This window comes from Anomaloglossus baeobatrachus, chromosome 4, assembly GCF_048569485.1.
Source record: "Anomaloglossus baeobatrachus isolate aAnoBae1 chromosome 4, aAnoBae1.hap1, whole genome shotgun sequence".
NCBI classification, from domain to species: domain Eukaryota; kingdom Metazoa; phylum Chordata; class Amphibia; order Anura; family Aromobatidae; genus Anomaloglossus; species Anomaloglossus baeobatrachus.
In genome coordinates, this window is record NC_134356.1 from 2,742,285 (window position 1) to 2,814,373 (window position 72,089).

Genomic DNA, 72,089 nt, shown 5'->3' on the forward strand with positions numbered 1-72,089 from the left:
AGATGAATTCTTGATCACATTAGATACATTAGAAGAAAGGTAGAGACCACTCAATTTGAGTTTCTAAGTCTTTGAAGTAGTGCGTCCACCACTGAGATTGGGCAATTGGGACAAACTACTAAGGAAAAAAGACTGAAAAATTGAAAAAGGGCATTAGTCACGATAAACTAAAAAATACCAACAGGATTCAACTGATTCTGAATCTAATAAAAGTTTTAGTCATCAATTACGTAAAACGCCATTTACAAATATGAATGGCAGAAGCCCCTCCAGTAGCGCTATAGCTTCGATGGCTGACGATAATGCCTCAGCTAGTGAATGTGGGACTTCTAAAGATATTTGTCATCATGTCTATCCAAAAGGTAAAAGAAAACAATGACATATTCTCTAAAGGTGGAAGAGAGGAGCCACAGATTAATTTGTCTTTGTATGACCTTACTGAAGTTCAAATTTGACTCTTAGGGGTACTTTGCACGCTGCGACATCGCTAGACGATTGTAGCGATGCCGAGCGCGATAGTCCACGCCCCTGTCGCAGATGCGATATCTTGTGATAGCTGCCGTAGCGAACATTATCGCTACGGCAGCTTCACACGCACTTACCTGCCCTGCGACGTCGCTCTGGCCGGCGACCCGCCTCCTTCCTAAGGGGGCGGGTCGTGCGGCGTCACAGAGACGTCACACGGCAGGTGGCCAATAGAAGCGGAGGGGCGAAGATGAGCGGGACGTAAACATCCCGCCCACCTCCTTCCTTCCTCATTGCAGGCGGGACGCAGGTAAGGAGATATTCCACGCTCCTGTGGCTTCATACACAGCGATGTGTGCTGCCGCAGGAACGAGGAACAACACGGTACCTGTCGCTGCAGCGAAATTATGAAAATGACCGACACTACACAGATCACCGATTTACGACGCTTTTGCGATCGCTTATCGGTGCTTCTACGCTTTACACGTTGCGACGTCGTTACCGGCACCGTATGTACGTCACTTTCGATTTGACCCCGACGATATCGCAGTAGCGATGTCGCAACGTGCAAAGTACCCCTTAGAGAAAGGTCTAACTTTTTCTCCTTCCCAATCTATAGACTCGTTCATGGCACTAAACGATTTATATCTGTTTTCAAGTGAAATAATATTGAAAAAAACTGCACTGGAAAACAGAATCAAATAACAATCTGTTTCCTACAAAAGAAGAACAAGACGCCTTACAAATATAGGAATCTCTCATGGAAGAAAACTCTGTTTCTGAGGTTACGTTTCCCATTCATATGGTTAATAAATCTAAGAAACTTTCTAACCTTAGTATCTGCCCAGTAGTGGAGATTTTCACAAAACCTGTTTCTGAAGATATTGAAAACTTAGCTAGAATACCTTCTAATTGTCACAACTTTTACAGGGCTGAGAGAGTCAGGGCTTAAAGCAGTTTCAATTGAGGCATGACGCTTTTAAACTGGCCGATAAATGGGGTAACCTTGTTATCTGGCCTAACAATATATATGAAGCACAAGCATACAAACTATTGGATGATAAAAAATGTTATTAAAGATTGTCAGCAAACCCACTGTCTTCCTTCCATAGGGAACTTTTGGACATTCTTGAACGAGCTTTTGAGGATGTCTTTATTCCCAAAAACTTTTGGACACAAAGAACTCAAACCACATCTTCAAACATTCTACCTAATCCCAAAGATCCACAAAATTCCCAGTGACCCTCCAGGCACACCTATTGTAGCAGGTAATGGCGGCCTTTGTGAGGTAATCTCCGATGTTAGTGACCATGACTTGAAACCTCTGGTTAAGGAAATGCCCTCGTATATTCTGGATACAACAGTGGCTCTTAAAAGATCACATATATCTCAAGGAAAATATGACATTAGTTACAGCCAATGTTGAATCATTGTATATCTCCATTAGGCACTCAGATAGTCTCAAGGCTTGTCAGTTGCTTGTCTCATGGTTCTTAAAATCCAGTAATATTGAGAAACCCATAATAGAATTGATTTTTTATCCTCCTGTAGTTTATTCTTAAAGGAAACCTGTCACCAGTTTTTTCAGAATTGAACCAAAAGTATCACCTTCTACAGCTCCTGGGCTGCATTCTAAGAAGGTGCACCTTGTTTCCTGACTCCCCTTGCGGAGCCCAGAATATACCTTTCTAAAATCCACCACCACATATAAATTAACTGTTCTGGTCGGATTGGCGTCCTTTTCTTGGTCGGATAGGCGTCCTTTTCTTGGCTCCTGTCCTTCCTTCTGCTGTTGTTCACTGTCCTCCTTTCATGATTAAACTAAAGATTTTGTATGGCATGCACTCAGTCAGGATAGAGGTGCTGGTTGAGGGGATGAGAATACCACGTAGTCAATAAATTCTAATCACTGCACATTCAGAAGTAGTTTGCAAAAAGTGTTGAAAGTTTATTTACAATTGTGGTACAGGGCATTAGGTGGTGTCGGGAAATGAGCGACTAAAACATTTCTTTCACATTTCCTTTCAAGATTGACGTGGGTGACGCCTCCCTCATCATCCAAGTTTCTCTGCAAAATCTCATGCCTGTTCAGTCATTCCCGGCTTGTGCAGGCACAGTTCGCTCTGCCCCATCGTAGGCCATAATATCGCTCTTTCGCAAAGACCTCACTGGCTCACGCAACTGCACCTGTTTTCAGCTCTGCCCGAGATGGGGCAGAGCAAACTGTGTCATGAGCAGAAGGAGGTACAGGAGCCAAGAAAAGGACGCCCATCCGACCAGAATAGTTAATTTACATATGTGGCTGTGGATTTTAGAAAGGTATTTCTGGGCTCTGCAAGGGGAGTCAGGGAACAAGGTGCATCTTCATAGAATGCAGCCCAGGATCTGCAAAAGGTGATACTTTTGGTTCGATTCTGAAAAATTTAAAAATTGGTGACAGGTTCCCTTTAAACATAATATTTTTATCTTTCAAGATAAAACATATTTCCAAATTAAGGGCACAGCTATGGGAGCTTCATGTGCCCCCTCCAAAGCTAATTTGTTCAAAGGAGCTTGGCAGAGATAAATCTTACAGAATGACACAATTCCTAATTCTGACAAAATCCATAACTGGATAAGATACATTGACGATGTTCTTTTTATTTGGGAAGGTAACTCTCCTGAATTTCAAGATATGATGAATATATTAAACAAAAACAATTCTGGAAATATTAAACTTTCCATCAAAATAGCCAGACACTCCCCAAAAGAAGCATGGCAAAACATGTTTTGGGGTGTGAGAACCTTTCTCTGGTCCAAATTGTTGTGTTTGGGGATTATCTTCCACTGACACTTTATTTATCCCCCTTTTAATGATCTTGCTGGATGGATGCTAGGTATATCAGTGTTATACCTACTCTTTTGGCTCACATCATTACCTCAGGTTTCACATATGAGGTTTATGTTCTATTATAATTATTCCTACCTAGATATTACTTGAGTTTTGTATTAACATCTCCCCACTGGCTTACATATATCCTTAGTGAAGCCACTTGCTAATTTTACTATTTTTTATTGCATGAATAAAATATGTATAAATAAAATCTCACTCTGCTTCCTGAGCTTTGAAACGTGCCTAAACATTCGTTTTTGACCACATATGGATTATCACTTAGTTTTGGGAAAAATTGCAAATATTTTTGTTTTCACATCCAAATTTTAAAAAGTTCTGAGAAGCATTTATGGATTCAAAATACTGAACACCCCCTAGATGAACTCGCTGATGGGCCTAGTTTCCACCATGGTTTCTCGTCTGTGAGTTTTCCGATCTATTGGACCCTCAAAGTCACTTTAGAACTGAAAAGGTCCGTAAAAAATAGTATTTATACATCCTAAAAATGAAAAATTAACTTTTAACAGCATCCTAACAAAATAAAGGGAGGTGTGAAAAATCATGCTGACAAAATAGACTTAAGGGAAATGTGGTTCATTAACTATTTTGTGTGCTATGACTAATTAGCTAAAAGATATACATTAAGCGTTCTATGTTTGAAAATGTATAGTTTTTCAAAATTCTCATCAAATTTCAGATTTCTCAACAAAACACAACACATTTCGATCTAAATTTACCACTAGCATAAAGGATAATGTGTCACGAAAAAATAGTCTCAGAATCACTGGGATATATGGAAGCATTCCAGAATTACTACCACATACAGTAGCACAGGTCAGATTTGAAAAATGGGGCTTCGTCATTAAGCTCAAAACTGGCTCAATCATTATGTAGTTAACTTCTGATGTCACCAGTCCCTGGGTAGATGTCTTCTATGATGAAGGTTCCTCACAGATGTTTCCTCTGATATCTTTATACAACCATCATATACATATAACACAGCATGAAGGGGCTCAGAGAAGGTGGCAGTGAAGGTGTGTAAGTGTCTGATGGGGTCACACAGCTCATAAAGGGACAACTGCCCGGCCTCATAATTCAGACAGATCCTGAACCTATTACTGCAGATGGGGTGAGGTAGCAGGATCAATTCACTGTCGTGTTTCACTGAACATTGATTATTATACCCCAGTCCTCCTACCAGACCCCATGACTTGTTATTATCTCCAATGTATGACTGAAGCCCCCTCCTGTCTATACTGGGGTAACACATCCCCACCTTCCACCAACGTGATCTACTGATCTCCACATCCCAGTAATGTCGTCCTGAGGTAAATCCCCTCCTGCTCATCACCTGAGCATAATCCTGGAATCTCTCTGCTGTTTCTAGATAATTTTTTGCATTCCATATCCAAGTTGCAGTTTTGAGATCGTTTGATATAAGGAGATTATTAGCAGCCGTGTTTACATCCAGTAATATGTCTGCAGGATCCCGTACATAAAAGGTCACATTTATATCTCTTATCATAGCAGATAATGTGTGTGTGATGTGTGAGATCAGCTCCGCATCCCAATCACCTCCATCATGTCCTCCTGTGTCCTCATCACCTTCATCATGTCCCCCTGTGTCCTCATCACCTCCATCATGTCCCTCTGTGTCCTCATCACCTCCATCATGTCCCCCTGTGTCCTCACCACCTCCATCTTGTCCTCCCGTGTCCTCATCACCTCCGTCCTCCTCAGGATCACTCAAGTCACTGGTGTCTGGTTCCTGTAAGACGGTCAGTGGATCAGTCATGTTACACAGCTCCTTAATGTTCCTCATCTTCCTGGACAGCTCATCCTTCTTTATTTCCAGCTTCTGGATCAAATCAGATAGTGACACCTGCTCTTCCCGCCTGGAGATCTCACTCAGGATCTTCTTTTCCAGGTCATCCAATCGTCTCCTTATGTCTATGAACAAGGCAGTGACTCTTTCGGCTTTTCTACATGATTTATTTTTGGCTTTTTTCCTGCGCTCCTCCAGACTCTGAAATCTTTTCTTGGCCTCTTCTCTTTTTATGACCAGATTCTGTAGAATATTTCTCAATTTTACCTTCTTCTTCTCAGAGGCCTCATTTAGAGGTTCCATCTTATGTCCCTGGTGTTCTCCAATCAGATAGCATGACACACAAACACAAGCAAAATCCTCAGTGCAGTAATATTGCAGGATCTTCTTATGGACAGAACATTTCCAGTTCTCCAGAGAAGTGCTGGGATCAGTTAGGACGTGTTCTGGTCCTTTGCTGTGGACTCTCAGGTGATTATCACACAGAGAAGCCTCACACAGGAGACAGGATCTAACAGCAGGTACAGGAGAGTCAATACAGTAAGTGCAGCAGATCCCGGTGATTTTCTGATGTGACTGAGTAGACCAAAATTTCACCTCATTTCGTAGAGTTATGTTCCTCGTCAGTGTCGGACGCTCGTGAAACTCTTCTCTGCATTCAGGGCAGGTGTAAACTCCAGACCCGCCCTCTGTATCCAGCACACGATCAATACAGTCTCGGCAAAAGTTGTGTCCACATCTCAGGGTTACAGAATCTGTATACAGGGTCAGACAGATGGAACATTGAGGCTCCTTTTTAAGACCAGTGGACGCCATGGCTCTAAGCAGAAGGAAGTAATAGTAAAATTTTCAAGTAAAAGTTGAGTGGGTGTGATCTACATTTACCAGAAATGGTGCAGCTGAACTTGTCCGTCAGGTTGTATGTACAGTTTCAGTGGCCTTGACGATTTAAGCAAATGCCTTAACACTAGAACTACTGGACTCGTGACACCTATGTAGAAATACATGGTGCAAAGTAGTCAAAATGACTACCTCAGTAGTTCTAGTGTTAAAGATAATCTGTCAGTAAGTTCACCACCCCCTTCTCACCTGCTTAGAACGGCATGCAGGTCTTTGAAGACTAAATTCATCAACACCTTTATATCTTCTGTATTCCCGAGAGATGAACATTTAAATTGATATACAAGTTAGGTGTTAAATGCTCTGGGCAGGAGAGAGGACTTCTCGAAGCTCTGCCTCCTGAGGTTATTTCACCATTCAGCATCTACCTTTTTAGCTTCATTGTCAGTGTGACATCAGGTGCAAGCCAAGGAAATGAGATAGGGAGCTATCAATCAGTCTAAAGTGGCTGTGGCTGTTGTGGGCAAAATGTTTTGGGAGGAAAAGGCTTTGTAGCTTCTCTGTCACACCTAGAACACTTAAATAGGTTGTCTCCTCTTGGAAAATATTGTTGATTGGACACAGAAATAGCAGTACAGCTTACGGCCCCATCACCACAAAAGGGTCGTAGAGAGGACAGATCCCAGAGAAGGCCTTAGCTGAGAAAAAGATCCATGACCCGAGCCGAAAGGAAGATCCGTGACCTGAGAAGACCAATTCACACATGCATGTCATCAGTAGAAGGGGCATTATCTAGCAAAGGAACTACGTGGTGCTCAACCTTATAAAGAGTCCGTGTGTGGAAACAGTTCTAGAGAAAATGGTGGCACTCACCATTCTGATTAAAACCTTCTTTATTTCATATAGTTAACAACATGAATGTAAAGTGATGTGGGTAGCGCCTGCCAGGGCTTTCTGCTTTACTCTGCATACAGGTCTTTAATTATAGGAAATAAACAAGGTTTTAATCACAATGGTGAGTGCCACCTCTTTCTCTTGAACTGGTTAAGTAGAAGACCCTGACCCGTGCCAGTAGAAACCTGTGATCAGCGCCAGTATAAACACATGATAAGCACCAGTAAAAACCCATGATCAGCACCAATAGCAACCTATGATCATCGATAGTAGAAGCCTGTGATCAGTGCCAGAACAAATCCATGATCAGCGCCAGTAGAAACCCATGATCATCGCCAGTAGAAACCTTTGATCATTGCTAGTAGAAGCCTGTGATCAGCACCAGAAGAAATTCATGATCAGCACCAGTAGAAACCCATGATCAGCAGCAGTAGAAACCTATGATCATCACTAGTAGAAGAAGACTGTGATCAGCACCGGAAGAAATCCATGATCAGCGCAAGTAGAAACCCATGATCATTGCCAGTAGAAGCCCATGAATAAAGCCAGTAGAAGTCAATAACCTGTGCCAGTAGAAAGTCGTGATCTACGTCAGTAGAAACCCATCATCAACACCAGCAGAAGCCTGTGATCAAAGCCAGTGCGACAGCAGAAGTACCTGAGGAAGACCAGACTATATTGGTCTAGGTCCAGAGCCCCAACTTCATGGTCAAGCTGCAGACTATGGCTAGTTTCACACTTGCGTTGGACGGGATCCGTTGCATTGCGTTGTGTGACGGATGCAACGGATGTGTTGCATATAGTGGCACAACGGATGCAACGGATGCTGCAAAACAATGGAATCTGTTTTGATTTTTTTTTTTTTTACAGTTTTACCGGCGGCAGACTATTGTGAACGATCAGCTGATCGCTCCCTGCAGCCGGCCACCGGGTGATCAGCTGATCGCTCCGTGCAGCCGGCCGCCGGGTGATCAGCTGATCGCTCCGTGCAGCCGGCCGCCGGGTGATCAGCTGATCGCTCCCTGCAGCCGGCCGCCGGGTGATCAGCTGAGCGCTGTCACTTGCCGGTCGCCGTGTGATCAGCTGATCGTTCCCTGCAGCCGGCCGCCGGGTGATCAGCTGATCGCTCCCTGCAGCCGGCCGCCGGGTGATCAGCTGATCGCTCCCTGCAGCCGGCCGCCGGGTGATCAGCTGATCGCTCCCTGCAGCCGGCCGCCGGGTGATCAGCTGATCGCTCCCTGCAGCCGACCGCCGGGTGATCAGCTGAGCGCTGTCACTTGCAGACAGCCGGGCGCTCAGCTGAACGTTCGGCCACCGCGAGCCAAAATAAAGTTTGTGATTTAAAAAAAAAAAAAAAAAAGAGCATGCGCAGTGAAATCCAGAGGATTCCGCTGCTCAAAACAACGCTACATGCTGCGTTCCTCCCGCTGGGCGGAAGCAACGGAGCGTCGCCCAGCGGAAGCAACGCAGGTTCTTTTGGTACAATCCATCAAACATACAAGTCTATGGGAAACAGCGGAATCCGTTAACGGATTCCGCTGTTTTCCAAAAGGGCGGATTGTAACGGAAGGAAAACAACGCAAGTGTGAAAGTACCCTATGCCAGTCAAGATCCAGAGCCATACTATTGCTTCCTGCGCAGAGATACAGTATTGAGTGGGGACTTAGGCCATGCCTCAGAGAGCAGAAATGGCCAGCCTATATAGTGTGTGAGGAAACACCCAATTTGGACTTGTGGCCTAACCAGTGACGTGTTTGACCCTGCTAGGGCCTGTACATTATATGGTATTAAATTAAGTAGACTTCAGTAACAAATAGAGTGACATTGACGTTTCCATGTTAGAGGTATCTAGAGTACGATAACGCCGACAGTGACTGTAAGTGACAGGAGTAATACTGTGTAAATAATGCTGTGATTGTATTCTGGATATCTATGTTGGTGACTTATTCTACATGAAGTACTCTGATTTACCAATGTTACTTGTGTCATATAATTATCCCTCATAATCCTTAATTTGTTTAAACTTAATAAAAGTGTTGTTGGCCCAGTCACTACTATGACTCACGTGCTCGCTGCCTGGGAGTAATTCTAGACTCTGATCTCTCTTTCAAGCCACACATCCAACCCCTCTTCACCTCCTGCCGCCTCCAATTGAAAAATATTTCCCGGATTTATACATTCCTTTCACAAGAATCTGCAAAAAACCCTAGTGCATGCCATTAATATCTCCCGCCTGGACTATTGCAACCTACTGCTCTGTGGCGTCCCTTCTAGCAGTATCGCACCCCTACAATCTATTCTAAACTATAATGCCCGATTAATCCACCTGTCCCCCGCTACTCCTCGACCTCTCCTCTCTGCCAATCCCTTCACTGGCTTCCCATTGCCCAACGACTCCAGTTTAAAGCCCTAACCATGACCTAGAAAGCCACCCACAACCTGTCTCCTCCCTACATCTGTGACCTAGTCTCCCGGTACTTACCTGTATGTAACCTTGAATCCTCAGAAGATCTCCTTCTCAGAACTCCCCTCTCATCTCCTCTTCCCACAATTGCGCACAAGATTTCTCCCGTCTCTCCCCCATACTCTGGAATGCTCTGCCGCAACATATCAGATTCTCGCCTACCTTAACAAGCTTAAAAAGCAACCTGAAGACCTACCTCTTCCAACAAGCCTACAACCTGCAGTGACCCTTAGTCTGATATAGCGCTGGACAACCAGCTCTACCCTCACCTACTGTACCCTCGCCCATCCTCTGTAGACTGTGACCCCCCCCCCCGTGGGCAGGGTCCTCTCTCCTCCTGTATCAGTCTGTGCCTTGTTTTGTTTATGATTATTGTACTTGTACCTACTATGTATACCCCTTTTCACAGGTAAAGTGGGGTAGGCATGATTCTGAGAAAGGTCAGAAATCAGACCAGAACTACACGAGAGGACCTGGTCAATGACCTGAAGAGAGCTGGGACCACAGTCTGGCTGAGAGGCACTTGCAGGAAATTTTACGTTGGCTCTTTAAGAGAAGTGCAGTGGTGCATGCGCACACCCTAGGAGCACTCCCAAAGGGCCTGTACGGCGTGCACAGGTCCCAAAGGAGAGAATCAGGAAACATCCACATGAAGGTCTGCAGGGAATCCGTGCAGGGTGGTGTGGGCCGGCCGTGGTGAAAAGTAACATTTCTGTTGGAAAGAGTAAAATTTTCATTTTTTCCTTCCACATTGCTTTAGTTCCTGTGAAGCACCTGAAGGGTTAATAAACTTCTTGGATGTGGGTTTGAGCAGTGTGAGGGGTGCAGTTTTTAGAATGGGGTCACTTTTGGGTATATTCTGTCACCTCGGCTTCTCAAAAGTCACTTTAAATGTGATGTGGTCCCTAAAACAATGGTTTTGTAAAAAATTGTTGGAAAAATGAGAAATTGCTGATAAACATTTAACCCTTCTAACAAAACTAAATATGTTTCAAACATTGCGCTGATGTAAAGTAGACGTGTTACTTATTAACTATTTTGTGTGACATACTCTCTGGTTACAAAGCATCAAAATTGAGAGTTTGAAAATTGCAAAATTTTTGCCAAATTTACAATATTTTCCCAAATAAATGCAAACAAATTTCGTTCTAAATTTACCCCTATCCTGAAGTACATATGTCATGAAAAAATATTCTCAGAATGACCGGATCCGTTGAAACATTCTAGAGTTACTACTTTATAAAATGAGACTGGTTAGAATTGAAAAAGTGGCCCAGTCATGAATGTGAAAACAGGCATTGAGGTCCTGCGCAGGCGCACTTTGATGTTTCCTGAGCATGGCAGATCAAAGTATTGTAGTGTGCCTGCGCGGGACCTCAATGCCGGCTAGTGTGGATGACGTAGGACGAGTCATGCACCCAGGCTTCAGAAGAAGGAGGACAAAGAAGGACAAAAGAGGAGGCGCCGGTACAGAGGACCGGAGATACCCATCCAACCAGTCTGCACCGCATCGACCGTTACGTGAGTATTATAAAGTGATTTTTACGTTCTACACAGCCGCCTGAGCTCTTATATACAGCATGTTAGAATCCTGTATACAAGAGCCCACTGGTGGTGGCTGCAACTTATAGGCCCCAAATCTGGTGACAGGTTCCCTTTAAATAAGAGAAAAAGACGGCAAACCCCTTTTAACACTGGTTATGCCACATTTTTTGCAGCAGTTTTCACATTGTTGGTTTGAGCAGGATTATGTCAGCGCAGATTTTATCAGCTGGATGTACCCAAGTATATGTTGTTTGACTAACAGGAAGCAGAGATCATGAAAATATCAAAGCAAGTCTTGTAAATTTTCATTTTCCAATTGTCGTTTACATAAAGCCCCTCATTCCGGTTGTGCCATCTCCAACCTCCACCCATCAGATCGCACAGACGCCATGTTTTCTTATCATTGTTTTTTTAATGCATATATATCGTAACATATCATATCATATATCATATCATAACAATAAATCAATAGTTAATCTGTAAGGTTTAATCACAAAATTCCTCCCAATTAGATACATGAGAACAGCTCTGAACCGAACCTCAAAAGGGAAAGATCTTTGCATGACCACATCAAGAAGATAGCGATTTGGAGATGTTCCTTGGTGTTCCTGGTACAGTATATTACCTATATCACCGTAATTTTGGTCAATGTTTGGTAATTATTGTAACGCTGGGAGCTGGAGATGGTAAAGCGGCGAGCAGGAGAGGACCCACTGGACCACGGGGGGTCCCGGGCTTACCCTTTAGTGGGAGGGGCTTGACTAAGCGCTCACTGTGAGGCAAAAACCAGGTGCCACTCCCAGGGCAGAGACCGGGCTGTGGAAGCTGACGCTCAAGGCAGGGAAGAACACAGATGCAGACAGAGTCTCTAGTGTAGACAGGGACCACCAGGATGGCTGATGTAGATAGCACAGTCAGGACAGACGGGTACAGTCACTAGTATAGACAAAGACCACTGGGACGGCTGAGGCAAGTAGCACAGCCAGGACGGGCAAGCAGAGTCACTAGTAAAGCTCGGACAACCAGGGTAGCTGAGGGAGATGGCATGGGTAGGGTGTACAGACACAGTCACTAGTAAAACTTGGACCACCGGGGTAGCTGAGGCAGATGGCACTGCCAGGAAGGATGGACACCAGGGTACAGACAAGAACAGGAGACAGGCAAGGACACTGTACACTATAACGAGGAAGCACAGTGTACAAGGAGACCTGACAACTAGCTCGCTAGGGAATAAACCTCTAACTAATCACGTTGATCAGGCACCTTAGTGCGTTAAGTACCCTGTGCCTCTCAGCGATAGGCTGAAAGGCACTTCCAGGAAATTACATGCTGACCCTTTAAGAAAAGTGCAGTGGTGCGCATGCACACCCTAGGAGAACTCCCAGAGGGCCTATGTGGCGTGCACAGGTCCCGAGAGAGAGAAGCAGGAAACACCAACATGAAGTTCTGCAGTGAGTCCGTGCAGGTTGGTGTGGGCCGACCGCAGTGGTGAGCAAGTGGACATCCCTGCAGGGAGAAGGACGAGTGATGCAGGGACGCTGATGCTACAATTATGTAGTATACAGAGAACTGCTAAAGAGCAGGGACATTGCATCCAAGTCTATACATTGGCTGTAGAATGACAAAACTCATGTCACAGTATTATTATTATTATTATTATTTGTTAGAGCTTCACATTTACAAAATCTTATGAAGAGAAACTTATCACAAGCAGGAGGCAGGCAGACAAGCTGAAACAAGCACAAGGCAGGGAGACGAGCTGAAACAAGCACAAGGCAGGGAGATGAGCTGAAACAAGCAGAAGGAAGGGAGGCAAGCTGAAACAAGCAGAAGGCAGGGAGATGAGCTGAAACAAGCAGAAGGCAGGGAGATGAGCTGAAACAAGCAGAAGTCAGGGAGATGAGATGAAACAAGCAGAAGGCAGGGAAACGAGCTGAAACAAGCAGAAGGCAGGGAAATGAGCTGAAACAAGCAGAAGGCAGGGAGATGAGCTGAAACAAGAAGAAGACAGGGAGATGAGCTGAAACAAGCAGAAGTCAGGGAGATGAGCTGAAACAAGCAGAAGGCAGGGAGATGAGCTGAAACAAGCAGAAGTCAGGGAGATGAGATGAAACAAGCAGAAGGCAGGGAGATGAGCTGAAACAAGCAGAAGTCAGGGAGACGAGCTGAAAAAAGCAGAAGGCAGGGAGAAGAGCTGAAAAAAGCAGAAGGCAGGGAGATGAGCTGAAAAAAGCAGAAGGCAGGGAGACAAGCTGAAACAAGCAGAAGGCAGGGAGATGAGCTGAAACAAGCAGAAGGCAGGGAGATGAACTGAAACAAGCACAAGGCAAGGAGATGAGCTGAAACATGCAGAACGCAGGGAGATGATCTGAAACAAGCAGAAGTCAGGGAGACGAGCTGATACAAGCAGAATTCAGGGAGATGGGCTGAAACAAGCAAAAGGCAGGGAGACAAGTTGAAACAAGCAGAAGGCAGGGAGACGAGCTGAAACCAGGAGAAGGCAGGGAGACGAGCTGAAAACAGCAGAAGGTAGGGAGACGAGCTGAAAACAGCAGAAGGTAGGGAGACGAGCTGAAACCAGCAGAAGGCAGGGAGACGAGCTGAAACAAGCAGAAGGCAGGGAGATGAGCTGAAACAAGCAGAAGGCAGGGAGACAAGCTGAAACCAGCAGAAGGCAGGGAGATGAGCTGAAACAAGCAGAACGCAGGGATATGAGCTGAAACAAGCAGAACGCAGGGATATGAGCTGAAACAAGCACAAGGCAGGGATATGAGTTGAAACAAACAGAAGGCAGGGAGATGAGCTGAAACAAGCAGAAGGCAGGGAAACGAGCTGAAACAAGCAGAAGGCAGGGAGATGAGCTGAAACAAGCAGAAGTCAGGGAGATGAGATGAAACAAGCAGAAGGCAGGGAGATGAGCTGAAACATGCAGAATGCAGGGAGATGAGCTGCAAAAAGCAGAAGGCAGGGAGACGAGCTGAAACAAGCAAAAGGCAGGGAGACGAGCTGGAACAAGCAGAAGGCAAGGAGATGAGCTGAAACAAACAGAAGGCAGGGAGAAGAGCTGAAAAAAGCAGAAGGCAGGGAAAAGAGCTGAAGAAAGCAGAAGGCAGGGAGATGAGCTGAAAAAAGCAGAAGGCAGGGAGAAGAGCTGAAAAAAGCAGAAGGCAGGGAGATGAGCTGAAAAAAGCAGAAGGCAGGGAGACGAGCTGAAACTGTTGAGGATAAGAATTGAGTATAAAAAATACTTAATTCAGCCATTTCATAGACTCATGTATCTAGTTTAGTAAATGTAAACTAACGCACGTTTATGCATGTCTTTGTTCTCTCTTACTAACACGTATATATAGGTATATTGTATATTTAGTGATTTTCCTTGGACACAGTATATGTAACTTGAAGATGGCTGCCGCTTCCTGTTTGCACATGGGACGATGGACAAAGGAATTCCTAAAAGCCAGAACTGAGCCAATCAAGAAGAGGATATGCAAATCTCTCTACATCATGAAGCCCCGACCTACGATACTTGATTGGACTAAAACTTTTGTTCACACCCCTTTACTTCTCGGTCTAGGGGCTTTATCTAAGAATATAGACCACTTGGTCAGTGCCAGTCATGGAGATAGATGTAACTGACTCGTTGTCCATTATTAGTCTCGCGTGCACACATGACAGTATGATTTGGAACAGGAGTCAGATCCCAAGGGACCGCTTGAGTCTCATCGTCGTCATTTTAACCCTGACAAAACAAGCAGAAGGCAGGGAGACAAGCTGAAACAAGCAGAAGGCAGGGAAACGAGTTGAAACAAGCAGAAGGCAGGGAGATGAGTTGAAACAAACAGAAGGCAGGGAGATGAGTTGAAACAAACAGAAGGCAGGGAGATGAGCTGAAACAAACAGAAGGCAGGGAGATGAGCTGAAAAAAGCAGAAGGCAGGGAAAAGAGCTGAAAAAAGCAGAAGGCAGGGAGAAGAGCTGAAAAAAGCAGAAGGCAGGGAAAAAAGCTGAAAAAAGCAGAAGGCAGGGAGACAAGCTGAAACAAGCAGAAGGCAGGGAAACGAGTTGAAACAAGCAGAAGGCAGGGAGATGAGGTGAAAAAAGTAGAAGGCAGGGAGATGAGGTGAAAAAAGTAGAAGGCAGGGAGAAGAGCTGAAACAAGCAGAAGGCAGGGAAAAGAGCTGAAAAAAGCAGAAGGCAGGGAGACAAGCTGAAACAAGCAGAAGTCAGGGAGATGAGCTGAAACAAGCAGAAGGCAGGGAGACGAGCTGAAACAAGCAGAAGTCAGGGAGATGAGCTGAAACAAGCAGAAGGCAGGGAGATGAGCTGAAACAAGCAGAAGGCAGGGAGATGAGCTGAAACAAGCAGAAGTCAGGGAGATGAGCTGAAACAAGCAGAAGGCAGGGAGATGAGGTGAAACAAGCAGAAGGCAGGGAGATGAGCTGAAACAAGCAGAAGTCAGGGAGATGAGCTGAAACAAGCAGAAGGCAGGGAGATGAGCTGAAACAAGCAGAAGTCAGGGAGATGAGTTGAAACAAACAGAAGGCAGGGAGATGAGGTGAAAAAAGTAGAAGGCAGGGAGAAGAGCTGAAACAAGCAGAAGGCAGGGAAAAGAGCTGAAAAAAGCAGAAGGCAGGGAGACAAGCTGAAACAAGCAGAAGTCAGGGAGATGAGCTGAAACAAGCAGAGGGCAGGGAGACGAGCTGAAACAAGCAGAAGTCAGGGAGATGAGCTGAAACAAGCAGAAGGCAGGGAGATGAGCTGAAACAAGCAGAAGGCAGGGAGATGAGCTGAAACAAGCAGAAGTCAGGGAGATGAGCTGAAACAAGCAGAAGGCAGGGAGATGAGCTGAAACAAGCAGAAGGCAGGGAGACGAGCTGAAACAAGCAGAAGTCAGGGAGATGAGCTGAAACAAGCAGAAGGCAGGGAGATGAGCTGAAACAAGCAGAAGGCAGGGAGATGAGCTGAAACAAGCAGAAGGCAGGGACATGAGCTGAAACAAGCAGAAGGCAGGGAGATGAGCTGAAACAAGCAGAAGTCAGGGAGATGAGCTGAAACAAGCAGAAGTCAGGGAGATGAGCTGAAACAAGCAGAAGGCAGGGAGATGAGCTGAAACAAGCAGAAGGCAGGGAGACGAGCTGAAACAGCAACACTTAAAATACACTTCACTATGAGATGAAGGATATCTATAATTTCTAAACAACTCAGAGCAGAGGAGACTAAAACACAGGCAGCAATTCATCAAGTTATTTCATCAGAAAATTAAACTTATACAAAAAAGTTGCAAGCTCTACAATCTTTGTTAAAAATCGTCAGAACTTAGTGGAAGGTGGCTTTCTCTAACATGGCCCTACAAATTTCCTCTTAATCACACCACATAAATTAAAGCAGAAATATGCAAATCAAAGATACACCCAATCCATTTAGAGGCAATGAGATAATGGTTCATTACAACTTCTCCTTCTCCCTAATATCTTCATATTTCCTCCTCTTAGAAATATTGCGGCATGAAGGGGCTCGGAGAAGGCGGCAGTGAAGGTGTGTAAGTGTCTGATGGGGTCACACAGCTCATAAAAGGACAGCTGCCCGGCCTCATAATCCAGACAGATCCTGACTCCATCACTGGAGATCTGCTGAGGTAACGGGATCTCATTACTGTTATGTATCATTGAATACTGATTTTTACACAATTTACCTCCATATAAACCCCAGGATTTATTATTATTCCCAAAGAATGACTGACGCCCCCTTCGGTCTATACTGGGATAACACATCCCCACCATCCACGCCCGTGATCCACTGCTCTCCACATCCCAGTAATGTCGTCCTGAGGTAAATCCCCTCCTGCTCATCACCTGAGAACATTGGAATCTCTCTGCTTTTTCTGGACGATTCTGTCTTATTTCTGTGCAGGTCACAGTTTTCAGGTCGTCTGATATAAGGAGATTATTAGCAGCCGTGTTTACATCCAGTAATATGTCTACAGGATCCTGTACATAGAAGATCACATTTACACCTCTTATTATATCAGATAATGTTTGTGATATGTGTGAGATTAGCTCCGCACCCCGATCTCCTCCATCATGTCCTCCTGTGTCCTCATCAACTCCATCATGTCCCCCTGTGTCCTCATCAACTCCATCATGTCCTCCTGTGTCCTCATCACCTCCATCATGTCCTTCTGGGTCCTCATCACCTCCATCATGTCCCCCTGTGTCCTCATCAACTCCATCATGTCCTCCTGTGTCCTCATCACCTCCACCATGTCCTCCTGTGTCCTCGTCACCTCCATCATGTCCTCCTGTGTCCTCATCACCTCCATCATGTCCTCCTGTGTCCTCATCACCTCCATCATGTCCTCCTGTGTCCTCATCGCCTCCCTCTTTCTCAGGATCCCACAAGTTCCCGATGTCTGGTTCTAGTAAAATGGTCAGTGGATCAGTCGTGTTACACAGCTCCTCAATGTGCCTCATCTTCCTGAACAGATCGTCCTTTATTTCCAGTTTCTGGAGCATATCAAACAGTGGGAGTAAAACCTTGTCTTCCCGCTTGGAGATCTCACTCAAAACCCTCTTCTCCAGGTCGTCCACCCGTCTCCTGATTTCTATAAACAGGGCAGTGACTCTCTCAGTTTCTCCAGATGCTTTTTCTTGAGCTTTTCTCCTGAGCTCCTCCAGACTCCGGACTATTTCTTCAGTCTTCTCTCTCTTGAAGAACAGTTTCTGCAGAACAATTCTCAATTTCTTTTTCTTTTGCTCAGAGGCCTCATATACAGGCTGTAACTTATGTCCTCGATGTTCTCCAATCAGACAGCAGGACACACAGATACAAGCAGCGTCCTCAGTGCAGTAATATTCCAGGATCTTCTTATGGACAGAACATTTCCGCTTCTCCAGAGAAGTGCTGGGATCAGTTAGGACGTGTTCTGGTCCTTTGCTGTGAACTCTCAGGTGATTATCACACAGAGAAGCCTCACACAGCAGACAGGATCTAACAGCAGGTACAGGAGTGTCAATACAATAAGTGCAGAGGATCCTGGTGATCTCCTCCAGATGTGGATGAGTAGACAGGAAACGTTCTTCTGATACATTATGTAGAGTTATGTTCCTCTTCAGTGACGGCAGCTCCTGAAACTCTTCTCTACATTCAGGGCAGGTGTACACTCCAGACCCATCCTGTGTATCCAGAAACTGATCAGTACAGGTCCGGCAGAAATTGTGTCCACATCTCAGGGTTACAGGATCTGTATACAAGGTCAGACAGATGGAACATTGCGGCTCCATTCTCAAACGAATAGATGCCATCACTGACAGCAGAAGGAAGAAATGAAGTTGAAGTTCTACAAAAAACATAAAGTAGATGTTATCTCCATTTACCAGAAAGAGTGCTGCTGAACTTGTCCTTCTGGTTGTACGAACAGACTCAGTGATGCATTATAGTGTATTTTGGCACTTTCACCAGGTTCCATGTGATGTAAATAGATGTTGGGTGTTTGCTGCTTGTGTCAACAAGTGTGACTCCGCTACAAGACCAACAAATCATAATTTTTGCCATATGTATCATGTCAATCAGAGACTTATGTAAAGTTGACATATAAAGAATTTATGCATGTATATAATTCAACGCGGGTAAAGAAGAAATAAAGACTATCTCAAAGCTGCTGCACCTGCACCTTACTGGTCCCTGTACAGACTAGTATGCCTTGCCAGTACCCTAATGTCTCCAACATAGACCTGAATATCCCTAGCGGCACAACTAGAAAACACCAACCCGGACCTAACTGCCTAAAAGGCCGTCGAGTTGTATCACGAATCTCCTTAGGAACTACAGTGGGGTATGCAAAGCACTACAAACAAACATAGGGTAAATGTGCAGAAATGAACAGGCACCCAGAAGGAGAAAACAAAAAACATGAGCCTAAATGGACAAGGAGAAATAATAAATGCAAACAAGACTAATCTCCTAACAGGCTAACCGACAAGAGAATACACAGGGAAAGCAACACTGTTCTCTGCCTAAATCCCTAAACTGCAGGGCTGGAATTCTTTAGCAGCCAACCACATAGAAATATAGCTAGCAGAAAAGGCCGGTATATGGAGAGAATAAATAGCCCCACCCGGGATGAGATAGGCTAGAGACAATGAGCAAATCTCAATTGCTCATTGTCTTTGGCCTATCACATCCTGGGTGGGGTTAGTAATACTCACCTATTCCGTGATACAAGTTATAAACGCAGACCGTAGGAAGAGAAGCAAAGGTAAAAGTAAATAGACTATCAGTATTTGGACAGGGACTGACCCCACTGTGACTCAGCAAGGAAGGAAACTGACCATGCAGCACATGGTCCCCGGATCAAGTCCTGAGGCATGACAGAATAATTCCTATTTCAGCCATTTATCTGTCTCTATGTGTTGCCCAGAAGTGGTGGGAGCTAAGGAAACAGCCGAGTGGTTTTTTACACTATATTCAAAAAGCTTTCACACTCAGCAGTGTTTGTTGTCGCCGGCAGCTCTAAATAGGGCCTTCATGGACAGGTTGTGCAACTCCAGATTCCAGGAATTACCCTGAACTTTACCCTTTAACCCTTGTAGAGGGATCTGGACTTATACAGGGATCTCTGGGATGGGACCACAGAATAAGCTGCTACCTGGTAGTGTGAATTGGCAGCAAGACGAATTGTCACACAGGGTCAATAGAAAGAGGTCAAATTAGGGACAGAATCCAAAGGCAAGTGCTTTGTTAAAATATGAGCCGAGGTAACAGTGATCAGGATGACAGAATAGGAGCAAGGAACAGGGCAGTACACCAGGCAAGCAGAACTTATTGACTGGCAGTGGAAGTCATGGGTTTAAATAGCAGAGAGCCCATCCAGGGAGACAAGAATTAACCCCATAGCTTCCTGATTTGATGGCACCAAAACTCTCAGGAATTAAGCACGAATATTGCTATAATACGCCGTCCATCTGTAAGGGGGTGACAGGAGCTAGATAGAAGGGTAGGTTGGGGCGTAGTTTGCACGACTTACCACTAGAGTGCACAAGGACCCCATAGTTGTTTGCAGGAGGGGGAAGGGAGAGTTTAGGGGTGTGGGGAGGGCATGAGTTAGGGAGGTATGGAGGAGACTAGAGAGTAGTGAAGCAGACAAGGAAGCAGGAGGCTGCAGAGTAACATGGAGTGGAGGATAGTCGGGTCCTGAAGAAGAGAAGGTCGCCCTGTTGTTTGAGGAGTGGCAGGAGAGAATGTTGCTGAGGTTCCCCGGGAAGAGGAAGGTCAGTATGGACAGATCACCCATATTTGCAGGGAAAAAAAACGGTAAACAAGGAAGCCGATGGAAAACTCTGACAGCCAGGATAGTGAGAGTAGCAAGAAAATGGATATGTCTCGGAAAGAAGAAATGCCCTGCCTCAGAGGAAGAAGATGTTTATCAACTACATAAAGAGATGGTGTTGAACAAGAAATCTGAGTCTGCCTCTCTTTTGTGGGGACTGCAGCTGAACCTCTTTGCTCAAATGTCCGAAGAAGGGTAGAAATATGTGGGCCCTGATTGGACGCAGGACCGATGTGTCATTGCAATGTCACAGTAAACCCCGGGAAGGCAACTTCAGACATTGTTGGACCTGGGCCGCACCTGAGGAGACTATAGGCTTATTTATTTCTATGTGGGCAAACAAGGAAAATGATAAGGAGTTGTACAAGTAGTAGACATCCCCTTTAAAGTTTAGCTGAATGATTAATCCAGAGGTGATTTTTCTGTCTTATGGGATAAAAAGGTTTTTAAGTCTAATTAGTATTTAAAGACCCCTACAAATAAAGTCTCGCGGCTGACATTTCCACATATCTCCAAGAAACTTTGGTCCCATAACTTTCTAGAAATTTTTTGAAGAATGGTTTCTTCAGCAGTTGACCACCGAACTGGTTTGGTCACATTTTCTTGCTGCAGTTTGTCCTCTGAGGTTGTGACCAGGATATAAATGTATTGAATGTACAAGGGAATATTTTTGTTTACAGAAAGCAAACGGAGAATTTGAAAAATGTCAAGAACAAATACACAAGAAAGACGTAAGATAAGACGCCAAATGTGAAATCTCCACTCTTCATTCTCACGACCGGTCATTAGAATGTTCAGACGCCATGTTTTCTCATCAATAGTTTTTATTGCATATAACTCAAAATAACTGGCCTAAGTCTTGTGTGTTTGCTTTAAAATTCCAGAGCGCTCGGATGAATAAACCCCAATATACGGTTCATATTATAGATGTTTTGTTATTTGTTTTTGTTTTTTTCTAAAATTAAATTTTAACAAATTTAATCACACCATTTTTACCTGTTGGCAATGTGGCGCCCCTGAGGTGTCAGGTGCCACAAGGTATTGCATCCAGTAACCGGTGCAGTGATAACCTCGGGTTCCTGGAAGACCAGTGCCAGTAAACACCAAACAAACACACACACACAATTCTGCCCTTTTTCCCAGAGTGGGTGACAGGCTAGAGACAGACCTAATGGATGGCCACTTACAGTTGGGACTTATCCAACCCGCTAGTCAGAAATCCGGGAGGAGGAGGGGCCACTGAGGGCAGTTGACAGTGGACAGATATGGAGGAAGGAAAGTCTGAAGTTGACGTGCAAACAGAAAGTGTGAAGTGACTTGTTGGGCTAAAGGAGCACAATCACCGCGAGAGTACGGTGTCAGTACTCATGGGACCGGGCACCGTCGGGGTGCAGAGCCCTAGTTCAGGAAGACGCTTCAAGCTCACCTGATAGATCTGCCCGGTGAGGGAATCATCAGGGTTCCTTACCAACGTTATTGTCCGGGTCACAGTAGAAAGAGGGAATCCGGGAACTGGGACAGAGGTCTAACCCAAGAGAGGTTCAAGCTGCCTGATATACAAGCCAGGACTGTAACAACAGGAGGGGACCCCAAAACACTTCAGGCTACGGGGACCCACCAATTACAGATGGGTGCATGGAAGTAAAGCTCACCAGGTCACAGAACCAGCACTGGGACAAAAGGAATACCGGATTACCTGAGGCCCAGATTGGTAGAGATCAGCACCAGGAGGGTTGCAGCTTCACGGAAGCAGTGAGTAAAGAACAAGTTAAACCGCGGCGTCAGTGTTGTCTGAATTATTCCTGCACCTCTGCCACCAGCTTTCCCCATACTACAACCACCATCATTCTCCTCTGGGGCTCAGCTCTACTTGCAGAGGGCCATAATAACCGATATCGCAGCGTGTAAAGTACCCTTTATTCCTGTCCAGGTCGCAGTTTTCAGGTCGTCTGATATAACAATATAATTACTAGATTCTCTCCAAAGTTCTCCACTTTCCTTGATGTTACTTTCCTCCCTGTACCTCCCTTTCTGACTATTACATCCTTACCCTTATATTTTATACCAAGTGAAGATAAATCACACATCAGTTTTTTGCCATCAGTCACAATCCATTTTCTCAATGGATCCGTTGCAGATTGTTGCTAAACTAATGCGATGGATTCGTTTTTCGACGGATCCGACTAGCTGGGGGCTAAATAATAAATAGGAGCATGCTCAGTTAAAAAAAAACGGAATATGTCGCTGTATTCAGTCATTTGACAGATTACGACGGATCCCATGCCCATAGGTTTCCATTCCACCAAACGACAGACGGCGACGGATCTTTCACTGTCTGTTTTTTCGACGTACACGAAAAACGTTACTGTAGCCGTCTGTCCGACGGACAAACATTTTTCGACGGCTGAATCGTGAGGCCATCCATCGCTAATACAAGTCAATGAAAAAAAAAACGGATCCAGTGGCATCAGTGACCAGATCCGTTTTTTTTTTCAAAATTCGATGGATTATGACTGATGGCAAAAAACTGATGTGTGAAGGGGGCCTAACTGGGCAGAGATCGGACCTCGGGGATTGTGAACTCACTTCTTTTGTTTTTTTGAGTTAGTGGATCTGTAGATACCGTGTTTTTCCAAAAATAAGCCCTCCTCCAGTATTTTCGGAGCAAGGCTTAAATATAAGCCCTCCCCCGAAAATAAGCCCTATTCGTGGATCAATAATGAAGTGTCCGTGCAGCTAAAAAGGTTACAGATACTGCAGGACACTTCATTATAGACAGCGGCACCCCGCAATCACTCACACGACGCTGAGCGGCAGGACCTGTAGCTATCGCACACACACACAATCAGATCTCACACACACACCAGATCTCACACACAAACATCGGATCGCACACACAATCAGATTGCACACATATTCAGATCGCACACATAATCAGATCGCACACACAAACATCGGATCACACGCAAACATCAAATCACACACACAAACATCAGATCGCACACATATCGGATCGCATACACACTCACTACATCCAGAGACACCGATGTCTTCTCGCCGGCAGAATCCTGAGAGGCAGTGCGGTGGAGCGCAACGAACAGGACCTGTGACTTGCTCTCATCATTCCCTGCGGCCATAAGTGCTGGATGTGATGTGATGTGTGCGCGCGCGATCGATCGGCTGTGTGTGTGTGCGATCAGCTGTGTGTGTGCGATCGGCTTTGAGTCTGTGATCTGCTGTGTGTGTCTGCAATCGGCTGTGTGTGTCTGCGATCGGCTGTGTGTGTCTGCGATCGGCTGTGTGTGTCTGCGATCGGCTGTGTGTTAGTGATGTGTGGTTCGCCAACGAGCCGATTCTTTGAGCCGGCTCTTTGAAGTGAATCATCAAAGTGAACGAGCCATAAAGAGCCGCTTTTTTTTTTTTTTCTCTGCTTCAGGGGGAAGCAGGAGATAAGGAGAAGAGTAAACACAAGCTCTGGGCAGGAGCTGACACTTAAAGCTATACACACATAGTGGTTCTTCCTTAGTTCAGTGGGCACAATTTAGTACCAGGGAATGATGTGCTAGGGTTAAGTTTTCTGACCTTGACTGGCACATATGGTAATGTGTAGGAGGAGAGGGGCTCAGCTTGTTTGCTGATAACAATGATCATCTTCTCTAGGTATTAGTCAGGGTTCAGGACCACTACAGTAAAGACCTGACCAGTTGTTGGGTAAGTAATAGCATTTTAGACCAAACATATGTAAAGAAGTGTATACAGCTTCAATCATTGTATAGAGTTAGTAACAGAAGTCAGCACTTAGTGTCCAGTGTGTGCACAGAACAGATGACCCCTGACATGTTCATTTAACCCTGTAAGGTTTTCTTTCTGGCATAAAAAAGAGAAAATCATTGATAATAAGTCATGTCTCCATTCCTTCAATGTTTAGTGGAAGCTGCTGCTGCTGCTGTGTGTGTGTGTGTGTGTGTGTGTGTGTGTGTGTGTGTGTGTGTGTGTGTGTGTGTGCGTGCGTGCGTTATTTTTTTTGTGACCACAATTGATATTTTTTTACTAGTTTGGTGACTACATACAACATATTCATTAGCCTCTATATGCATGTGTCTGTGGCGTTGTGGTGTCACAATTCTCGCAGTTAAGACTTTTTTTCTATTTCTGTTAACAAATCCTGGTATTTTTAGATGTAAATAGATCTGACATCTGCACACAACCTCTATACATTTGTTTTATGTGCAATACTACCTCAATGACATTTATTGTCACTTAACTGTTAAAAAAGTTGGTATTTAACTAGTGTTGCATTGTCATATTGTGTTCCACTTGCTGGGATTTGTAGTGCTGTGCACCACCAGCAGAAGTTGGACCCATGCTATGTTAGCATTTAAACATTTCTGTTCCAGGTTGTGTTGAAATAAACTGATTTTGCTATTCAGGGTCAGGCACCACTGAGTACTGCACCCATGCTGGGGACAGTACAATACAGGTAATCCAGAAGGCTGACCGAGGTGTGACTACACAGGCGCATAGTGATCAGGTCTCACACATGTACCTATGAGAGGACCCCTGGGGATCCCAGGAGGGGGAAAAGCCTTCACCTCCACTGGAATAGTGGAGGGGGCCAAAAGCCTCCATCTCCTCTCAAGGGGTGTGGTAAGAGAGCCTGGTTGCTAGGTGGCGTAGGCAAGAACAGGAGAGGAGGAGCAGTGAGCCGGTTCAGTGCAGAGTCCAGGGAGCTCCGAGTGGAGCTGACCCCTTCCCCTGGAGCTGTTGCAGTCTGACAGCGTCCGCGCAGTGGCTACCGACGGGGGAGAACGGTCACCTAGGAGTGCTACCCGAAACCCATCTCCAGCTAAAGAGAGAGCACGGCGTGGGAAGTAAGGAGACTGCTAGGGAGTACCAGGCCCAAACGGGCGGCAGATCCCGGAGCGGGGATAGATCCACCTTTCCTTGCTAAACCTGCCGGTGTGGGGCCCTCAAAGCCCACACCACAACACCCAAAAGCCGCAGCCACGTAGCCACAGTTAGGGCCCATAGTTCACAGGAGGCAAGCAGCTGGAGTGATCTGGCCCAGGCAACAAGCAAACGGCAAACGAAGGGGAGAGAGGCTTCAGCAACTTCCCTGGGTGACCCCCATAGGGACTAAAAGTCGGGGTTACCCCAAACCACCAAGGGCTAAGGAAGGCGAGTTGGTAGTCACCATCAGAAGTCAGCCTGAAGGATACCTGGTTCCCGCCTGGTTCATCCCAGCTACGCCCGGGTTACTCACCCTGCCACCTGAAGTGAGTAAAACCCCTGAAAGACATCCTGCGTGTGTGGAGTTATTCTGCGCCTTGTGGTACTACGCACCTACACAGGGCCCTGGGGCTTGCCTCACTCTCAGGAGGCTACTACACCCTGCTGCACCCACCATCAGCCCCAGGCACCCCTTAATCTGCAGTGGCGGTCCCCACTGACCGCAATTCTGAGAGTGGCGTCACGACAAATAGAAGATTTCCTACCTGTGACAGGATCCAGCCGAGTGGAGTCCCTGAAGGTAATGCACCGACACAACACCTGTGGGGCTTCACATCTGGCGTCACGAACAGGATAAGGACTAGACCTGTCCAGACAGGTGACCATGTGCCTGGGCGGTCCGCTTGAAAAATTGGAAGCGCCGCCATATTGCCACCATGAAAAGCGCGCTGAAAAACAACAGCAGCCCGCGCTGGGAGAAGTTACCGCCCACGAAGAGGTGTGGCTACCCAGAGATCAAGAAACCAACAGGTGCCGCAGCCCTACAGGCCCAAGCCCTGGTATGGAGGAGGAATCTGCATAAAGTAAAGTACCCCAAGTTACTGTTTGACCAGTTTGAAGTTTTGCAACGTTTTCAAGTTTAAGTAATGTGCCCACATAAACTAATGTGAGAAATGAACCTTAAGGCTATGAACTGGCTATAGCCACAAACTCTCGCAGTGTAAATAGTTACACCAGAGGGCACCACCACCACCAGAGTCAGCCTGTTTAGGGGCTTGGCTCGTCTGCAACCAGGGGGCACGTCCGTATATAGGGCCTTGGCTTACCTGCAACCAGAGAGCATGCCTGTTTATGGGGCCTGGCTCTCCACCACAAAGAGGGTACCTGGTCAGCACCAACTGTGGAGGCCGCCTCTACATCCTGCCAGAAGAGGCTGAAGGCGCGGATCCACCAGGCCAGGTATACCCTGAAAACCACCAGACCCTGAAAGCCGCCTCTACATCCTGCCAGAAGTGGCTGAAGGCGCGGCCAACGTGAGAGGGTTTTGGGTGGGTTAACGGACTTGTGGGTGGAGGGTGGTGATGTATGGTACCTGGTGGTTTTAAATGTTTTAATGTTTTATGCATTTTAAAATGTTGTCTTGCAGCCCGAGGACGTGCTGGTGATAACTAAGGGGGAATGTGGCGCCCCTGACCTGGTCAGGCACCACTGAGTACTGCACCCATGCTGGGGACAGTACAATACAGGTAATCCAGAAGGCTGACCGAGGTGTGACTACACAGGCGCATAGTGATCAGGTCTCACACATGTACCTATGAGAGGACCCCTGGGGATCCCAGGAGGGGGAAAAGCCTTCACCTCCACTGGAATAGTGGAGGGGGCCAAAAGCCTCCATCTCCTCTCAAGGGGTGTGGTAAGAGAGCCTGGTTGCTAGGTGGCGTAGGCAAGAACAGGAGAGGAGGAGCAGTGAGCCGGTTCAGTGCAGAGTCCAGGGAGCTCCGAGTGGAGCTGACCCCTTCCCCTGGAGCTGTTGCAGTCTGACAGCGTCCGCGCAGTGGCTACCGACGGGGGAGAACGGTCACCTAGGAGTGCTACCCGAAACCCATCTCCAGCTAAAGAGAGAGCACGGCGTGGGAAGTAAGGAGACTGCTAGGGAGTACCAGGCCCAAACGGGCGGCAGATCCCGGAGCGGGGATAGATCCACCTTTCCTTGCTAAACCTGCCGGTGTGGGGCCCTCAAAGCCCACACCACAACACCCAAAAGCCGCAGCCACGTAGCCACAGTTAGGGCCCATAGTTCACAGGAGGCAAGCAGCTGGAGTGATCTGGCCCAGGCAACAAGCAAACGGCAAACGAAGGGGAGAGAGGCTTCAGCAACTTCCCTGGGTGACCCCCATAGGGACTAAAAGTCGGGGTTACCCCAAACCACCAAGGGCTAAGGAAGGCGAGTTGGTAGTCACCATCAGAAGTCAGCCTGAAGGATACCTGGTTCCCGCCTGGTTCATCCCAGCTACGCCCGGGTTACTCACCCTGCCACCTGAAGTGAGTAAAACCCCTGAAAGACATCCTGCGTGTGTGGAGTTATTCTGCGCCTTGTGGTACTACGCACCTACACAGGGCCCTGGGGCTTGCCTCACTCTCAGGAGGCTACTACACCCTGCTGCACCCACCATCAGCCCCAGGCACCCCTTAATCTGCAGTGGCGGTCCCCACTGACCGCAATTCTGAGAGTGGCGTCACGACAAATAGAAGATTTCCTACCTGTGACAGGATCCAGCCGAGTGGAGTCCCTGAAGGTAATGCACCGACACAACACCTGTGGGGCTTCACACTTCCATATGTTGGTGTGCGTACAGTATGTGTGTACAATGTGTGTATGTATGTGTGTCCTTTGTGTTCAGTATGTACAGTGTGTGTGTGTTGCACATATAGTGACAGGCAGCACAGTAATTGTAACTCGCCTTTATTTTCAGGAATTATAATCTTTTGTAGGAGCGACACATATCAGAGCACTGACTAATGTAGAAAGGACATGTACAAAAAACACCACATAAAAGAGGAGCGAGGGCCCTGTCCAGAAGAGCTGACAATCTGAGGAAACGGAAACAATAATGTTAAAAACGGTTTTTACTGCTTCACTAGATACATACAAGGGTGTAGAATGAGGTTCCCAATGTACAGGGGAGGTTCTGTATCATCACAAGGTGTAGCCGAGGGTTTTTTTAAAAAAAGAGCCGTTTTTTGAGCCGAAAGAGCCGATTCTTTTTGGTGAGCCGAGCCGAATGAGCCGGCTCATCAAAAAGAGCCGGACTGCCCATCACTACTGTGTGTGTCTGCGATCGGCTGTGTTTTTCTGGGATCGGCTGTGTGTGTCTGCGATCGGCTGTGTTTTTCTGCGATCGGCTGTGTGTGTCTGCGTTCGGCTGTGTGTGTCTGCGATGGGCTGTGTGTGTCTGCGATCGGCTGTGTGTGCCTGCGATCGGCTGTGTGTGCCTGCGATCGGCTGTGTGTGCCTGCGATCGGCTGTGTGTGCCTGCTATCGGCTGTGTGTGCCTGCTATCGGCAGTGTGTGCCTGCTATCGGCTGTGTGTGCCTGCGATCGGCTGTGTGTGTCTGCTATCTGCTGTGTGTGACTGCGATCTCCTGTGTGTGTCTGCGATCTGCTGTGTGTGTCTGCGATCTGCTGTGTGTGTCTGCGATCTGCTGTGTGTGTCTGCGATCTGCTGTGTGTGTCTGCTATCTGCTGTGTGTGTCTGCGATCAGCTGTGTCTGCGATCTGCTGTGTGTGTCTGCGATCTGCTGTGTGTGTCTGCGATCTGCTGTGTGTGTCTGCGATCTGCTGTGTGTGTCTGCGATCTGCTGTGTGTGTCTGCTATCTGCTGTGTGTGCCTGCGATCTGCTGTGTGTGCCTGCTATCTGCTGTGTGTGTCTGCTATCTGCTGTGTGTGTCTGCGATCTGCTGTGTGTGTCTGCGATCTGCTGTGTGTGTCTGCGATCTGCTGTGTGTGTCTGCGATCTGCTGTGTGTGTCTGCGATCTGCTGTGTGTGTCTGCTATCTGCTGTGTGTGTCTGCTATCTGCTGTGTGTGTCTGCGATCTGCTGTGTGTGTCTGCGATCTGCTGTGTGTGTCTGCGATCTGCTGTGTGTGTCTGCGATCTGCTGTGTGTGTCTGCTATCTGCTGTGTGTGTCTACGATCTGCTGTGTGTGTCTGCTATCTGCTGTGTGTGTCTGCTATCTGCTGTGTGTGTCTGCGATCTGCTGTGTGTGTCTGCGATCTGCTGTGTGTGTCTGCTATCTGCTGTGTGTGACTGCGATCTCCTGTGTGTGTCTGCGATCTGCTGTGTGTGTCTGCGATCTGCTGTGTGTGTGATTTGCTGTGTGTGTCTGTGATCGGGCTGTGTGTGTCAGCGTGTCAGCTAGCAGCAGGGTAGGACGGCGTGCAGCACCGACCGGAGATCACAGCGAGGACCTGGGAGCCACGCAGACGTCCGGGTCTGGTGAGTATCAGTCTCCTGGGAAGTGGGGGGGGGGGGTCTGCTTTATAAGACAGTGTCTTATTTTTGGAAAAACACGGTATGACATTATAGCAGAAAAAACAGCCTGTAACATTCTTGTAATTACATTCACATTTACATCATGTGTGTTATTCTGTCTCTTCCTGGTAGCAATGAATCCAACCGCTCTAACTATCAGTTCCTTAGATAACTGTATGATTTACTCACTCTACGGCTTCCACAGATAGTGTTAACTCAGCACAACGATGACTTGTAGGAAGACAAAGAGAAACGCTGTAGTTTTCTTCTAGAATCTTGTATTAAGTACAAAGTAAATGCAGGTGAAAAGGAATAATCTGTACAGGGTTGCAGACATGTCTCTTCAGCAATGATTTCTCTAGACTAACTGAAGGAGAAGGGAGGAGCATTCTATACAGAAGCCAACTAAGGGAGGTACATAGGGACAAACTTCATACAGTCTAATCTACCTAGTAACAATAAAGGAATTTCCTGATAGGAGGAAAAATATGCAATGCAAGAATTACATACAACAGGTTGTTCCCATTCATGGGACACAACACTCCCCGTCTGAAATCATATGATTTCACAAGTCCTTTTACGACGTAAGGAGTAGATCCTGTCCCTCGATGTCACGAAACCTGTAACGAGATAAGAGACAACACAAAAAAATGCAACGTAATGCACTGAATTCAAGTCCATGCTTTGTTGATGACGCATTGTCCTTGCGTAAAAAATGAAAAAGTAGAAAAATGTTAAACATGAATTCAAGTTCAACAAACCCATCTTCAGATTGGGGAAGCCGCAAACATGCCAACTCTTCCTCCAACCCAATAATCCAACGGTAAAGTTTTAATCCAAAGGAAAAGTTCAAGGTTCAATTGGACACGGACAGTTGTGTCTCCGTACAGCAGGGGTAAGGAAAGGTACGCTCCCCGCCGTGGCAGTGTCCAACGACAAAGTTAGTTCATGTAACGTCCTCCTTTGGTAAAAATAGCACGAGTTCGGTGACTGGACGAATCACACACATGCGCCAGCCGTGGCACGTTGAAGACTTGTAGTTGGTGAAACAGTGAGCGATGAGAATAAGACGAGCTACGGCTCGTACCTCAGATGACCAACTTGAGAAGCACTCGAAGCGATGAGGTCTCAACTTCTGTTCTGATGTCACTGAAGTGTAGTGAGCGGAGACGACCGGTCTAATTTCCTTGTCGGATTCTGGTTCCACCAGCTCGTACATGTTGCCGGCGTAGTTATCGCAGGTCTCCTCGTATAAGATACTTGGAGGTGTCAGCCACATGTTGTCGCCGAGTTTGGATGCAGCAGTGAGTCTCGTTCCTCGGTCAGCTGGGTTTTGTTCAGTGGGAATGTGGTGCCACTGTTCAGCATGATCTCTGTCGAGGATGTTTTGCGTAATCTCGACAAAGCATTTCTCCATCTCTGGTTGTCTTTCCAAAGTGCGTTTTAGAGAGGAGGACCTTGTGGTTGCTTGCTGGGAGTTGTTTGGCAACCTTGGCCTTGGAGACCGAAAGGGTAATGGGGCTACCCAACTGTTAGAGTCATTTTGAGAGAACTCTTTATCCATAATCTTTATGAATTCTTTGTCGTCTCTCAACGAAGCCAATTTGTTGTCTTCATTTGTAGACTCGAACGCTGTTGACCCGAAGTCGTCATCCCAGAGATGATATGCGTCCGCGCAGTCGGGAGGCTGCTGTCGCCACCTGGTGTCGCTCAGCCTCTCTTTCACCCCGTAGTGATGCGGACATGGTTGAAAGTGAGTGCCGCGACCGTTTGGGAGGATGTGCGTCTTGTAGGAGGAGATCGCGTCGGGACTCTTCACTTTGCCTACGCAGACGTTTCCTATGATCACCCAGCCTAGGTCGTAGCGCTGAGCGAATGGCGCATCGTGTGGCCCGTTGATGTGTTGGCGTACTTTGTGTAGCCGGAGGATGTCCCTTCCAATCAGAATCAGGATTTTTGCACTATGATCAAGAGGTGGGATCTTGCTGGCGATAGTTCTCAGGTGAGGGTGGTGAAGAGCTGCCTCTGGCGTTGGAATCTCTTCCCGGTTAGCCGGTATCTGGTTGCACTCGACGAGTGTCGGTAGAGGTATCTCTATGGTATTTTCCAGAGATGTTACCACAAGACCACTGGCTCTTCTTCCGCAAGCTTCTGAGATGCCGCTGCAAGTGCCTAGTGTGTAAGGGTAGGCATTTCCTTTTAAGCCGAACAAGTCGAAGAGTTCAGACCTGGCGAGTGACCTGTTGCTCTGGTCATCCAGGATGCTGTACACCTTCACGGCCCTTTCTGGGTGACCTTTGGGATATACCCTTACTAGGCATATTTTCGCACAAGACTTGTCCCAGAGATCTTCTCCGCAGACTGCGGTGCACGAGGAGGATACTGTGAGGTGGTTCGCAGCTTGGCCTGTACTCTCCCCGCCATGACTTGTGGTAGGAGAAGGTGTAGGTGCAGGATCAGGCTGAGATGGGTGCAGCGCTTGTACGTGATCTGTGCTGTCACACTCCATACACTTAATTGTAACATTACAGTCCTTGGCAAGGTGTTCTGTAGAGGCACAACACCTGAAACATACCCCAAACCTTTTCAAGAGTTCCTTTCGTTCTTGAAGGGGTTTCTTCCTGAAGCCAATGCACTTCTTCAGGGGGTGTGGCAACTTGTGAATTGGACACTGGCGGTTTGGATTTTCCGCCTTCCCGCCTTCATTGCCCTTGTCTGGTGCTGACGTTGGTGTAGGTGGTAGAACATCGGTCTTTTTGACTGATACTGGGCCCCTACATTTTCTGTCATTTTGATGAGTGCTCTCATACCTGGGAGCTGGTGAAGTGGAGTCGGTGGGTTCTCCACAGGTGAAGCTGGGGTCTGCCTTACGTTCCGCGATGCCATTGATGAACTCACAGAAGTAGGAGAATGGAGGGAAGGAGACTTGGTGCTCTTTTTTATAGTTTGTTCCTACCGTAGTCCACCTTTCCTGCAAGTTGTAAGGTAACTTGGCGACTATGGGTTTCACCCCACGAGCGGTGTCCAGGTAGCTGAGGCCAGGTAGGTGTGTGTCTGTTTTGGCCAGCTGGAGCTCGGACAGCAGGTCGCTGAGTTCCTGGTACTTTGAAGCATCCTTGCTAGATATTTTGGGAAGGTCGTATAGTTGTTTCAGCAATGCATCTTCAATTGCTTCAGGACTGCCGAAGCCTTTCTCTAGCCTGTCCCATGCGGTTGCGAGACCAGTTGTTGGGTCGCTGATGTAGACGGATGAGTCTCTTGATTCTCTCAGTAGACCGTGGTCCTAGCCACCTGATTAGCAAGTCCAGCTCTTCAGCAGCTGTAATGCCGAGGTCACGCGTTGCGGTTTTGAAGGCACACTTCCACCCTCTGTAGTTTTCGGGCTGGTCGTCAAACTTTGTGAGACCGGTGTTGGTAAGTTCTCGGCGAATCATGTACCTCGCAAAGTCGGACATGTCTGATCTTTCCGACGTTGGGGGCACATTTGCTGGCTGCGTGGTGCTGGTTGCGTGATTCGTAGCTTCTTGGTTCGGGAACATGGGAAAGTACGGAGTGGCGTAGGCGTTTAGACCAGTGACCGCCGGTTTGGTGTGTACAGTCTCTGTTGTATGCGGGTCTGGAACTACACAGTTGTTGGGAGTGTAGCGCCTTGCCGGCATGTTAGCTGGCATGTAGACATGGGCATACGGAGGTTGCTGATGCGCAGGGTGTGGCTGTGCATTGAAATATGAATCTGGTTCAGGCTTGAAAGTCTGAGGTGCATTGGACTGACCTGGAAGGCTGGAAGCTGTAGGTGGATCAGTGTCTTGAGGTTCTGGAGAAGTGTTAGCACTGACGGGAATGTTGATGGTAGTTGGCGGTTCGTCGGCTTGGCTCAGCACGTAATCTCTTGTACGCTTAAGTGAGTCTTCTGTGTTGAGATCACACAAACTGGCGCTGCCTTCTTGGCTCCCACCCAGAGCTTGCTCAAAGACTTTTAGCCTTGCCATGGCCGCCACATGTTCACATTCCTTCTGAAGGGCTTCAATTTCTGCTTCCTTGCGTGCAGATTCTGCTTTCATCTCCGCTTCCTTGCGTGCAGATTCTGCTTTCATCTCTGCTTCCTTGCGTGCAGATTCTGCTTTAATCTCTGCTTCCTTGCGTGCAGATTCTGCTTTCATCTCCGCTTCCTTGCGTGCAGATTCTGCTTTAATCTCTGCTTCCTTGCGTGCAGATTCTGTTTTCATCTCTGCTTCTCTCTGGGCGAAGATGGCGTGTACTTTTGTTGTTTCTGCTTCAGCGTGCGCCTTTATGAGCTGCTCGCTGAGGGTTGAGTACCTTGATGAGCCTGATTTGAGTGAGTGCCTTGAGCTCTTAATGGACCTGGATTTGTAAGATGCCGCTCCTGACATTTGCGCAATTTTTGCTTCAGTCTCGCTCACAATGTCGCGCACGGTGCGGTCTCGTTCAGCATTAAGCTGTTGGAAGTCCTGTAGTTCTTTTTGAGACTCAGACGTATTTGATCTCAGCAGGGTAGAGGAATATTTTTTACAAATCTCTTTGTAGGACCGGTATGCTGAGTACAGTTGTTCCAGGGCTCCCTCTGGTGGTAGCTCATGAGCACCAGGCGCAGATAAAACAGTCACTTGTTTTTGCACTCTTTGCCACAATAATGCTGTCTGGGTAAACAGTTCACTTCTGGCTGTTTCTAGGTTCTCTTTAACCTTCCATGTTGGTTTGGTCAACCGTTTAGATCTTTCACTGTAATTTGAGTGTGAGACCATGTCTTCCTCTTGTTGCTTTAAAGCAGGTAGTGAGAGGGCTCTCTGACTCCATCAGGAAAGGTGAATGCTGCCTGCACTGGTTGTCAGGGAAACAATACAATGTTGCAATCTCTGCAGCCAGCAGTCTGTTTTGCAGGATGTATTTTCAGAGTCTCTGGCTGCAATTTACAATTAGCTTATGGGGGATTCTTGGTTTATAGCTGCACACAGTTCTGATAACAGGTTAATACTTTACAGGGCACTTTGTCTGAAGCTGCTATAAAGTTTTATGCTGTGGCTTGTTATCAGCCCTTTGGGGTAATCCTTTCTCTGGATTGTATGCAGTATAGCACTCCTGGAATCAGGTTCTTTACTGATATATGTATACTAGTGATGAGCGAGTATGCTTGTTACTACTCGGTACTCGCACGAGTATCACTGTACTCGGGCTACTCGGCGGGGACCGAGTAATCTCGCAATACTCGTGCTGTACTCGTGGTCTTCATGTTGGCGCTCTTTTTAGGACCAGCCCTTATGCAGGGATTGGCTGGCAGACCACTGCAATGCCACAGCCCTGTTGTGGAATTGCAGTGATTGGCCGGCCCTCACAGCATGACCTGCCTTTAGCCCGACACTTCCCCGCTCGGCTACGGCCCCTCCTGCACTCCACTCCGCGTGTATATATATATGCACGCTTACACACACACGCACGTTTTTTTTTTTTAATTTACAGTTTTATGGTTTCTACATGCTGCCGGTGGTCATTTCATAAAAATACTCGGGTCTCCCATAGGATAACATTGGGCTCGGTGCTCGGGCCGAGTACACGAGTATCTTGGGATGCTCGGCCCGAGCCTCGAGCACCCGAGCTTTTTAGTACTCGCTCATCACTAATGTATACTAATCCCGGTCACAGCTAATCCTTTTCACTCTTCTGTCTCTTCCTGTAGCAATGAATCCAACCGCTCTAATTATCAGTTCCTTAGATAACTGTATGATTTACTCACTCTACGGCTTCCACAGATAGTGTTAACTCAGCACAACGATGACTTGTAGGAAGACAAGGAGAAACGCTGTAGTTTTCTTCTAGAATCTTGTATTAAGTACAAAGTAAATGCAGGTGAAAAGGAATAATCTGTACAGGGTTGCAGACATGTCTCTTCAGTAATGATTTCTCTAGACTAACTGAAGGAGAAGGGAGGAGCATTCTATACAGAAGCCAACTAAGGGAGGTACATAGGGACAAACTTCATACAGTCTAATCTACCTAGTAACAATAAAGGAATTTCCTGATAGGAGGAAAAATATGCAATGCAAGAATTACATACAACAGGTTGTTCCCATTCATGGGACACAACATGTGTTCTCAAGTCCCCCTGTGTCCTCATCACCTCCATCATGTCCCCTGTGTCCTCATCACCTCCATCATGTCCCCCTGTGTCCTCATCACCTCCATCATGTCCCCCTGTGTCCTCATCACCTCCATCATGTCCCCCTGTGTCCTCATCACCTCCATCATGTTCCCCTGTATCCTCATCACTTCCATCATGTCCTCCTGTGTCCTCATCACCTGCATCATGTCGCCCTGTGTCCTCATCACCTCCATCATGTCCCCCTGTGTCCTCATCACCTCCATCATGTCCTCCTGTGTCCTCATCACCTCCATCATGTCCCCCTGTGTCCTCATCACCTCCATCATGTCCCCCTGTGTCCTCATCACCTCCATCATGTCCCCCTGTGTCCTCATCACCTCCATCATGTCGCCCTGTGTCCTCATCACCTCCATCATGTCCTACTGTGTCCTCATCACCTCCATCATGTCCCCCTGTGTGCTCATCACCTCCATCATGTCGCCCTGTGTCCTCATCACCTCCATCATGTCCTACTATGTCCTCATCACCTCCATCATGTCCCCCAATCATAGCGCAGAATTCAGTTCTTATACTGCTGAGGTAAAGTGAAAGCTGTGTGCTGATTGGTTGCTATGGACACCACCACACTGTTATGAACTGGGACTGAAAGAAAATCTGCCATTGCTCCCCATAGCAGCCAATCACAGCGCGGCTTTCAGTTCTTCTGCTGCTGAGGTAAAGTGAAAGTATATTGAAATCACCTCTTACTTTTCAAACAATTTCACCCCTGCAGACCCGTGTCATTATCATTACTATTCATCTGCTTCCATATTTAAAGGGAACCTGTCATCAGAAATTTAGCTATAAAGCTAAAAGTTCCCCCCCCTGCAGCTCCTGGGCTGCATTCTAGGAAGCTTCCTATAGTTTTTGTGGCACCTTTTATCCCAAAATAAACACTTTGTAAACTGGTACCTTTTCTTATGCAAATTTCTTAAATTTTCCATGGGGGCGGGCTGCCTGTGGTCCGTTGCTGTTCCTCCTGCAGATTTACGCCGCCCCCGAACGCTGATTTTGAAAGCTCAGGACACCGCCCCTGGGTGCCCGTGGTCCCGCGCATGCGCTGTTCCACTGTAGCGGTGCCGTGCACTGTGTGCACGTGTGACCGCTGTGACGCTTTGCGCGGGCACGAGGTTATGGGCGGCGCTGTTAGTGTCATCAGTAAGTGCCGCCCATAACCTCGTGACCGCAATTTCCCCTATTACTCCAGCGTTATGCGCAAGCGCTCGCTGGCCTGATGCCCGGACGTCCCCTCCTTCCCATCCTGCTCAGCAGCAGGAAATAGATGGGAGGAGCGGACGGAGCAGGAGAGCTTAGGTTACGGGGAGACGCGGCACCATAACCTCGTGCCCGCGCAAAGCGTCACAGCGGTCACACGTGCACACAGTGCACGGCACCGCTACAGTGGAACAGCGCATGCGCGGGACCACGGGCACCCAGGGGCGGTGTCCTGAGCTTTCAAAATCAGCGTTTGGGGGCGGCGTAAATCTGCTGGAGGACAGCAACGGACCACAGGCAGCCCGCTCCCATGGAAAATTTAAGAAATTTGCATAAGAAAAGGTACCAGTTTACAAAGTGTTTATTTTGGGATAAAAGGTGCCACAAAAACTATAGGAAGCTTCCTAGAATGCAGCCCAGGAGCTGCAGAGGGGGGAACTTTTAGCTTTATAGCTACATTTCTGATGACAGGTTCCCTTTAAGGTGGTCATTAGGGGTTTTCTATGGGACCACCTTTTCAAAGCAGCGCTGTAGAATAAGGCTATGTGCGCACGTTGCGTAATTGCATGCAGTTACGCTGCGATCTGCACCGCAGCGTAACTGCATGCGTCCTGCGTCCCCTGCACAATCTATGGAGATTGTGCAGGAGCCGTGCGCACGTGGCGTATTAGAGCGCAGCGCTTCGGCTGCTGCCCGAAGCGCGCGTTCTAAGAAGTGACATGTCACTTCTTTCCTGCACTCTGCCTGCAGCCCCCGCTCTGTCTATGGGAGGGGCTGGAGTCAGAGCGCATGAAATCGGCTTTTTTTTTTTCATTACGGACTGTTTCTGCAGCGATTTGAAGCGCACGTGTGCTGTTCAAATCGCTGCAGAAAATTCTGCAGGGACAGTACGCAACGTGCGCACATAGCCTAAAGCGGGCTTTACACGCTACGACATCGCTCAAGTGATCTCGTTGGGGTCACAGATTTTGTGACGCACATCCGGTCGCTTTAGCGATGCCGTTGCGAGTGACACCTATGAGCGATTTTGCATTGTCGCAAAAACGTGCAAAATCGCTCATCGGTGACATGGGGGTCCTTTCTCAAATATCGCTACTGCAGCAGTAAAGAAGTTGTTCCTCGTTCCTGCGGCAGCAGACATCACTCCGTGTGACACCGCAGGAACGACGAACCTCTCTTTACCTGCGTCCTGGCCACAATGCGGAAAGAAGGAGGTGGGCGGGATTTTAGTCCCGCTCATCTCCGCCCCTCCGCTTCTATTGGGCGGCGGTTCAGTGACGCTGCTGTGACGTCGCTGTGACGCTGAACAAACCGCCCCCTTAGAAAGGAGGCGGTTCGCCGGTCACAGCGAAGGTAAGTCTGTGTGACGGGTCCGGGCGATGTTGTGCAACATGGGCAGCGATTGGCCCGTGTCGCACAACCGATGGGGGCGGGTACGCACGCTGGCGATATCGGTACTGATATCGCAGTGTGTAAAGCGGCCTTAAGGATGTATTTACACTGGCTGACCGAGACCATACAGTGACTTCTGATTGACTGCGTGGTCCATAAGTCTCCTGTTTAGACAGGGCGGCCAAACTAAAATGCTCACAGAACGATCATTAACATGACTGTTCTGTGTTGATAGAACATCATGATATCAGCACCACATATGCTTTTTACACAGGTCCATGTGCTGCTGAGAGCGAAGACTTTTATGAGAGCATTTTGTTCTTTTGGCCGGTATTTGATGGTATGTTTAGTTAAGAAATAGTGATGAGCGAGTGTAATCGTTACTATTCGCTACTCACACGCATAGTACAGTATTCAGGTTACTTGTTACATTGCGAGTTTTTGTGTACTTGCCTCGCGATATTCGTATGTCCCGGACAGCAGGTTTGGCGCTTGATTTGCAGCTACTAAATTTTCTGGGCTTCTTAACTAATTACAGTAATGCCGCAGCCATCTTGGTTGTGGCATTACTGTGATTGGTTGGCCGCACAACGTCATAGCGTTTCGGAGGACTGGCACATCAATCCCCCGCTGACGAGAGAGATTGATTTTATCCTGGAACAATGTGGGTAACTTGCCTTTTTGTTGACATATTCTCCATTTCAGCCTTTTCCTTAATACCCCAGACCTCTTTGATGGATCCAGCAGAAAATAACTCACATTTCCCATTAACTTGCATTGTACTCGCTATTCGGAATGAATACGCTAGGACAGAACCACGAGCGCCGACTGATTCCTCTGCGATTGCGGTTCAGTTCATGTCACAGCTGCGTACAGGCTGGGCTGAACTCTGCAGCTCAGGTGACAGCTTCGGAGTTCAGCGCGACCTGTCTGCAGCTGTCATGAACTGAACCGCAATCGCCGGGGAAACAGTCGGCATTCGCAGTTCAATCCTGCAAACCCTGAGTTCAGTCCAGGCTGCACTCCGGAGCTTAGGTGAGAGCTCCGGAGTTCAATCCAGGTAACCGCAGCCAGACCTGGTATTACTGGCAGTCCCTCCGGTAGCCAGTCCGACACTGGATAGTATTACAAAGTACTCGTTACGAGTATAGCGAATACAAATATTTCGGTACTCGCTCATCTCTATTAAGAAACTTTCTAAAAGTAAGAAAAACCCTTTTCTAAATAGAGTTTTATGAAAGATCCCCACTTCTTATCTCACTTAAAACGGGAAACAAGTTCAAAATGTAGAAAAATAAAATGTCGTCTTTTATAAAACAAAAACCCTGTCTTTTTAAAACCCTTTCTACTATTAGGTTTAGGGTTAGAGTTAGGGGTACTTTGCACACTACGACATACTACGACATCGCAAGCCGATGGTAGCGATGCCGAGCGCGATAGTCCCCGCCCCCGTCGCAGCTGCGATATCTTGTGATAGCTACGGTAGTGAACATTATCGCTACGCCAGCTTCACATGCACTTACCTGCCCTGAGAACGTCGCTCTGGCCGGCGAACCGCCTCCTTCTTAAGGGGGCGGGTCGTGCAGCGTCACAGCGACGTCACACGGCAGGCGGCCAATAGAAGCAGAGAAGGGGCGGAGATGAGCGGGACGTAGACATCCTGCCCACCTCCTTCCTTCCTCATTGCTGCCGGGACGCAGGTAAGGTGATGTTCCTCGCTCCTGCGGCTTCACACACAGCGATGTGTGCTGCCACAGGAAATAGGAACAACATCGTAACATCGGTCCTTCCGAAATTATGGAAATGACCGACGCTACACCGATGATACGATTTCGACGCTTTTGCACTCGTTAATCGTATCAAAAATGATTTACACACTACGATGTTGACAGCGACGCCGGATGTGCGTCACTTTCGATTTGACCCCACCGACATCGCACCTGCAATGTCGCAGTGTGCAAAGTACCCCTTAGGTTTATAATTGGGGATTTAGCGAAGATTAAAGTATTAATTAAAAGCGATAAACACATTCTCATATATGTTTTATTGTTTATTTTCTTCCTTAATGAAAAGCTAAACAACTTTCTGAATAGTTTTAATTAAATATTTTTCTAATGTTCAGCTGAAGATGTTTGTCAGTATTGATGAGTGGGCAATTGTAAGTTCGGGTTCTCCAGCATCGGGCGGACTTTAGTTAAAAATTTTGACTTGACCCGAACTTTATCCCGAACCCCAGATAAGTCAATGGAAACCTGAACTTTGGTGTTGTAAAATGCTTGTACTAAGAGCTAGGGGGCTGCAAAAGGAAGCTAAATGAAGGTAAGAGCAGGACAATTGCCCTACAAATAAATGTAGATAAGGAATAAAAAAAATGATGTAGGGTTTACAATATTTTTGATAACCAATGTAGGTAAAGCAGACAGATGGGGGCTGGTATTATCAGCCTCGGAAGGCCCATGGTTATTGGGCCCTTCCCAGCAGCCCACGTCTGCCCCAGAATTTCATGAGAAATGTCCTGCAGTGACCTATGGAGCCTCGTTATAAGAATGTTCTCAAAACAAAGCTCCATAGGTTTCGATGGGTGTTGTGGGACATTACACCATTGAATTATGTTGAAACTTCAAGGATTTTTTTCCTTAATACATTGGTGAATAAAGGAGTGTGGGGCAGTCTTTATTCAAATTAACAATTTTTTTTCTGGTGTGTGTGTGTGTGTGTGTGTGTTTGTTTTTAACTCTACACTTACTGGGTTAGAAATGGTGGTGTCTGATAGACACCTCTACATTACCAACCCTGGACTTGATGCCAGCTGTCAATTTACACCTGACATCAACTCCAAAAGTATTAGCCCACTTGCCACTGCACCGCAGTAATCAGAAAGAGCCAGGCAAAGAGCCAAAATTGGCATATTTAATGGATGCACCACTTCTGGGGCAGCTGTGGGCTGCTAGTTTTAGGCTGGAAAGGGCCAAATAACAATGGGCTTTCCCAGCCTGATAATATCAGCCCCCAGCTATCTGCTTTATCTAGGCTGGTTATCAAAAATAGGGGAATTCCATGCCATTTTTTTAAATTATTTATTGTTCACAGCAGTGTACAGACATCCTCCCCATGCAATAAAGCTTGCTGATTGGCTGCGCTACAGACTTTCTACAAACTTAGCATATGAACAGCACCAAAACTCGTACAGACTTTTTTTTAAAAGTCTATGTTCGAGTTTGAGCACCGGACACCCAGGTTCTGGTACAAACTTTAAACTTTTCTGTTCGGATTTACATTTCCCAAACTGTAAGTCTTTTATCTAGCTGACTTATTTTGCAAAATCAATATAAATATATTAGCGTGTCTTCTCCTGTCCACACCTCCCTCTCTCACTGTTAGGCCTCTTTCACACGTCCGTGAAAAACCACGCACGTTTTTCACGGACGTGTCAAAGGTGTGTTATGGCCTCCGTGAGCCATGTTTATGGCATACGCGTGTTCTCGGTGTGTTATCAGTGATAACACACGGACAACGGGAACTTTCTGCTCACGTGTCCCTGGCGTTGCTGTCCGTGGTGCTGATCTTCGGACTCCGGTCCTGCCGACTCCTCGCTGCTGCTGCTTCCGGCCGCAGTGAAGTGAATATGCAATGAGCATAATGAGCGGCGGTCGGAAGGAAGTGACAGCAACGGCAGAGATAGTAGGGCTGGAGAAGGTGAGTAAAGTTTTTTATTATTTTCTCAGCCACGTGTGTTTTCTCCGGCGCGTGTCACACGGAACACCTCCGTGTGGTCCGTTTGCGTTCCGTGTGATACCTGTGATGCCGGAGAAAAACGGACATGTCTAATTGTGGAGCACACGGACACACGTATGCTCCACACGTACACACGGTCCATGGCAGAACACGCATGTGAGCGCAGACCCATTAATTTAATGGGTCTACGTGTGCCCGTGTCTCGTACGTGAGGAAACAGACCGAACACGTACCGGAGACACAGACATGTGAAAGAGGCCTTAGAGATAGCAGAGCTGAAGGGGAGAGACTGGAGAATATCTTGGAGATTTAAAAAAAATGTCAATAGAATAAAAGAACAAGCACAAGAAGAGAAAATTACACTACAGAAGCTGTGCTGATAAAAGAAAGCAAGTGCAGGCTACAGAACTTTGAATACACTCAGAACTCACGTCCAGCCTATATTACTGAGAGAGGTACTCCCACAATTGAAACATCTAAAATGTCAGTCTGCAAACTGCATACCAGGGGTCTGAAAATGACTGAAGGAGCTTTGATTTCAGACTGAAACTTAGTGCATATGAAAAATAAGTAATTATACATATGTAAAAATATTATTTATTCTGTCTAAAAGGAGTCCATAGCCTTTAGGCAGTTACATAAAAAATGCAAAAAAAATACAAAAAATGAAAAGTAAAAAAGATACATATTGTTATATTGTAATTGTTGTATTATAACATTATATTGTGCTTTTTATGTTTTATTATCATGCAACATCAAATTTACATTGTAGAGCAATGTTATTGAATTTGTGCTCTGATTCTGGCAGAAATGTAAAAACCGTAATGTTGTAGTGTTGCCAAATATTTTTGGGAATCCAGATGCATCTTTATTACTCTCAGTACACATTAAAAACTTCCAGTAGAGGGAAATCGAAATTTTTTTGCCATCAGAGGATGTCATTACAAGGAAACAGAGATCCATCTTGGGTTGTAGAAGGAGCAATCACCCCAGGAATGAAGCTGTGCTGATACATGAGAGCTGGTGATGACAGCAGCATCCTGGACACACACAGACTGCAAGAGCGGGTCAGAGCGCGGTGAAAGTACGGAACCGGAAGAGTGTGCGGTGAGTATTTGCTTGTACAGCAAAGCTAGCTCGCAAACAGAGTTAGAAATTTACAGCAAGCTTTGCTCATATAGCGAAATACTCGCACACCGAGTTACTCGTAATAAACCGATGTTCCACTGTATGTAGAATCAAACTGTGAATTGCAGATCAGGAGGCCCGAGAATGTGGGAATGAAGATTGTGGCCTGAAACTTAGAGCAACTTTAACACATGTAAATATTATTTGTTCCATGTAAAATATGTCCATAGCCTTTATAAGGGGTTGCTTACCGTATTTTTCGCATTGTAAGACGCACTTTTGTTCCCCCAAATTTTGGGGGAAAGTAGGGGGTGCGTCTTATAATTTGAATATACGGATTATATACTGCAGGGCCCAGGGGAAATGGAGGCAGCTCTGGAGCGGTGCTGGAGGCTGAGAGAGGTTGCTAGAGGCTGCAGAAGGCAGCGGGAGGGACATATACCCTATATGATTTGTTGGACGGATACTGGCATTATAAGACGGACTCAATTTAACATTAAAAAAAAAATCTTTTTTCCTTCACCAAATTTGGGGGTGCGTCTTATAATCAGGTGCATCTTATTAAGCGAAAAATACGGTAATCCTATTAAATGAGAAAAATTAAAAAGTGCACCTGGTGCACTTGAGTGTCGCAATCTAAGAAATATCCCTTCACTAACAGTTTAAATTTATTGGCAAAAGAACCACAAGTCCGAGTAATATTACCTCCACAGTCGTACTCTTATAAATTCCTTAATAGTGAAAGCACAAGTCCCAGTAGGATGTACTCACTCCTTGATGCAGAAATTCTCTGGTCACATTCGTCTGCAGGATTCAGATACCCGGGAACACATAAAGCAGGGGCAGGATCTTTATCTGGGGTAGACCAGGCAACAGTGGGCATCTCCTGGTAAACTGGCTGGCTTGAGACATTGTTCAGCTCAAAGATTGTCTTCTCCACTTACACACTGAGCTGCTGGGCTGTCAGCACTCACTCTGTGCTTCTGCTCTAATCCTCACGTCACGCTCTCAACAGCATACAATAAAGGAGCACACATACATATTCGTGCCTAGTTAGTGTCTTCCTTCTCCAACTTGCAATAAGTCTATTCCTCTACTATTCCTCTTTTTCCAGGATGTGATGTTTATGAGAATTCTGACTGATCTGTTAGATTTTCTACTAGTCGGATTATTCAGAAGCTAAGGACAAGGTTCCTCACATCTGCTCCTCCCCGAAATTACTATAGAACCATCATATACACATATCGCAGCATGAAGGGGCTCGGAGAAGGCGGTAGTGAAGGTGTGTAAGTGTCTGATGGGGTCACACAGCTCATAAAAGGACAGCTGCCCGGCCTCATAATCCAGACAGATCCTGACTCCATCACTGGAGATCTGCTGATGTAACGGGATAACTTCACGGTCATGTATCACCGAATACTGATTATTATAGACCAGTCCTCCGTATAAACTCCAGGACTTCTTATTGTCTCCAATGAATGACTGACGCCCCCTCCTGTCTATACTGGGATAACACATCCCCACCCTCCACCAATATGATCTACTGATCTCCACATCCCAGTAATGTCGTCCCGAGGTAAATCTCCTGCTGCTCATCACCTGAAAATGCTTGAATCTTTCTAGAGTTTCTGGACGATTCTGTCTTATTTCTGTCCAGGTGGCAGTTTTCAGGTCGTCTGAAATAAGGAGGTTATTATCAGCTGTGATTACATCCAGTAATATGTCTTCAGGATCCAGGATGTAGAAAGTTACATTTATATCTTTCATTATATCAGTTAATTTGAGTGATATGTGTGAGATCAGCTCTGCAGCTCGGCCACCTCCATCATGTCCCTCTAAGTCCTCATCACCTCCATCATGTCCATCTAAGTCCTCATCACCTCCATCATGTCCATCTAAGTCCTCATCACCTCCATCATGTCCATCTAAGTCCTCATCACCTGCATCATGTCTCCCTGTGTCCTCATCACCTCCACCATGTCTCCCTATTTCCTCATCCCCTACATTATGTCCCCCTGAGTCCTCATCACCTCCATCATGTCCCCCTGTGTCCTCATCACCTCCTCCTTCCTCAGGATCACACAAGTCACCGGTGTCCAGTTCCTGTAAGACAGTCAGTGGATCAGTCGTGTTACACAGCTCCTCAATGTGTCTCACCTTCTTGTACAGTTCGTTCTTCTTTATTTCCAGTTTCTGGATCACATCAGACAGTGGCAGTGACACCTTCTCTTTCCACCTGGAAATCTCACACAGGACATTCTTCTCCAGGTCGTCCACTCGTTTCCTGATGTCTATAAACAGGGCAGTGACTCTCTCAGCTTCTTCAGATGTTTTTTCTTGAGCTTTTCTCCTGCGCTCCTCCACACTCTGGACTCTCTCCTCAGTTTTCTTTCTCTTTGTGATTAGTTTCTGGAGAACATTTCTCAGTTTCTTCTTCTTTTTCTCAGAGGCCTCTTCCAGCATCTCCACCTGGTGGCCCTGATGTTCTCCAGTCAAACCGCAGGATGCACAGATACAAGCAGCGTCCTCAGTGCAGTAATATTCAAGGATCTTCTTATGGACAGAACATTTCCGGTTCTCCAGAGAAGTGCTGGGATCAGTTAGGACGTGTTCTGGTCCTTTGCTATGAATGCTCAGATGATTGTCACACAGAGAAGCCTCACAGTGTAGACAGGATCTAACAGCAAGTACAGGAGAGTGAATACAGTAAGTGCAGCGGATCCAGGTGATCTGCTCCTGATGTGAAGGAGTAGACAGGAAATTCTCCACTACATTACACAGAGATATACTTCTCTGTAGTGGAGGCCACTTCCGAAAAGTTGCTCTGCATTCAGGGCAGAGATAAACTCCGGATCCGCCGTCAGTATCCCGCATATTATTAATACAGTCGCGGCAGAAGCTGTGTCCACATCTCAGGGTTACAGGATCTGTGTAGACGCTCATACAGATGGAACATTCCAGCTCCTTTCTTAGACCAGTGGACGCCATCCCGTAGAGCAGTAATTTAGAAGAAGCATGTGATCCATGTTTACGAGAAAAGGCGCAGCTAAACTTGTTCTTCTGGTTTTTTCGATGTTCACTGATGTCACGAACCACCGGGGGAGTCACTCAGAAATCCCCCGCGCTGGCTACCAGTACGTCACAATCGGGGGGTAACAAGTGGGGGTCACCCCTCCTTTATACCTCCCGACCGACAGACAGAGCACGTGACGCGCTCTCTAGCGCCCCTCTTATAGTCAGGCCAATTATGGAATTGCCCGACAATAAGCAAGGAGGCCGCTATACTACTTATGCCGATTATTGAAGGGTCCCCGGTGAGAGTAGGGTATATATTCCCCCGACCTCCGCGGGCGGAATATATAAAACCTCCCCGAATCTCACTGGCCTCCCCACAATAATCCTGGGCACAACTCGCTGCCACCAACCGCTTCACGGTAACTATTAGCCGAACACACAGACGTGGGATTCAAGATCGAGATAACAGAACAGCCCAAGATTAATTATATAATTTAATCAGCCTAAAGCACACTAGAAACTACAATATATACAATAGGAGATCTACAGAATATACATAGGTCAGAGTACAGTTACAGATAAAGCATGGTTTACAAACAGGCATACACAGTTCCAGCAGTTACCTTGTGCGTCTGGCCACAGGGGGGCGCTGTAGACCAGGTTTCCAGGATCTTTCCCACAGATGTTTCCTACACGTGACCCCCGGCGAAAGAACCCTGGAAAATGGCCGAAGTAGGGTTATCAACCTGGGCAAATCCAGGTCCCCTCCTACCTTAGTGACCTCACAGGGAGCACTGCTCCACCCCTGGCTGGAGTTATGGACAATATCCACAACAGGGGATATGGCCATAACTTGGCCTGGGAGCGTCGTAGGCAGACGCCAACGCTCTCATTGTGACAGTTATGAATTTAGCTACAGAACGAGAGGACTCATGACTTGTCTACTAGTTCCCCATTGGCTGATATCACGCCTGGGGTATTTCCCCAGGTCCTGCTCCCATAAAAAGGGTGTGCCAGCATCGTCCGCATGCGGAGACACCATTTTTATGGTTGCCATATTTATCGGAAATATGGCTTGCGAGATATGAACCATTTTTTACTGGAGTCGTTCTGTCTGGATACTTCCAAGCTTGCTAATTAGATAGCAGCCCCTACTACAGGGTCACGGCAGGGAGTCATCCTGTGTCCAGTGTTCCCCAATCATCCAATTTCCATATCACAGGAGATGGCTGTTGGAGGTGTAAGTGGAACACAGACCAGTTCCTTTGACACCTATCTGCTAAACAAACCGTTTATCCCTGTGGTAAATTTTCTGATTGAAGGAGTTGTGTGAAGGAAAGGGGGGGTGACACCAGGAGAGGGCTTCCTGACATAACTTGAATATCATGATTTATCGTCATATCTCCGGATTTACCTCACACCTCCCCCCTTTTGAGGGCGCTAGGGGGCAGCACACTCCGGTGTTCCCCCGTGCGCCCGTCCGCGACCTCTCCTTGTCGGGACAGCCCGTCTGCGTTACCGTGGTCACGGCCCCTTTTGTGGCGAATGGTGAAGTTGTATTGCTGGAGCGCAAGGCTCCATCGCAACAATCGCCCATTCGTCCCAGAGACGGTGTGTAACCAGCTGAGGGGATTGTGGTCCGTCTCCACGATGAAGTGGCGTCCGTATAGATAGGGTTGCAGACGCTGCAGGGCCCACACTATGGCCAGGCACTCCTTTTCCATCGTGGAATAGGCCACTTCCCTTGGTAACAGCTTCCTGCTCAGGTACAAGACTGGGTGCTCTTGGCTCGCAGAGTCCACCTGGCTGAGCACCGCACCGAGGCCGAAGTCACTGGCGTCGGTCTGTACTACAAACGGCCGCGTGAAGTCGGCTGCCTGTAGCACAGGCGGGCTGGACAGGGCGTCCTTTAGGGCCCGGAAGGCTGTCTCGCAGTCCATTGTCCAATCGACTGCAGAGGGCAGCTTCTTCTTGGTGAGGTCCGTCAAGGGCTTTGCCAGGCTACTATAGCATGGAACAAACCTCCTATAGTACCCAGCGGTCCCCAAGAAGGACATCACCTGCTTCTTGGTCCTGGGGGTGGGCCAGGACGCAATGGCCTCCACTTTCTCAGGCTCGGGCTTCAGTGTTCTCCCGCCTACCCGGTGACCGAGGTACTGGACCTCGCTCATGGCCAGCTGACACTTTCCCGGCTTGATGGTCAAACCTGCCTGGTGGATCCGCCTGAGCACCTGTGCTAGATGCTCTAGGTGGTCCTCCCAGGTGGGACTGAAGACGGCAATGTCATCCAGGTACGCGGCCGCGTACCCTTCAAGTCCCGTGAGCAGGGTGTTGACCATCCGCTGGAAAGTGGCAGGGGCATTCCTCATCCCAAATGGCATCACCGTGGACTCGTACAGTCCAAATGGGGTAATAAAGGCAGAGCGTTCCCTGGCCTTGCGAGTCAGGGGGATCTGCCAATATCCCCGGCTCAGATCCATGATGGTCAGGTACTGAGCCCCGGCCAACTGATCGAGCAGGTCATCGATGCGTGGCATTGGGTACGCATCGGCGACCGTGACAGCATTGAGCCCCCTGTAGTCCACGCAGAACCGAGTGGTTCGGTCCTTCTTAGGGACGAGGACTACAGGCGAGGCCCAAGCGCTGTTGGATGCCTGGATCACCCCCAGCTTCAGCATCTCGTCAATCTCCTGGCGCATGTGTTGCTGCACCTCCAGGGAGACCCGATATGCTGAACGCCGGATCGGGGGATGATCCCCAGTGTCCACGTGATGGACAGCCAAGTCAGTCCTTCCGGGCTGGTTGGTAAACAACCCCCGGAAGGGGTGTAGGGTGGCCCACAGCTGGGACCGTTGGTCCTCCAAGAGCTGGTGGCCAACCTCCACATCCTCAATGGATCCGCCTGCCCTAACCTGGGCTAGCATATCCAAGAGGGTTTCCGCTTCTCCCTCCTCGGGCAGGTTGCACATGGGGAGCGCACATGCCTCCCGCTCATGATGTGCCTTCATCATGTTCACATGGAAGGGCTTCCGCCTTCCACGGGCAGGGTCCAGGGTGACCAGGTACGTTACAGGGTTGAGCTGCTGGTACACGAGGTATGGGCCTTCCCAGGCTGCCTGAAGCTTGTCCTGTGGTACGGGGACCAGTACCCACACCTTTTGACCCACTTGGTAGGTCCTCTCACAAGCGTTCTGGTCGTACCAACGCTTCTGATCGGCCTGGGCTTGAGCCATATTGTCGTGTACCAGTTGCGTCAAGGCCTGCATTTTGTCCCGAAAGCGCATGACATACTCGATAACCGACACTCCAGGGATGGCCAAATCCCCTTCCCAAGCCTCTTTCACCAGAGCCAGGGGGCCCCGCACACGTCGCCCGTACAGGAGCTCAAACGGTGAGAATCCCGTTGAGGCCTGTGGAACCTCCCGGTAAGCAAATAACAGGTGGGGGAGATACCGCTCCCAGTCACGCCCATGGGAGTCGACCAACATCTTAAGCATCTGCTTTAAGGTGCCATTAAACCGCTCGCACAGGCCATTAGTCTGTGGATGGTACGGGCTGGCCACCAGATGTCGCACCTGGACTTGCTTACAGAGGGCCTCCATCAGCTGGGACATGAATTGGGTCCCCCGGTCAGTGAGCATTTCCTGGGGAAAACCCACTCGGGAGAAAATCTCCAGCAATGCGGTGGCCACCTTGTCAGCCCGAATGGATGACAAGGCCACTGCTTCTGGGTACCGGGTGGCATAGTCCACTACCGTGAGTATGAAGCGTTTCCCGGAGCTGCTGGGGATGGCCAGCGGGCCGACCAGATCCACAGCCACCCTCCTGAAAGGCTCATCGATGATTGGCAGAGATACCAGTGGGGCTTTGGGGTGTGGCCCCGCCTTCCCCACTCTCTGACAGGTTTCACACGAACGGCAGTAGGCAACCACATCGGCCCCCATTTTTGGCCAGTAGAAATGCTGGTTTAACCTGGCCTTGGTCTTAGCGATCCCTAGGTGTCCGGCCATCGGAATCTCATGTGCGATCCGCAACAACTCCGTCCGGAACGGATAGGGTACCACCAACTGTCGGTCCCTGGGCCACGCCTCCGGTGAACCCTGCTGGACCGTGACCCGGTACAGCCGTCCTTGGTCCCAGACCACTCGCTCCGGGTCCGAGTCCGAGGGAGGCTGTGCCGCCTGCTCCTTAAGAGCTTTCAGGCTGTCGTCAGCTTCTAACGCTGCCTGAAACCCCTGACTAGATGTGGCCAGAATCGACGAGACTGTCACATCTTCAGTCAGTACCCCGGGACCTGTGTCCTGGCCTCCACCTGACTCGGCTTCCACTTGGTCAGAAGGGGAAGAGCTATCGGACCTCCGGGAGGCCCCTTGGCTTCCAGCACTCCCACTGCGGGTGACAGCGGCCACAGCCGCTGCGACCATGGGTCGTGCCTGCTCCTCCTCCGTTCCTGACCAAGTCGCCGGTTCAGGCAGACCTACCTGGCTTCCTGACACCCCGGTTGTGGGGGAACCATGTACTGAGATCTTACCTGGGAGCACTTCCGCTCCTGGACCGGCCCCAATCTCACCTGCCTGTTCCCCTCCTGCAGCAACAGAACCCCGCTGTGAAATCTCTGGGGACCCCACATTTGCTGTGGTAGCCCCCACCCCACACACTGGTCCTCCCCCTGCAGCACCCTGCTCTCTGCTTATCCCTGCAGAGGGCAACAGATCCCAGCTCACTGGCTGATCACTTGTAGAGGCATTGTCCCACCTTCCTCTGACCCCCTCCCCTGTCACAGCTGCAGCTGTGTGTGTGTCTATGGTGTCTATGCAAGCAGAAGTATCAGAGTTCACTCCCTCCTCCCTTACATCATTCATAGATAACACATTAACATTGTCCGGAGGCCTGTCAGTACTGGCTGAAGGTTCAGCCCTTGGGGGGGGCCCAAACTGGGAGGTTATCTGCCCCAAATCTGTCCCAAGTAGCACGTTTGCAGGGATCCGATCAGTTACCCCCACCTCTCTCACCCCTCGCCCTGCGCCCCAGTCCACATAAATGTCAGCAACAGGCAGCGCCGGGTCAATGCCTCCAATCCCGGAGACAGCGAGGGTTTTTCCAGGGATCAAGTCTTGGGGGGACACCATCTCAGGCCGCACCAGAGTCACCTCCGAGGCGCTGTCTCGCAGTCCTATGGTCACAGACCGGCCGACGGTGACAGGTTGGAAGCTGTCCAGGGACCTACCACCACCCCCACCCACACAATACACCTTGGGCGGCCCTTGGGACGGGGACGGAGCCGGGGCCTTGGGACGCTGAGGGCACATGGCCTTGAAGTGTCCAGGTAGGTTGCACTGGTGGCACCGTCTTGGTTCTGCCACGGGCCTGGAGAGGGGAGTTGAGGGGGACACCCCCTGCAGTCTAGGGGCAGGTGGGGCAGTCGCAGAGTTCATCTTACCCCCTCTCCAGGTGCTGCTGGTGGCTGCTCTCCTGGCCTCAGGAGCCCGATTGTTGGTGTAGTCATCGGCCAGGGCAGCTGTAGCCGTGGACCCCTTTGGCTTCTGGTCTCGGATGAACTGGCGGAGATCCTCAGGGCAGTTCCACAAGAGTTGCTCCGTGATGAACAAGTCCAGGATCTCCGGTCCGGTGGAAAGCTGCAGGCCTTGGGTCCAGTGGTCGGCAGCTCGGGCAAGTGCCCGCCTGTGGTCAGCCCAGGAGTCCTTTGGTCCCTTCTGTAGGCTCCGGAACTTCTTGCGGTAGGACTCTGGAGTGAGGTTGTACTGTTGGATCAGGGCCCGCTTGATGGTGTCGTAGCCCTGATCTGCCTCAGCAGGCAAGTCCCCAAGGATATCCAGGGCCTTACCCCTTAAACGGGGGGTCAGGTATTTGGCCCACTGGTCCTTGTCCAGATGGTGCTGCAGGCAAGTCCGTTCAAAAGCAGTCAAGAAAGAGTCCAAGTCTCCATCCTTCTCCAGCACTGGGAAGTCCTCAACACGGACATTTGGAAGTTTGGTGTTTTGAAGGTCACATGTGGCTGATGAGGGCCGGAGCTGAGCTAGCTGCAGCTGGTAGTCACGGTCTGCCTGTCGCTCTCGGTCTCGCTCTTCACGCGCTGCCTGCCGCTCCGCAGCCTCACGCGCTGCTTGCCGCTCCGCAGCCTCAGCGTCACGCGCTGCCTGTCGCTCACGCTCGGCCATGAGTATCTCGTAGGTATCCCGGTCTCCAGCCATAAGCCTGGCCAAGGCAGCTTGAAGGAGGGCCTCTGCACCTCTCAGGCCGGAGGGATTGGCAAGTGATGATCTGCGGCACGCTGCAGAGCCAGGTGATTCACTGTCCATTTCAGAGCGGAGGACTGGCATCTGGCTCGTTGAGGACCCTTGGGCGAGCTCCTCCTCATTTTGTCCAGCAGTGCCAGGTTGTGCGATGTCCTCTGCAGAGCTGTTCTCTGGCGTCGGGCTCCTGGAGGACTCGTGGACAACCTCCTCATCGTCTCTGGCCTGAGCCATTCCTTTGGCTTTGCTCCTGGTGCTCTCAGCCATTGTTGCAGACTTTGGTCACTGACACAGAACTGACACCTGATGCCTCCACACACCTTACAGTATCTGCACTCTGACACTCTAGTGTTGAGCTAGTCTGAAGACCCCAGCAGCCACAGCTGCTGCAGGCAGTCTTTAGTGTCTGGGAGTATGGGTCTCACACTCACACACACTATTATCTCGATCCCACCGCTATGCCACCAATATGTCACGAACCACCGGGGGGGTCAAACAGAAATCCCCCGCGCTGGCTACCAGTACGTCACAATCGGGGGGTAACAAGTGGGGGTCACCCCTCCTTTATACCTCCCGACCGACAGACAGAGCACGTGACGCGCTCTCTAGCGCCCCTCTTATAGTCAGGCCAATTATGGAATTGCCCGACAATAAGCAAGGAGGCCGCTATACTACTTATGCCGATTATTGAAGGGTCCCCGGTGAGAGTAGGGTATATATTCCCCCGACCTCCGCGGGCGGAATATATAAAACCTCCCCGAATCTCACTGGCCTCCCCACAATAATCCTGGGCACAACTCGCTGCCACCAACCGCTTCACGGTAACTATTAGCCGAACACACAGACGTGGGATTCAAGATCGAGATAACAGAACAGCCCAAGATTAATTATATAATTTAATCAGCCTAAAGCACACTAGAAACTACAATATATACAATAGGAGATCTACAGAATATACATAGGTCAGAGTACAGTTACAGATAAAGCATGGTTTACAAACAGGCATACACAGTTCCAGCAGTTACCTTGTGCGTCTGGCCACAGGGGGGCGCTGTAGACCAGGTTTCCAGGATCTTTCCCACAGATGTTTCCTACACGTGACCCCCGGCGAAAGAACCCTGGAAAATGGCCGAAGTAGGGTTATCAACCTGGGCAAATCCAGGTCCCCTCCTACCTTAGTGACCTCACAGGGAGCACTGCTCCACCCCTGGCTGGAGTTATGGACAATATCCACAACAGGGGATATGGCCATAACTTGGCCTGGGAGCGTCGTAGGCAGACGCCAACGCTCTCATTGTGACAGTTATGAATTTAGCTACAGAACGAGAGGACTCATGACTTGTCTACTAGTTCCCCATTGGCTGATATCACGCCTGGGGTATTTCCCCAGGTCCTGCTCCCATAAAAAGGGTGTGCCAGCATCGTCCGCATGCGGAGACACCATTTTTATGGTTGCCATATTTATCGGAAATATGGCTTGCGAGATATGAACCATTTTTTACTGGAGTCGTTCTGTCTGGATACTTCCAAGCTTGCTAATTAGATAGCAGCCCCTACTACAGGGTCACGGCAGGGAGTCATCCTGTGTCCAGTGTTCCCCAATCATCCAATTTCCATATCACAGGAGATGGCTGTTGGAGGTGTAAGTGGAACACAGACCAGTTCCTTTGACACCTATCTGCTAAACAAACCGTTTATCCCTGTGGTAAATTTTCTGATTGAAGGAGTTGTGTGAAGGAAAGGGGGGGTGACACCAGGAGAGGGCTTCCTGACATAACTTGAATATCATGATTTATCGTCATATCTCCGGATTTACCTCACAACTGATAACGAAAATTTTTATTCCAACTAGGTGACCAGTGCTGACCTTTGGTTTCTTCCATTTACTTTTGGAAAAAAAAACCTGGCTCCACCTGTTGCTCTATTTTGCCTTTGCGTAGTAATAGGAGTTTAGCAGCACCAACAGTTTGCATTGTAGAAACTCCATTAAACTACTGGAAAAAATCAGGCCCACTGCTCGAATATCTCTGGCAGATCTGCATACAGAATGAATGGAGTGCTGTCGTGTGTGGTTGCCTCTCTACTATGATATGGCATTTCATAGACTGCTCTCTGGATTGCTGGTTTCCCTACACCCGGGATAAGCAATGCTTTTTCTATTGGAAACAACCTTTTCAATCGAACATGTCAGGGTGAAAATGATGTTTTGTCTGCAGGTAGCAGATTATAGATCAGGAGAAACTAAGTAGGTTAGTATATGTGTAACGCCCCTGCAACCGGGTCGTTACAGGGTATTAAATGTTACCCCATTTTTCCCGGGCAGGAGGAGAAGAGTCCACACACACACACACACACACATCACACTGGCTGGAAGGAGTTAATAGCTTTTGCAGCATGAAGTTTTGAGTCCATGACTCATCCTGTCTCGTTAATGAGCAGGTGGCTGGACACAGGCAGGTCCCCATTACAACCAAGGGGAGGGGGGCCCGAATAGGAGTGAGTTTAGTGCAGAACACACAGAAAGTTTGTCAGAACGTCAGAGGCTGCAGCAGAGTGCAGACTTACACAGGACAGCTCCCTGCTGAGGAGATGCCACGAGACCAGGGCTGATAACACCTAGAGGAAGGGAAAGGAGCTGAGGACTGGGGATCCCTTGAGAAAGTTGTACCCGGTGGCGGTTGGTGTGTGTCCGCTACTGGAAGAGAGACAGACAGAATGGCGGCAGGTCCCCAAGATGCTCCATGCCACAGGGATAGCATTATCGCACCGAAAGAGAGAGGGACCCCCAGATCACTCCACCGGCCCCTTCCTCCTACCTGCCCGGGACCGACCAAAGGCTACAGGCGGCGAGGACCAGCACCCGGGTGCGATGTGGAACGGACTTTAAATAAAGAACAACTGGAACCGCACTCCGTGACTGCTGTGAGTAATGCCGCCGCCCTGTGCCCCCGGTGTCCCTGAGGACTGTTGCCCTGGGTCTCATAAACCTCCCGGGGCCAACCCGCTCCACCCATGGGGAGCGATTCCATCCGGCTGCCCGTTACACCTGCCCCGGAGAGAGACTGCGCAGCGGCGGCTGAACACCTGGCCGCAAACCACGGGTGGCGCTGCAAGCATCCCCCGACCCCGTACCGTTTCCTGGGGGAGAGCGATGGAGCCGGGTCGGGCCACTCACAACCTGACCCCGAATACCACCGGCCCGGTGACCGTGCGAGCCCTGCAAGCCCTGGCGCGGGAGTTTCATATGCGGATTCAGTATTTTTTTTAATTTACGTTCCTGCTTATTCTGAGCTCAGTAGTCATGTGGGTGGTCCTAATTAGTGACTGATAGGCTTCTCTGACTGTATGTGAATACAGAGATCGCTGTCAATGACTGATTAGGACAGTCCACATGACTATATATCATGCTGTCTGCAGATTGCACTGTATTTTGCATGTGACAGGTGAGATTCTAAAGGATTTTTTAATTTGAGAATATTAAATACAAATATGACATACTACACTTCCTTTATAGTGATTGCAAAGCCTTAAGTTTCCTGAATCCAAAAAGAGTTTTCTCATTATAACATAATAGTAAGTGAAGGACGGTGTCATGCCTTGGTCTGGGGACTTGATTCGGTAGATTCTTGCTCCATTGTCAATTTCCTTCACTGCTGAGCCTGGTTGATCTCTGTCCAAATGTGATGGTTCTTTTATCTTTGGTTTTCTCTTTTGCTTTACTGCTAGCCAGGTGTTCTCACTTCCCTTTTTTGTCTCTGTCCTATGAAATCCCAGGTGGGGCTATTTACTTTGACCTGGCCTTCTCTGCTGGCTATATTTTCTAGGTGGATATGTGCTAAGGAGTTCCAGCCTTGTTACTAAGGGGTTTTGCCTGGTAAGCTGAGATCAGTGTTATATTTCTCTCGGTTTTCTCATTTGCCTTTCCCACACCTTCTGTTCTCTGTTAGATTGGTAGCAGGTGTTCCCCTGCGTGCATTTATTGCTCAACCTTTCCCCTTCTGCATATGCTTTATGTTTGCTCATCTTGGGTTTCTGCCTACTCCTCCACACTTTCCTTATTAGTTGTCTCCACCCACAGCAGTTTTTAATTGCAATGAGATGACACACAGTTAGGGTCACAGAGCTAGGGACCCCAATATAGAGATATACCTTGACGAGGTCTTGGGGCTCAGTTACATTGATCAATGTGATTGCTAAATATCTCCTTTTTCCTAATATTCATGGCAGGTATGCAATTCATTATTCACATGTTCAAATTAGCAAGTAGCATTTTTCATTTTATATTCCAATATTTTTCCATATGCTTGAGGCATTATACCATTATCTAAGTTTGATGTGCAGCCTTATCCTTATATAGTATGTATTTTTTGGCTTGCACTCATAATATATATATATATATATATATATTAGTGCTCACTTCAGTTATCCTATTCAGTTATATGTAATTTTTTTTCTGAATATGAACACAGCTCCGCCCCTTTCGGCCATGTTTTTTTCCATCTCCTATATAAGAAAGTCCTTAGTTACCCCTCTCCACCCACAGCAGTTTTTAATTGCAATGAGATGACACACAGTTAGGGTCACAGAGCTAGGGACCCCAATATAGAGATATACCTTGACGAGGTCTTGGGGCTCAGTTACATTGATCAATGCGATTGCTAAATATCTCCTTTTTCCTAATATTCATGGCAGGTATGCAATTCATTATTCACATGTTCAAATTAGCAAGTAGCATTTTTCATTGTATATTCCAATATTTTTCCATATGCTTGAGGCATTATACCATTATCTAAGTTTGATGTGCAGCCTTATCCTTATATAGTATGTATTTTTTGGCTTGCACTCATAATATATATATATATTAGTGCTCACTTCAGTTATCCTATTCAGTTATATGTAATTTTTTTTATCTGAATGTGAACACAGCTCCGCCCCTTTCGGCGATGTTTTTTTCCATCTCCTATATAAGAAAGTCCTTAGTTACCCCTCTCCACCCACAGCAGTTTTTAATTGCAATGAGATGACACACAGTTAGGGTCACAGAGCTAGGGACCCCAATATAGAGATATACCTTGACGAGGTCTTGGGGCTCAGTTACATTGATCAATGCGATTGCTAAATATCTCCTTTTTCCTAATATTCATGGCAGGTATGCAATTCATTATTCACATGTTCAAATTAGCAAGTAGCATTTTTCATTGTATATTCCAATATTTTTCCATATGCTTGAGGCATTATACCATTATCTAAGTTTGATGTGCAGCCTTATCCTTATATAGTATCCTCCCGACCTCAGCCTTCAGCTCAGCGGCAGTCACAGGCCTGATCCAGGTGAGCTCCTCCTGGCCTCCGCTTGCAGGAGCCATCTTCTCTCTTCCTCCGCCTTCCATGGCGGGCACCGCTTCGCGCTCTTTTCTTGGACAAGGGGACGGGGCTTCTCTTCGTGCCCTTTCTTCTGGCACGCCCCCCTTCTTCCCGCGCTCAGTGGCTTCAATGGCGGCAGTTTCTCACAGTAAAACACAGGCTATTTCACGATTCTTCAGGCGCACAGTACCCGATGGAACCGGGCACGTTATCCTGTTCATGACGCCAAAATTTGACTCGCCCACCCCAGGGCTATGGGACACCCGGTGACGGGCCGGACTAGTCCGGGGGACGTCAGTGGTGGCTGGGCCCGGCTCCGTGGCCCTGGTGGGTGTCAGTAATAAAATGGCTAGGTGAATAAAGTTTGTGTTCGTGACGCCACTTGTGGTATGCGGCTATTAAGCTGCCGCTGCTGTGTGAGGCCTCCGGGGTGATGATATGGCAGCAATGGTGGTACTGCTCCCCACAGGTGGAGCGGTGTCCCGGGGCACAGTTGGTGCTTGTGAGTGTCTATGCAGATGAAATAACAGAGGCAACTCCAAGTGTGCAGTTTCAAGTTCTTTACTCACAATTCTTGTCAAGGCCGGCAGTAACCCTTGGACTGCTGCGATCACTGTCAGGGACCTCCGCCGTTTCTGGGTGATTCTTGGAGCAAAACCCGGTACCCTTCTCTTAAGTGTCTCTGTCTTCAGCTGTCTTCCTAAGCCTTGCCTTTGTAGGATGAACCTGGCTTGGCCTCCACAACAGCCTCCAGGCTGGGGGGTCACCTGTCGGCTGATTATCCCTTTTCTAGAGGTTCTGCTGTGGGCTATGGCCTGGGAAGTTTACAACTTTCCCTGGGTCTCGGTTTTTACTGTTTGGAGATGATTTTGCACTCCTCCGGTTTCTAGGGACCGTCCCCTGTTGCAGCTTTATCCCTCCACCGATGTTCCTGTGGAACAGGCCACCGCAGCTCTACAGCTACCCGTGGCCCTGGGATCCCTTCTGTTCTCTGCTTGGTGTCACCTGGACCCTCTGAGTCCCAGGATCTTCACCAGGAAGCGTCTCTTTCTTCTTTTCAGCTCCTGACTGACTTGGAGCTCTCTTTCCTTTCACTTCTCCTCCTTGCCTGCCTCCGGCAGACCTCCTCCTCCTTCCCCACTCTCTTTCTATCTTCAACTCTATCTGACTAAACCTGACCTTCCTTTCCTTGACTGCTCTCTGATGGCTCCTCCCACCTCCCCAGTTGCTCTGATCTACCCTATAGGAGCAGGGATGGGTCTTACGGCCCCTCCCAGCATGCAGCATGGGAGGGTTACTGCCACTATCCCTGGTCCCAGTGTGTTCCTAGCAATGGGTGTTGTGTAGATTTACCAGGGGACCGGTGTTCACTCCTTTCCTCACCCAGAATGGGGCATCACACCGCTGGATGGGGTGCAATGTCCTGTGGTGACGGAAGCCTCAGGGGCGCCACATGTTCACTTCCCCCTGTGTGTGTTCCCTGCATCTTCTTTAGAGCTTAAAGGGATTGACTAAGCGCTCATCCCATCCGCTCCTTACCTAGTGCCAAGTTCAGGGTCAGCCAGAGCCATGTATCCTGCTCAGCACACAGAACCTATCTGGGGTGGTCAGGGGAGCCAGAGGCCAGTAGAAAGGTTTGGTCAGGGGTCACCATCTCCCCCATACCTAGACACAGGGTTTCCCTTCCCTGTCACTCTACGCGTGGTATTTCCCCATACCTAGCGTGACAGTAAGGAGAACAATAGAACAAAGGTAAACTGCTGCACTCATACAGGAGAAAAGATGAAAATAGGGAAGAGTCTTTTGAATTTTCTTTTATTGGGATGGAAAACAAAGAAAGTCCTGTTTTACAGACGTTTCAGCCCGAGCATGGGCCTTTTTCAAGGTAGTAGGGACCTGTGTATCATAAAACAGGTAAAACTATAAAAACAGAGAGCGCAATAGGATTTTCCACATTAAAAAGTAAGATGTGTAAGGAGTACCACTCACCTGGCCGGGTTGTGGAAGGCACAACCCTCATGAACGCATAAGAGATAATGGCGGCTGGGTTAATATTAGGTGCTGGAGAGAATGGGTATCATGCTGTGCTACCTCCAATAAGAAAAATTTGTTGTTTAATCAACAAATTTTTCTTATTGACAGTAGCACAGCATGATACCCATTCTCTCCAGCACCTAATATAAAAAGGGTAAAGACATTTTTAAAAATAAATCAACACCACAATAAAAGTGTGTACATAATGAGCAATAGTACAAAATATCTGCAACAATTACAATCACCACCTTGCACATTGTCATTGTGACTTCACCGAACCCCATTTCTTTCAGAGTGTATTCCGGGCACTCTACTTCCTGCTCCCTACCTCTGCTCGTCTGCCTATCTTTACTGCTCAGGGTATGTTTGTTTTATTTCACCTTCACATACCGTATTTTTCGGATTATAAGACGCACTTTTTCTTCCAAAATTTGGGAGGAAAATGAGGGGTGCGTCTTAAAATCCGAATATAGCTTTACTTATGGGTCCTGTCTGTGCGGCGATAGGGCGGCCAGGTGCCTGTGGCTGCGTGCAAGCGGCCGGGTACCTGTGCTTGCCTGAGGGTGGCAGCCAGGTACCTGTGGCTGCGTGCGGGCGGCGGTCGGGTGCCTGTGCGGGCGGCGGTCAGGTGCATGTGCCTGCGTACGGACGGCAGCCGGGTGCCTGCGTGAGGGCAGCAGCTGGATGCCTGTTGGTGCCGGCTGCTTCCCTGTGCGGTTGGACGGGTGTACTGCTGGCTGCCACTCTGTGCGTGCGGGTAGCTGTGCAGTAGGTTTCCCAGTTTGTCTGCGGTCTCAGTTTCAAATGATGGCGCCGGGAGCGGGCGTGTGCGCAGATGGAGCTCTTGGACGAGAGCTCCATCTGCGCATGCGCTGCTCCAGACGACATCATTTGAACTGGGACCACGAACATTGGGACACTCACCGCACCGGCCTGCTGCACCACTCACCCGCCGTCGCTATTGCCAACACTACTGAAACGTCGCGCCTGTCACCATGGACCCTGCCGCGCCTGTCACCACGGACCCCGCCGCGCCTGTCACCACGGACTCCGCCGCGCCTGTCACCATGGACCCTGCCGCACCTGTCACCACGGACCCCGCCGCCACTGACCTGCACAACCTCTGTCTCCTGTGACCTCGCTTCACCACCACTGCTGCCCCCTAAGGTAAGAGAACACCGGAGTATAAGACAGACCCCATTTTTATTTTTTTACCTTTTTTATGTCTAAATTTGGGGTGTGTTTTATAATCCGGTGTGTCTTATAAAGCGAAACATACGGTACTTGGTTACTAGTATCCCTTCCCCTGACAGCCCTATTAACCCTCATTTTTTTCCTTACATAGTCACATTGGAGACCCTTTTCTTCTTTTTATTCCCCTTCTTTACATATTTATACATCGATGTGTGTTGGGATATTTCCCAGGAAGACTTTTTTCTTGACACTTGTAAGGCATGAGTACGTATTTTTTGATCATTTCCTTTTCTTTTCCAACATGATTTTGAAGTTCTGTATATTGCTGCCCCCTTGAGGCTTGTCTGTAAAATTGTGATCATATATATTCATATGTTTCCCTCCTGTTCTAGGCAGACATTTGTCCGCCACCACTGACAATACGTGTGTAACCGTATACTTTCCTTTATTTAGTAGATATGCGATGTTATGCCTCCTGCTAAAAATCTTCTTTTCACTTTCCTCATTTCTGTGAATTGTCGCATATATTTTGTATTATTTCTCATTATATACACACTTTGATTGTGGAGTTGATTTATTTTTAAAACTTTCTTTACCTGTTTTATGATTTTTAGGTCCCTACTAAATTGAGAAAGGCCCATGTTCAGGCCGAAACGTCGGTAAAACAGGACTCTCTTTGTTTTCCATCACAATAAAAGCAAAATCAAAAGACTCTTCCATATTTTCATCCTTTTTTCCCGTATGACGTAGTTTATCTTTTTTTCTATTTTATATATTTACTTCAGACCACCGATTATATCACGGTTGACCCAGGATTACCTTCTACAGTGCTGGCCAAAAGTATTGGCACCCCTGCAATTCTGTCAGAGAATACTCAGTTTCTTCCTGAAAATGATTGCAATCACAAATTCTTTGGTATTATCTTCATTTAATTTGTCTTCAATGAAAAAAAATAAAAAAATTGTCATAAAGCCAAATTGGATATAATTCCACACCAAACATAAAAAAGGGGGTGGACAAAAGTATTGGCACTGTTTGAAAAAATCCTGTGATGCTTCTGTAATTTGTGTAATAACAGCCCCTGTAACTTACCTGCGGCACCTAACAGGTGTTGGCAATAATAAATCCCACTTGCAGCCGGTTGTCATGGATTAAAGTTGACTCAGCCTCTGTCCTGTGTCCTTGTGTGCACCACATTGAGCATGGAGAAAAGAAAGAAGACCAAAGAACTGTCTGAGGACTTGAGAATCCAAATTGTGAGGAAGCATGAGCAATCTTAAGGTTACAAGTCCATCTCCAAAGACCTAAAAGTTCCTGTGTCTACGGTGCGCAGTGTCATCAAGAAGTGTAAAGCCCATGGCACTGTGGCTAACCTCCCTAGATGTGGAAGGAAAAGAAAAATTGACGAGAGATTTCAACGCAAGATTGTGAGGATGGTGGATAAAGAACCTCGACTAACATCCAAACAAGTTCAAGCTGCCCTGCAGTCCGAGGGTACAACAGTGTCAGCCCGTACCATCCGTCGGCGTCTGAATGAAAAGGGACTGTATGGTAAGATACCCAGGAAGACCCTACTTCTTACCCCGACACATAAAAAAGCCAGGCTGGAGTTTGCCAAAACTTACCTGAGAAAGTCTAAAACGTTTTGGAAGAATGTTCTCTGGTCAGATGAGTCAAAAGTAGAGCTCTTTGGGAAAAGCCATCAACATAGAGTTTACAGGAAAAAAAAGAGGCATTCAAAGGAAAGAACACTGTCCCTACAGTCAAACATGGCGGAGGTTCCCTGATGTTTTGGGGTTGCTTTGCTGCCTCTGGCACTGGACATGGCATTATGAAGTCTGAAGACTACCAACACATTTTGCAGCATAATGTAGGGCCCAGTGTGAGAAAGCTGGGTCTTCCTCAGAGGTCATGGGTCTTCCAGCAGGACAATGGCCCAAAACACACTTCAAAAAGCACTAGAAAATGGTTTGAGAGAAAGCACTGGAGACTACTAAAGTGGCCAGCAAAGAGTCCAGACCTGAACCCCATAGAACACCTGTGGAGAGATCTCAAAATGGCAGTTTGGAGAAGGTGCCCTTCAAATCTCAGGGACCTGGAGCAGTTTGCCAAAGAAGAATGGTCTAAAATTCCAGGAGAGCATTGTAAGAAACTCATTGATGGTTACCGGAAGCGGTTGTTCACAGTTTTTTTGGCTAAAGGTTTTGCAACCAAGTATTAGGCTAAGGGTGCTAATACTTTTGTCTGGCCCATTTTTGGAGTTTTGTGGGAAATGATCAATGATTTGATTTTTGTTTCATTCTCTTTTGTGTTTTTTCATTGCAAGCAAAATAAATGAAGATAATACCAAAGAATTTGTGATTGCAATCATTTTCAAGAATAAACTGAGTATTATCTGACAGAATTGCAGGGGTGCCAATACTTTTGGCCAGCACTGTAAGTAAGGAGAACAAATCCAACATTACATTGTGGATTAAATACAGGTCAAACATTTCAAAAACATAACGACACTGCAGTAACAAGGTCGCCCCGTGATATTTTTTGCATAAATCATTTATAGGCTAAATATTGTCTCTGATGATCACATGAGCTCAGGTGCACGGGAAGAACAGACAGAGTCGGGAAAGATATTTTATAACATTTACATCTGGGTGCAGAGAACCTAAATGAGACAATAATAAAACCTTCTTCACCCTCTCAGGATTTTGCTCTTACAACAATAAAGACCCCACAACACACACAGAAGCCCACAATCTGCTGATTACTGTTTATTTGTTTGATCTCCCATTTTATTTGCTGATTCTTGTATTATTTTTTTCTATTCAAATGTTTTTCATTTTGCTTCCCGGACATTTGTAATGGTTCTCGTTAATATTAGTAATGCATAATATACTAAAGTATTTACCGTATTTTTCTGATTATAAGATGCACTTTTCCTCCTAAAAAATTGGGAGGAAAATAAGGGGTGCGTCATAAAATCCGAATATAGCTTACTGGGAGGAGGAGAATTGGTGGGGGGCTGTCTGTGCGGCTCTCTGTGCGGGTGGCCAGGTGCTTGTCGGTGCGTGCTGGTGGCTGCCTCTTTGTGCCGGCATCCGGCTGCCTCTCTGTGCCAGCGGCTGGCTGCCTCTCTGTGCCGGTGGCCGGCTGCCTCTCTGTGACGGCGGCTGGCTGCCTTTCTGTGCCGGAAGCCAGCAGCATCTCTGTTCGGGTGGGTGGGCAGCCTGCTGGCTGCCACTCTGTGCGGGTTGCAGGCTAGCTGTACGGACTGCGGTGGCTGTGTGGCGGGTGTCCTAGCTGGTTTGTCTGCAGTCCATGCTTCAAATGTTGGCACTTGAAGTCAGCGCCTGCGCAGATGGAGCTCTTGTATGAGAGCTCCATGTGCACAGGTGCCGCTTCGGGCACCATTTCTTTGAAGCTCGAACCACGGACAGAGCATCTGGGACACTCGCTGCTCCGGCCTGCTCCACCACACAACCACCCCAGCTTCTGCTGTAAGTACAGATCCGCCACTGCCCCCTCTGACCTGCAACCGCCGCTGTCCTCACTGACTTGCCGCTGCTGCGAGCACTGGCCCTCCGCCAGCACAGCCTCTACCTCCTGTGACTCCGCTCCACCACTGCTGCCGCCCCCCTCCGGAAAGACAACACCGGAGTACAAGACGAACCCCATTTTTTTTATTTTATTTTTTTTTACCTTTCTTATCTCTAAATTTGGGGTGCATCTTATAAAACGAAAAATAAAGTAAATAATTTCTGCTTTTGGATACAATATAAGAACACTTCTCCTTGTGCTTTATGGATTTACTTTTGTATACTACAGTCATATGAAAAAGTTTGGGCACCCCTATTAATGTTAACCTTTTTTCTTTATAACAATTTGGGTTTTTGCTATTTCAGTTTCATATATCTAATAACTGATGGACTCAGTAATATTTCTGGATTGAAATGAGGTTTCTTGTACTAACAGAAAATGTGCAATCCGCATTTAAACAAAATTTGACCGGTGCAAAAGTATGGGCACCTTTATCAATTTCTTGATTTGAACACTCCTAACTACTTTTTACTGACTTACTAAAGCACTAAATTGGTTTTGGAACCTCATTGAGCTTTGAACTTCATAGGCAGGTGTATCCAATCATGGGAAAAGGTATTTAAGGTGGCCACTTGCAAGTTGTTCTCCTATTTGAATCTCCTATGAAGAGTGGCATCATGGGCTGCTCAAAACAACTCTCAAATGATCTGAAAACAAAGATTATTCAACATAGTTGTTCAGGGGAAGGTACAAAAAGTTGTCTCAGAGATTTAAACTGTCAGTTTCCACTGTGAGGAACATTGCAAGGAAATGGAAGAACACAGGTACAGTTCTTGTTAAGCCCAGAAGTGGCAGGCCAAAAAAAATATCAGAAAGGCAGAGAAGAAGAATGGTGAGAACAGTCAAGGACAATCCACAGACCACCTCCAAAGACCTGCAGCATCATCTTGCTGCAGATGGTGTCAATGTGCATCTGTCAACAATACAGCGCACGTTGCACAAGGAGAAGCTGTATGGGAGAGTGATGCGAAAGAAGCCGTTTCTGCAAGCACGCCACAAACAGAGTCGCCTGAGGTATGCAAAAGCACATTTGGACAAGCCAGTTACATTTTGGAAGAAGCTCCTGTGGACTGATGAAACAAAGATTGAGTTGTTTGGTCATACAAAAAGGCGTTATGCATGGAGGCAAAAAACCACGGCATTCCAAGAAAAGCACTTGCTACCCACAGTAAAATTTGGTGGAGGTTCCATCATGCTTTGGGGCTGTGTGGCCAATGCCGGCACCGGGAATCTTGTTAAAGGTGAGGGTCGCATGGATTCAACTCAGTATCAGCAGATTCTTGACAATATTGTGCAAGAATCAGTGACGAAGTTGAAGTTACGCAGGGGATGGATATCTCAGCAAGACAATGATCCAAAACACCGCTCCAAATCTACTCAGGCATTCATGCAGAGGAACAATTACAATGTTCTGGAATGGCCATCCCAGTCCCCAGACCTGAATATCATTGAACATCTGTGGGATGATGTGAACTGGCTGTCCATGCTCGGCGACCATCACACTTAACTGAACTGGAATTGTTTTGTAAACAGGAATGGTCAAATCTACCTTCATCCAGGATCCAGGAACTCATTAAAAGCTACAGGAAGCGACTAGAGGCTGTGATTTTTGCAAAAGGAGGATCTACAAAATATTAATGTCACTTTTATGTTGAGGTGCCCATACTTATGCACCGGTCAAATTTTGTTTAAATGCGGATTGCACATTTTCTGTTATTACATTAACCTCATTTCAATCCAGAAATATTACTCAGTCCATCAGTTATTAGATATATGGAACTGAAATAGCAAAAACCCAAATTGTTATAAAGAAAAAAGTTAACATTAACAGGGGTGCCCAAACTTTTTCATATGACTGTATGTTATACTGTTTTGTAGGAATTTTATAATATTTGTTGCCCTGTCCTCTTCTCGTACAGATTTTAGCATCTAAATGTAAATGTAAATATCTTTAATTATTGGCAACAAGCAAATATATTGAAAATGGTGAAGAATACATACACAAAGTCCTAAAAAGTTGCCGAACCTCTTGTTCTACAATGACTAAAGCATCCCTGTTAAAAATATATTTTTAAATATATTTTTCTTCAAATACATGATAAGACGCATGAAAGATGGACTTCAAAATGTGTAAAAAATAAATGTCTTTTTATATCTAATAAATTGGTTGCCAAAGTTCAGTTACAGAAATGAAAAATATTCTTCATTAGCTTACGTAAAAAGTTAATAATTAGTCTTTCTTGAGTTCCTGAGAGAGCAGCCATATCTTGCTTCGTCTTGGGTGAATGGTGGATGGATGGATGGATCAGTTTCCAGCAGGCTGGTGACATGTGCTTGTGTGAGAGCAGCCACCCCCTCCCAACGAGTGTTATATATGACAGCTGTCCAAACCCATATAGGGAGATTTTGTTAAGTACAGTTATACATGATGTAATCACTAGAAGCTTCCAAATAGAATGGTATATATATATATATATATATATATATATATATATATATATATATATATATATATATATCATACCATGTAAGCATTTACCTAGATTCGATACATATATTCAATACAGATACCTTTATCTTAATTTACGTACTGTTCTCGATAAATTCTGCCACTATAGATCTATTATCTGGATGTATTATATTATAAATTATTTAATAAATGTGAACTTTTTACAATCCCATAAACCATTAAATGCTCAGACACCAAGTTTTCTCATTGATTGGTTTTATTGCATAGAAATCATAAAGATAAATCCATCATTGATCTATAAGGGTTAATCACACAATCACATAATAACAGGCCACAACATGGCGGACTCTGGGGACATTTTTGGAGCTTTTTACTGGAATCATACAAATAATTATAGGTGGATAGTGTATAGATCACACAGGAGGCTCTGGGACGTCACCACGATGGTAGTAACCAGTGACCGGTCATCATGGTCCCCAGTGTATCACACCCAGGACAGATCATACAATGGTGGGCGGCACACAGGGGGCTCCTGCCATTATGCTCCTGTAGATTTATCTATCAATGACCCGTCACCAGGGGATAAATATTTCCTGCACACGTCACTCCTTATACATTAGTAAGTATCAGTCATTAGTAACAACATTAATTAAAGAATGTATGTCTGGAACTCCAATGGTGTGAAAAAGGTGCAAGACTCAAAAACATATAACTATACAATAAGGTAAAGAGTTGCCCAAAACCACGCCAAGGTAATCTCTATTTTTGGGGTCCCTAACTTATGTGTAACCTCACCTGTAGTTAAAAAAATTTGCTCTGTATAGGAAGCAAAGGACCAAGCTATATATGTGAAATGAAACACACGGCTATGGGTGGGGCAGGGTTCTCAGACAAAAAGTGCATACTAATTAAAGAATGTACGTCTGGAACACCATGGTGTGAACAAGGTGCAAAACTCAAAAACATCTAACTATACAATAAGGTAAAGAGTTGTACACTAGTCACAATGTATGGAAAAATACGTTAATTGTATTTTTCATTCTAGTATTCCCATAGCAGTTCTGCTTTTCATTATTTCTCCATACATTGTGATTAGTGTGCAACTCTTTACCTTATTGCATAGAAACAACATTGACCTCCATGTTTTTCACATTCGTGTACACTGTACTGCATGAAATTACCGACAGCGCTTGAAGTAGAATCAGAAGGGGTTGATCTAATCATGGACAAATATATATATTGCTATTTGTGGATGGCATGAGACTGTATATTTTGGTTTTTTTTACCTATTTCAGCTTATTGTATCACCCAGCTGTCAGGGTACGGCACCCTTTGTCCTTCTTTACTACTATTTCAGTATTTGTCCATTGTATGTACACTGGAGATCAAAATTAGCGAACAGCACACAATTTCCTAAATGTTGCGGTCCTTGTGTCATCCTATGTGATTATATCCTAACATGAGGAAACTCACAGGATTTTCCACTTATTTTATAAATTGAATTTATTGTAAAGCAAAGAATAAAAATGTAAATGAGATAAATTAAAGAACACAGATAACAATTCGAGGACACTGTCAGATACCTGTAAGTTATCGGTGTTAATCTGCACCTGGTGCTAATTTCCTTAATTATCTGTCAGGCCCTATGTAACTGGCTCCTAATTGTCCAGTTTGCACTGACTTTGCTGTTACAAAGTGACTGAAACCCTCCGGTAGCAGGTTGTCCAGATGAAGACCAAAGTGGTGACCCTATCAGCCATAGCAAGACAAGTTGGTCATTCCAAGTCTGTGATTTGAGAATATTGCATCTTTACAACATCACAAACTCTTTCAAGTCCCTCAAGAAGGCTGGCCACCCTCGAAATACAAATGGAAAAGAAGACTGGAAAAAGCGGAGATTTTCCATGGGTAATACTTTCAACACTGCTGCTGGAATTGCTTGGCAGTTCAGCCCTGAACAGGGTAAGGATCTGTCTCGTCATACAGGGTCATGACGTGTAAGATAATTTGGACTGAAAGCCCACTCTGCAGTGACCAAACCTCTCATTAGCAAAAATAATCACAAGGCTAGACTCGCCTTTGGTGAGGAGCATGTTGTGTGGACAGAGGAGAAGTGTCCACAGCTCATTATAGCGATGAAAGCAAGTTTAATTTATTTGGGTCTGATGGGAAACATTATGTTCATCGACAAACTGGGGAAAGACTGAACCCAAAGTGTGGGTTTGGGTTTGGTTTGGTATGGTTTGGGGAATGTTTTCTGCAGCAGGAGTTCGACCTCTCATACCTCGAACCTTCTTCACAACACGTGGCTCCTTACTAGTGTCCATCCCTCAATCAGACAGCAATTTTCATGACAATGCCCCCTGTCACACCGCAAAATGGGGAAAGCAGCTCCTGGAAACAATGAAATGGCCACAGCCCAGAGTCCTGATCTAAACCCAATAAAAAACCTCTGAAGACTCCTTGGTGACCAAGAAACCCACAACAGTCAAAGAACTACGGAAGAGACTGGAAACGGAGTGGACCAAAATGACACCAAAGCAGTGTGAGAGCCTAGTGATGTCCTGTGGCTGCAGATGTGCTGAAGTCATTCACAGCGATGGCCAGTGCACGTCCTACTGATTGTGAATGTTGTGACCTGCAGAACATTTACTGATCATCTCTCTCTGTGCTACAGTCATTGCTGCTCTCTAATTATCATGATCACGTATGGGGCAAAATAAAGGTTTTGTGTTGATAAACTTTTGTAAAACCCTATTCTAGTGGCATGGTGCCCTCTTACCCTGCTCTAGTGGCAAGGTGCAGCCCTTACCCTGTTCTAGTGGCATGGTGCGCCCCTTACCCTGTTCTAGTGGCATGGTGCACCCCTTATCATGTTCTAGTGGCATGGTGCATCCCTTGCCCTGTTCTATTGGCATGGTGCACCCCTTACACTGTTCTAGTGGCATGGTGCACCCCTTACCCTGCTCTAGTGGCACGGTGCACCCCTTAGCCTGCTCTAGTGGCATGGTGCACCCCTTAGCCTGCTCTAGTGGCACGGTGCACCCCTTAGCCTGCTCTAGTGGCATGGTGCTCCCCTTACCCTGTTCTAGTGGCACGTTGCACCCCTTACCCTGTTCTAGTGGCACGGTGCACCCCTTACCCTTTTCTAGTGACACGGTGCACCCCTTACCCTCTTCTAGTGGCATGGTGCACCCCTTATCCTGCTCTATTGGCATGGTGCACCCCTTACCCTCTTCTAGTGGCATGGTGCACCCCTTACCCTCTTCTAGTGGCATGGTGCACCCCTTACCCTCTTCTAGTGGCATGGTGCACCCCTTACCCTCTTCTAGTGGCATGGTGCACCCCTTACCCTCTTCTAGTGGCATGGTGCACCCCTTACCCTCTTCTATTGGCATGGTACACCCCTTACCCTCTTCTAGTGGCATGGCACACCCCTTACCTTGTTCTAGTGGCATGGTGCACCCCTTACCCTCTTCTAGTGGCATGGTGCACCCCTTACCCTCTTCTAGTGGCATGGTGCACCCCTTACCCTCTTCTATTGGCATGGTACACCCCTTACCCTCTTCTAGTGGCATGGCACACCCCTTACCCTGTTCTAGTGGCATGGTGCTCCCCTTACCCTGTTCTAGTGGCATTGTGCCCCCCTTACCCTGCTCTAGTGGCACAGTGCACCCCTTACCCTGTTCTAGTGGCATGGTGCATCCCTTACCCTGTTCTAGTGGCATGGTGCGCCCCTTACCCTGTTCTAGTGGCATGATGCACCCCTTACCCTGCTGTAGTGACATGGTGCACCCCTTACCCTGCTCTAGTGACATGGTGCACCCCTTACACAAAACCTGCAAATGTTCATCAGTGTAGATTACATTATTTCTGAAAAAATCAAATGATCATACATGGATCTCTAATTTTGAACTCCAGTGTACATTCCAATAAATGAACATGTTTTAGCCATATACGCCTTTTCTTCTGTTTTGTTTGTATTATGGAGTTGCATAGAAGCCCTGTTTGTTCATTTAAACTTCATTACGGCCTCTTTACTTTATATTCCTGTGTCTTTTGTATTTATTGTTATGGTTCACATGATACACAGATGACTGAACTCAGCCGAAAGCAACAAAATCAAACAAACACAAACCACATTGTGGCTGTTAGAATAAATCAACACAAGAACAATTGGTAAAGAAATGCGCAAAATTACAAAAAAACTATAGAATTTTCCAATCTCTGTAATCACAACAACCAGCAAAATAAAGTTATTGTGTCCTTTATACACGCAGTGATCAGCATAGAAATGGGGTCAGAATTTCATTTTTACCAACCTCCGCCCCCAAATTATTAAAATTAAGCAGTGCATTATATTTACCACAAAATCCAGCAGACATAAATAAAAAGCCACCGTAAGACAAAAATAAAAAGTTATGGTTAAGGACAGATTTCCACTATTTTTATATGGATAAACATTTATTTCTAAGTGCAAAATAATCAACTTTCTACTAAGGGCAGGTGCACACGATCAGGATTAGCAGAGTTTGGACGCAGCGTATTTCTGCTACGTCCAAAACGCTGCATTGTACAGTAGAAGCACAGCGTTATAAGGATTTTAATCCCATATTAATAGTCTGCATTCATTATAAGTCGTGTAATAGGAATTTTAGTTTCGTATTAATAGCTGAATGGTATAAGTCATTGTAATTCTCTGTACTTTTGATTCTGTATCTACTGACATATGAAGAGGGGGAGAGTAAGCTATTCCCCCAAACTTTGTTTATCTAGGCTTCTCCTGTCTGGACAATATGGCAGAAGATATTTATTCAAAATCAAACCAAGTCTTAGCTAGAATAGATAATGGTTACAAGTTCCTTATCTAGTGAGCTGGGAATTAAGTAATTTATGTTTTTAGGGGTACTTCTCACATAGTGAGATTGCTAGCGAGATCGCTGCGGAGTCACTGGTTTTGTGACGTACCAGTGACCTCATCAGCGAACTCGCTGTGTATGACACTAAACAGCAACCTGGCCCCTGCTGTGAAATCGCTGATCATTGC

General features: G+C 47.1%; 3 protein-coding genes across 3 annotated transcripts; all 3 read right to left on the bottom strand.

The window, feature by feature from the left end:
- Positions 1-4,244: 4,244 nt before the first annotated feature.
- On the bottom strand, positions 4,245-5,978 carry LOC142300913 (E3 ubiquitin/ISG15 ligase TRIM25-like). The gene has a single exon (XM_075341925.1). It carries the CDS (start codon positions 5,976-5,978, stop codon positions 4,245-4,247), a length of 1,734 nt encoding a protein of 577 aa, XP_075198040.1.
- A 10,261-nt stretch (positions 5,979-16,239) lies between these two features.
- On the bottom strand, positions 16,240-18,205 carry LOC142300914 (E3 ubiquitin/ISG15 ligase TRIM25-like). Its single transcript, XM_075341926.1, has one exon. It carries the CDS (start codon positions 18,203-18,205, stop codon positions 16,325-16,327), a length of 1,881 nt encoding a protein of 626 aa, XP_075198041.1. The 3' UTR covers positions 16,240-16,324.
- A 26,091-nt stretch (positions 18,206-44,296) lies between these two features.
- Positions 44,297-46,105, bottom strand: LOC142300915 (E3 ubiquitin/ISG15 ligase TRIM25-like). The gene is made up of 2 exons (XM_075341927.1): positions 45,148-46,105; positions 44,297-44,997 (listed from the first exon to the last, which is right to left on the bottom strand). Exons 1-2 carry the CDS (start codon positions 46,103-46,105, stop codon positions 44,297-44,299), a joined length of 1,659 nt encoding a protein of 552 aa, XP_075198042.1.
- Between the last annotated feature and the right edge of the window lie 25,984 nt (positions 46,106-72,089).

Coding starts and splice junctions, on each gene's coding strand:
- LOC142300913 (XM_075341925.1), bottom strand. CDS start 5,978: ATGGCGTCCACTGGTCTTAAAAAGGAGCCTCAATGTTCCATCTGTCTG.
- LOC142300915 (XM_075341927.1), bottom strand. CDS start 46,105: ATGGCGTCCACTGGTCTAAGAAAGGAGCTGGAATGTTCCATCTGTATG. Junction 44,998..45,147: donor CACAGGGGGACATGATGGAG/GTGATGAGGACT, acceptor GACATGATGGAG/GTGATGAGGACTTAGATGGA.
- LOC142300914 (XM_075341926.1), bottom strand. CDS start 18,205: ATGGCATCTATTCGTTTGAGAATGGAGCCGCAATGTTCCATCTGTCTG.